At 43.2% G+C, this 71423-nt stretch overlaps 4 protein-coding genes and 1 pseudogene across 5 annotated transcripts in view; all 5 read right to left on the bottom strand.

The window, feature by feature from the left end:
• The window catches only part of LOC123018739 (sulfotransferase 6B1-like), a 9523-nt gene extending 6641 nt beyond the window's left edge, over positions 1-2882 (bottom strand). Inside the window, exons 1-2 of the mRNA XM_044421084.1 lie at positions 2866-2882; positions 471-846 (exon numbers count right to left, since the gene is read on the bottom strand). Coding sequence (XP_044277019.1) covers positions 471-672 — 202 coding nt within the window. The 5' untranslated portion in view covers positions 673-846; positions 2866-2882. The remainder of the gene's footprint in view (positions 1-470; positions 847-2865) is intronic.
• Positions 2883-7348: 4466 nt separating this feature from the next.
• On the bottom strand, positions 7349-15564 carry LOC123018899 (annotated as a pseudogene).
• Positions 15565-21414: 5850 nt separating this feature from the next.
• Positions 21415-30956, bottom strand: LOC123018748 (sulfotransferase 6B1-like). Its single transcript, XM_044421096.1, has 7 exons — positions 30626-30956; positions 29447-29589; positions 27970-28059; positions 26827-26953; positions 24825-24919; positions 23537-23693; positions 21415-22461 (listed from the first exon to the last, which is right to left on the bottom strand). The coding sequence occupies exons 1-7, from the start codon at positions 30819-30821 to the stop codon at positions 22331-22333; spliced, it is 939 nt and encodes a 312-aa protein (XP_044277031.1). The 5' UTR covers positions 30822-30956; the 3' UTR covers positions 21415-22330.
• Positions 30957-35266: 4310 nt separating this feature from the next.
• Positions 35267-51202, bottom strand: LOC123018724 (sulfotransferase 6B1-like). 2 transcript variants are annotated; one of them, XM_044421062.1, is made up of 8 exons: positions 51105-51202; positions 50446-50697; positions 48163-48299; positions 45975-46064; positions 43832-43958; positions 40349-40443; positions 39253-39409; positions 35267-36535 (listed from the first exon to the last, which is right to left on the bottom strand). In XM_044421062.1, the coding sequence occupies exons 1-8, from the start codon at positions 51118-51120 to the stop codon at positions 36405-36407; spliced, it is 1005 nt and encodes a 334-aa protein (XP_044276997.1). In that variant the 5' UTR covers positions 51121-51202; the 3' UTR covers positions 35267-36404. The 2 variants fall into 2 exon arrangements, with proteins under 2 accessions (XP_044276997.1, XP_044277006.1); XM_044421071.1 differs by having other exon boundaries at positions 51167-51198.
• A 7767-nt stretch (positions 51203-58969) lies between these two features.
• Positions 58970-71423, bottom strand: part of LOC123018755 (sulfotransferase 6B1-like) — a 20359-nt gene continuing 7905 nt past the window's right edge. Inside the window, exons 6-7 of the mRNA XM_044421109.1 lie at positions 62849-63005; positions 58970-59100 (exon numbers count right to left, since the gene is read on the bottom strand). Of these exons, the coding sequence (XP_044277044.1) occupies positions 58970-59100; positions 62849-63005 (288 nt within the window). The remainder of the gene's footprint in view (positions 59101-62848; positions 63006-71423) is intronic.

The following is a 71423-nucleotide window of genomic DNA, read 5'->3' on the forward strand; positions in this document are numbered from 1 at the left end:
TTTTCATAAGTTGTTGGGGAAATGTCCCTGCCATGGAGGCTCTTAATGGCACAATCCTCTAGAAAAAAGCCCTACAGCTCCTAGCATGCACCCACTGTAGGACCTTTTCAGTCAAACCCTGCATTGGATTCTGCCTCAAGTTAATTTAGGATCCAATCAGGATGGTGATGGTGGTGGTGGTTGTGATGATATTTTAACATTTATAATGCCCCACAGTCTAATCTCTCTGAGCAGTTTACAACAATATAACTGCAAAAACAGTAGTGTCTTTAAGAAGTGTTGGCCTCCACTTTGATTCTCACAACAGCAATTTTTTCCTTCCATAGTCTGTTTTAAATTATTTCATTTTAAGGTTCAGTGTCATACATATCTAAAGCACTGCTCATTAGCAACCATTTTATTCATCACTTTATCCATCACTTTATATTTCATAGGAGATTTTTGTTTGGCTGGACAAGAGGGATACTCACCAGTTTTAGGATATCCTGCCAGGATCACATCATCCTCCCTGGCTTCAAAGGTTTCAAGAGCTTCAAAAGTTTCAGGAGAGCAAAAAGTAACAGGGTACAAAATACCCTTATAGGAGAAGAGCTTCTCTTCTGGAGCCAGTTTAGCTCCATCCGTTAATATTGTGTTCAAAAATTCAACAGCATGTTTCCTGTTCTTTGTCATCTTCTCTTCTCTTCTCTTCTCTTCTCTTCTCTTCTCTTCTCTTCTCTTCTCTTCTGCAGTTCTGATGCACACTGGAATTTGCTGCTATTTGCTGCTATTCCTGAACAGACCAAGATCTAGGTAGATCATCAAAATCATGGCATGTAATCAAGGTCATGGTCTCTATGTACAGACCTGCATAAAATAAAGTTACTGTTTAACTGAGAGTGCTGAAATGAAGTGCCAGCCTTTGGTTTCCTCTCTGCAGTTTAATAGCCTTTGTTGACCTCTGGGTGGATGATTCTCTCAGAGGCAAAAAATGTTATTCATTTCTTTTCCAGGAAGAAAAAATTGTTTACACAGTGAAGAGCAAAGGAGGAGGGAGAGTCTCTTCAAATAAATGTGGGGAAAGTTCATAAAAAGTAGCGTGGGCACAATGGAAGAGAGGCAAAATCAGGCAAGATGGTTACCCACGCTGGTACACTTGGGCAGCTGCCCGGTCCCCACACACGTCTTCACGGGACTTTCTGCTGAAGCCTGTCTTCAGTCACTCTTGATTTATCCTCTGGCCCAGTGTTCCTAAAAACCTCTGAACCTGGCCACTACCTGATCTCACACAATGCTCCTATCTGAGGTATCTTGTGGATTTAAATGGGTGTCTGCATAGGACTGCCTGGGACTGTCTGGAACACTTCCGCTGCTGCCAGATAAGCCCACCAAGGCTCACTGAGAGAGGCAGGACTCCTGCTGTTATGTGCTTAGTTATTATAAGTCATCTCTGACATATGGCGACCCTATGAATGAAAGCCCTCCAAAATGTCCAGTCCATGACAGCCCTGCTCAGCTCTTCTAAGTTCAAGACTGTGGCTTCCTTGCTGGAGTGAATCCTTCTCATTTTTGTGGATCCTTTTCTTCTTCTGCCTTCATCTTTCCCTAGCATGATTGTCATCTTCTCCAGGGAGTCTTCCTTTCTCATGATGCATCCAACATATGACAGCCTCATATTGACATTTTTGCTGCTAGGGCAAGTTCTGGCTTTAAGATAGATAGTTAGACAGATTGTTTTACTTCTGTCAAGGTAAAATACTACTTTATATCTACATATCTACTTTATATCTACTACTTTATATCGTTATATCTACTTTATATTCAAACTGAGGGCAAAATGTCTCATACTGCTTGTGAAATGGGCTCCAGTCCACAAAATCTGGAGCAATCATTCCACAGCTGCAGAATGGAGTCAATATCTTCTAAATGAAATGAAAGGTGCATGTCAGTGTATTATAAATACAGTGGCCAGACAAAGCTTGCTGTGCCAAGGTACACATGCTCAAATTTCCTCTATTCAAGGTGATAAAATACATGTCATGATGCAAAAGCACATACAGGGCCCATTTTACAACTGTGGAATATTGAGGTCTGACAATATGTTCTTAGGATCCTCCAGTGAGTGAACTCAGGACCAACATTTCTGAAGTAGTAACAATAGGAGTCCCTTGGACTCAAAAGAGTCCAACAAAAGAGTGTATAGGCAAGGCTATGGCTTTCCCAGTTGCAATGTATGGCTGTGAAAGCTGGACCATAAAGAAGGCTGAGCGCAAAAGGACTGAGGCCTTTGAACTGTGGTGCTGGAGGAGATTCCTGTGAGTCCCTTGGACTACAATGCAATCAAACTGGTCAGTCCTAGAGGAGATCAACCCTGACTGCTCTTTAGAAGGCCAGATACTGAAGATGAAACTCAAATACTTTGGCTAATGAGAAGGAAGGAGTCCCTGGAGAAGAATCTAATGCTGGGAACAATAGATGGCAAAAGAAGAAGGGGACGACAGAGAATGAGGTGGCTAGATGGAGTCACTGAGGCAGTTGGTGTGACCTTGAGTGGACTCTGGGAGATGGTGGAGGACAGGAAGGCCTGGAGGAGTATTGTCCATGGGGTCGCGATGGGTCAGACACGACTTTGTGACTAACAACAATAGGAACAACACAGTGCCCTTATGCATCTCCAGATGTTCATTCACTGAAAACCGTAGCATCCCCATGACTCCCCCGGCACTTACGAAGCAGTGGCAAGCCACCCACACAGATTCAGGTCAAATCCTCACTCTAGAAATTAAGCAACCAGCCTTTCTCCATTGCCAGCTAGCTTGAATCATGCCTTCTAGTTCCCTTCACATCTAGTTCTCCCCAACTCCACTGTTGCCCATGCACACTCACACACTTTCCTTTCAGCAATTCTTCACACACAGAGTCACTTTTTGACAGCTCTTGCCTCTTTCTCTTGCTCCTGCTTTCTTGTAGAGAACTTCTGGGCACTTTCTTATTCCCAGGAGGCTTCACGAAGGATCATCCCAAGAGTCTTATTTCAATGGCACAGCTAAATCTTAGAACTTGAGAAGAAAGTACAACTAAGCCTGTGCAACGTGTCTTCCCTGCACCATCAAGACATTTGTTTTCTCTCCACTTTGGAGCACATGCTGAAACAGCCAAGGAGTGTGTGAGTGTGTGCGAGTGTCCATATAAAGGCAGTCTTGGTTTCCTCATCCTTTCCTCTTCCATCCCCCATTCCAACAAACATTATTAGAAGTCTGCATTTGTTTTGCAACAAATAGTAATCTCCATCTTAATTCAGCCCATTTGGTTCAACTTGCATTCAACTGACTTTCTACAATTTTCATTCTGCAGAGGCATGACAAATGGTAACGTTGCTTGAAAATGGACGAGTGTGACTTTAAGAATGACAGCCTGATGGGTAGGAAACCTGAATAGCTTGGTGTGGCCTGAAGATATTTCACCTATAAAAGCAGGAAGCATCCCATATGCAAGCATGGATAACTTTCAGGCCATCTGGGAGCCAGTTTGGATGTCTGGGAGGCTACACTGCTGCAACAGCAAAGAAATTGCTGGTTTGCCACTCACTTTTGGTAAAAAACTGATATGGAAGCTCCAAAGGGCCACATTTAGTTTGGAAATGAACCAAATTTTGCCTCTTTTGAGTTGCTGTAGTGGTGTGCCACCAAATTTTGGTGGCATATTCTGACTCCTGTTTCGGACAATGTACCACTGACTTTTAGCAATGTGGGGGCTGCAGTTCTGGCTCTGGGGGTTACATGTAGCCATCAGGCCATGCTCTGCCCACCCTTATTCTAAAGGTTGGACGGACTTCAAATCCAAAGTTAGAACAATTAGGGTGAAAGCTAAGACAGAAAAAGGGCCTCTAATTCCTAGGAAACCCAAACTGTACTAGGAGTTTCTTTCAAGACTTGCAAAGAAGATTTTCCTATGTAAAGGTGTGGTTCTAGCAGTTTATATAATCCTAGCTTATAATTCTTTATGTACACAAAGCCAGCCAGCCAGAGAGATAATTCTGTTTCAACAGCACTAACCGTAGCCATAAGAGGTGCAGGTCACAAACCACACTGGTACGTATTATTCTATCTTTTTCTCTCCACTTCTTTCCAAGCTCTGTTGGAACAAAAGGCCCCAGTCAGCTGCTCAGTCACCATAACAATTAGGATTGTGACAATCTGAACTGGAATCCAGGTCACCTCTGCTTGTTGGACTTCCTATCATGCTTGGCGCAGGTTCAGCAAACTAGCTGAGATGAAGTACAGTTCAGATATGCTCGCAGAGCCCCCCCGCCCCGGTGTGATTTCACCATTCCGATCGGTGTGAATGGTGCGATTTCACCATTCCGATTGGTGCGAATGGTGTGATTTCACCATTCCGATTGGTGCGATTTCACCATTCCAATTGGTGTGAATGGTGCGATTTCACTATTCCGATTGGTGCGAATGGTGTGATTTCACCATTCCGATTACATTTCTGTCATGCGGCTGGTGCTTCTTCCCAACAAAAGCAATCACTCCAGCTGATGCTACAGAAGTCTTTATTCTACACAGTATTACAATTACAGTCACGTAAGCTAGGAAGTTGTCCTCTCATTCTAATTAAGTTCAACTTACATGGTGCTTTTGAATTCTTCTGGGTCGTCCTTCTGGAGGTGGGTCACTATGACCCCTCTCCCTGCCTTGCTGCATCAATCTCAATTCTAATTGTCCCAGTCTGCGTGTGTGGGAATGAGCATCCTCGACCCATTTCATCTACGTTATCTCCTAAATTCCCATCCTCCATATCGCCACGGGGTGCAATTGTTTCCTCAGTAAACACCAAATCGGTCTCTGTACGCTCTTCTGTTTTGGCATCTCCCTGAATTTCCTTGTCTCCTGTACTTTCGTTCCCATCGACTGTGCAGCTGGGGAGCAAAGCTTGTTCTGCTGGCACCAGAAATACATCTTCATCAACCCTCTGGTTCTCATGGGAAGTTTTCTCCTCTTGTGCACGTGCCAAGGACTCTTCTCAGTCTGCACACACAACACTACTCCCCACCTCAGGACTCCTCCTCCCGCTTCGAGGCAATGGCCGTTTCCTGCCCAGCTTGTGAGGAAAGCGAGAGTGAAACCTCCATATGACATCAGGAGCATGTAAATGTTCCACAGGTTCCCAACTGTGATCCTCCGGAGAGGTATCTCTTCCAATGTATCAGATATTTTAATCGTCCCTTGTGAATCTGAGAATCTAGAATGTCCTCAACCTCAAATTCCTCCCCCCGCCACCGACAATTATGGGCAGATGTGGAGTCATTTGTGTGCGCAGCGGGTGCGAAGGGTGCCACAGGGGACAGGAGAGCATGGTGAAACATGGCGTGTACCTTCATGGAAGCTGGCCATGCCAAACGAAATGTGACAGGATTGGTTTGAGCCACTATTTGGAAGGGCCCTGCCCGCCTGGCTGCCAATTTGTGAGGAATTGAGTGGACAGCCACACCCAGTGCCCCACCTGTAAGGACAGCCCTGCTTGATGATGTGCGTCAGCCACTGATTTATATGCAGCCTTGGCCCACTCCTTTTGTTCCTTTAGAAGCTCATGAGCCGAGTGTAATTCTTGGAGAAACTACCCCGCCACGGACACTGAAGCAAGTGGGAGAGAACTGGGAAACGCCAGGGGGTGATAGCCCATGTTTGCAAAAAAAAAAGGAGTCTGCCTAGTGGAAGCATACACAGAATTATTGTAAGCAAATTCAGCAAGAGGGAGGAAAGCAGACCAGCCATCCTGCTGATAATTTACATAGCAATGGAGGTACTGTTACAACGTCACATTCAACCTTTCGGTCTGTCCGTCTGATTGAGGGTGATGTGCAGAGGACAAATGCAAGTCTACTTTGAGTAAGGAGAGCAGTTCCCTCCAAAACTTGGAAGTGAACTGTGATCCCCCGTCTGAAATTAATGCTAGGGACCACCCATGTGGCCTATATATAAAATTCACAAACAGGGATGCAGTAGTTTTAGCAGTGGGAAGCCCTTTGCAAGGAATAAAATGAGCCATTTTGCTAAACAGGACTGTTACAACCAGAATGGTGGCATAACCTTTCGATGGCGGTTAACTTGGTAATGAAACTGTTTCATTTCATGTTACATATCGCCATGGGGTGCAATTGTTTCCTCAGCAACCACCAAATCGGTCTCTGTACACTCTTCTGTTTTGGCATCTCCCTGAATTTCCTTGTCTCCTGTACTTTCATTCCCATCGTCTGTGCAGCTGGGGAGCAAAGCTTGTTCTGCTGGCACCATAAATACATCTTCATCAACCCTCTGGTTCTCATGGGAAGTTTTCTTCTCTTGGGCACATGCCAAGGACTGTTCTGAGCCCACACACACAACAGTTCCAGCCCTCAGAAACATCAGAAGCACCTTAGTTTTCCGAACCCCAACCCTCCCCTGGATTTCCACCCTAAGCCTAAAATCGGGCCAATGTCCAATGCATAACACCAACTTATAAAATCCTCACCTTCCAGAGTATTTTCTGCCCTGCTCATTCTATTTTGCCATTCTGACAACATTCCACTGCTCAGAGAAATTAAGTGCACCTTAGTTTTCCGAACCCTAACCCTCCCCTGGATTTCAACCCTAATCCTAAAAATGGGCCAATTCCCCCTGCATTACACCAATTTCTAAACCTTCCTGAGGTTTTTTCTGCCCAGCTCATTATATTTTGGCAATCTAATCATGTTCCAGCCCTCAGAAACATCAGGAGCAGCTTAGTTTTCCAAACCCTAACCCTACCCTGCATTTCCACCCGAACCCTAAAAATGGGCCAATTCCCCATACATGATACCAATTTCTAAAATTCTCACCTTCCTGGGTTTGTCATGATTGTCCTTTTTCCACTCACTCTACTTTCCCCCTTCGCTAGGACTATCCCCTCAATGTCAGTTATAGCTATTTATTCTATAGCAGGCAGTGCTGAAAAAGGTCAGGCACTTGGTTTTCACAAACAGTAGGGCAGAATAACATTTGCAGGGCTGGGCTTGTATTTTTATTCCTTCAAGGGCTAGAGACCAGCTTTTAAAATGAAAGCTGAAAATGCAGAAAGGCTGGGGGACACGGCAAGCACTTTGCTTATTTATTGTTTTTCTGAGTTGGCCCAAAACTAGGATTTTCTGGGTTGCATACAGTAAAGAAATAAAATCAATACAGTGTTCAAAAGCACATCGATTAATCCAATACAAATTTCATCTGGGTACAACGTGGGCAACAAGACAATGTGGGAACCCTGCATGAAATGCAGAAAGGGAAACAGCAAACCACTCCCAGTTACATGTAAAATGACAGACTGAATTTCCAAGGGTAGAGCTGTTTCTTCAGCTCTTGCAGTAAACCTCGAACTTCATCTTCGCTCCTAGTTTTGTTCCAGCCAAGCATTCCTCAAATTTTTTATCCATGTTCTGCGAGTCCGTGAACAGGCTTTTCCAGTCACCAACACATCCTGCAGAAATAAAAATATGTAGAGCCACCACATAACTGAAGTTCTTTGGGCCGCTCGGAAACAACGCCATAGGTCACCTGTGCACTCTTGGCTCCTCAAAGTATTTTGCGGGCACATTCCTATCCTCCAGGGCCTTTCCCCTGTTTTGCAACCATTCTGAGGCCAGCAACCATTCCTGTGACTCTGTTTTAGATAGAGAAAAGTGTTCTGTCAACTGAAAATGCCCCTATGAGAAGTTAATGTGTTTTTGTAATACCACGCTGTTGCAACACCACTTGTGCTTATGTAATGGAACATATAGAAAAACAGAGAAAGAAAAGCTTGCACAGCTCCCAGAGAAGGGACACATACGATAGAGCCAATCTTAATCCCACAGAGAAGCCTGGAAGCAGAGATTTCAGGAAAATGGCCATAATTAAAATACAGCAGGAAACAATAAAAAACCTCAGCGTCATTGTTACTCAGAACTGGATCCCTGGAGCTTTCATTTGGAGCCCTGATTCTCTGGGACGCCATCTGCCTTATCACCCTGTAGTTTATGTGCCTTTGCTGATATGAAGTTATGAACAGCAGAAGAGCAACGTTGGATGGTTCGACTAGTCCAAGATTCTGTTTATGGAATAACCAACAGGTCCCCCCAAGCAGGATATGAGTGCCCTCTTGCCCAAGTTTCCCAGCAACTAATTTGCTTAAGCATATTGCTTCAGATCCTGAGATAGCATAGAGCCATCAGGCCTAGTAGTTATTGATGTCAGTCCACATCCCCTGAAACCATACCTTTGCGGAAAAGGATATTTCCAAATGCTCCGTGGCTCTCCTGGGCTTTCTCTTTCATAGCTTTGAAGCTACTCTTTTCTACAATACTTTGAAACTCTTCTTAATTCAGCATAAACCCAGGGAACTTAGCTATTTTTTTCAAGTCTAAATTCAGATCCTGTATTTTAAAAGAAGCAAAAGATAGTAAATTGCCCATGTCAGAAATATTGTACTGATGTTATACTGACACCAAAGGAATGTTTCTGTGAACTAAACATTATGTCAGAGATGGATGTTACATAAAATGAAAAGTTCTGTTTGTTTCTTCAGTTATGATTTTAGCCCAGCTTTCTAATGCCTCTGAACCAGTTGCAGGTCTAGAGTGCCCTACTGCTTCTTTTATAAACATTTTGTTTATTTTCACAATTCAAATCTCAAGAAACCATCTACCTGGTTTAGCAGCTGGAACAGCCCATGCATGTGCACAGTAGTGGCATGATGGATATCCCTACCCCAAAAGAAAGCAAACCAATTTCTTCATTGAACATGAGGAAATTACTCTTACACCTGCATGTCCATACACCCTAATCACAGAAATGAAATTCACATATAAAGGTCTTGACCATTGATTATACTTGCAACAGTTCAGAAAGACACGCTTGACTTTCATATCCCTGTCATATCCTCACCTCCTGTAGCTCTTCATAGCTTACGGTCATGACATTATCCTCATCAATATACATGTTACAGAAAGGATATAGCCAGGTTGGAGTCAGTGCAGCGTAGGGCCACAAGGTTGGTGGCCGGTTTGCAGGGGATGCCGTATGAGGCGAGACTGATGGAACTGGGTCTCTTCAGCCTGGAGAAGACTCAGAGGGGATCTGTTGGCAACACACAGAGATGTGAGGGGATGTCACATGGAGGTGGGTAGAGGCCTGTACTCCCCTGCAGGGGAAGGCAGGACGCTCTCCAACGGAGCAAAGCTCAGGGAACCCAGGTTCCATTTGGATGCCAGGAAGCACTTCCTGACAGTCAGGACCCCGAGGGTGTGGAATGGGCTTCCACAAGAGGTCATTGAGGCCCCATCGGTGCGGGTGTTCAAGGATAGGCTGGACGTCCACATGGTGGGCGTGTCGTGAGCGGAGCCGGCTGGTGCCAGAGGTTGGACTGGATGGCCCGGGAGGACCCTTCTGACTCGCTCTGTTTTCTATGTTTCTATGATTCTATGTCCCATCCTTTGATATAGTCAAAGTAGGAGTTCCCGGGCACTGGAGAGAAGGAATAAGAATTGCATGATATAATTTACTTTGTTTCATATCCATATCACTTAATAGCTGAAGCAGCTCAAATTCATAAAAGCACAAGCCAAATACAAGAAAACACCATATCAAATTCAAACATAGAATTTAAAACAATTTGAGCAGTCAGAACGATTTTTAGTACAACCAGTTCGACATAAAAGCCCCCATGTACTTTCAAATGTTTTTGAGAAGAAGGTGATCTTAGCCTAGTACCAAAAAGATAACAGAGCTAGTGTTGGATGAATATCTGTAGAAAGATCATTCCAGAATCAGGGGGCCACCACTGACTGGGCCCTCCTCCTGTTGCTAACCTCTGAGCCTCCTTGGATTTGGCATTGGGAGGAAGTCCTCAGATGATTATCCAAGAGTCTGGATAGACTGGCTGTACAGATTTTGTAAGAACATTTGGGTGAATGCTAGTATGTTTTAAAACCTGATACAGCATCAAATTCATACAACTCTTACAGAGATGTGGACACACATTCAGCAGGGGTTTAAACATTAAAGCCAGCTCCTTGAAATTAGCCTGGAAACAAATTGACACCTAGCTTTACTTTTGAAGGATAGCTATTATATACTCTCAAAGGTTAGCATTTGACAGAATTCATGCTGCAAGTCTCTGGAATAGCTGACGTTTCTGGACCATATTAAATGACAGCACCAGGTAAGGAGCATCACATAATTAGCAATCCTGACTGTGGCTAACCCTAAGTCTCTGTGACAGCAGGCAACCGGTATACCAACTGGAGCTGCCGCCCAGACATCCAAAAGTTGGCATGGATTCAGGATTACTCCCAAACTCTGAAATTCACTATACACAATTTTATTAAAAATCACAAGAAGATAGAAAAACAACCTTTCCCATTATTCGTAAAATCCATGAAATAAGCATCCCATGCTGAGTTAGAAGAGAAAGCTAGCTTGTTACTAAAATGATAACTAGAGACCACAGTGTCTTTTGGGTTTCGAATTAGCACCAGTATCTGAAATATAAAGAAGAAAAATATGCTTTAATATTTTCATCTGGATTTTTCTTTAACAGCACAGGTACTTATCAAACCAAAGATAAATAAATAATACAGAAAAAGAATGCTAGCATCAAGCAATAGTCCAATTTCTTCAAGTTATGGCTTGGGTCAGTAGTGTAATCTGCTAAACTGAAGACAAATTTATGGCATTCAAGGTCAGTCAATATAGGACTGCACATATCCATATCAGTGCAAATTGCTACACTGTGCCGAGACTGGAGGAGTATTTGTTGAAATATCGCCTATGCTTCTATTGCAGCTAGGATGTGTCCTGCTTACAAAGGGCTCCTGCGGTACAGCACAGCATGTCAATTTTATTGTCTAGGAACATTAGACATTACCAGATGTAGCAAAGTAGGCTCGTAAATGTAGCATTTGCTTGTTTCCTTTTGAGGGTAAGAATTGACTCATGGAATAAGGCAAGCAGGAAGGCAAGCGTAACAGAAGCGTCTTCTCCTCTACTCCTCTTCTGTGTTTTAGGCCACAAGTCACTAATCAAAAAATATTGTGGCCAACCCATCTAGCTGTTCTTTGCCAGTGACTTTTAGTGATACATTTTCCAGACTGTGTTACACCATCCAGAAGTGAGTGGGGATGGGGTCATTTTGAAGGCATGAACAAGAACATTTCATTTGGTTCACCACAACTAGGGCCATCTTCAGTTACACAAGCACACGTGTTATGTGAAAGGTGATGTGGAAGCAACTTTCTATGAGCATGGAAAGGGACACGCTGAATAGTGGTCTAAATCTCTCCCAGATGACCACAGATATGATGCTGCTCGGAGCTTCCCTGTCTCACTGCACATCTATGCAGAACAGACTCTGACACTCCAGTCAGGGGTTAATGTGCATAATGTAGATGCACTCACCTTGGCTTTATGTTTGAAAATCGATCTGGGCAGCATATGAGGAAAGAGATGAGTTATGATGATCCTTCTGGAAGGTAGCTTTGCCATCCTCTTTAATAAAATAGGAGATAAGCACCAGAGTTAATACCAAGCTGATACATGATCCAGTCAGTCTTCTTCTGTCTAAGTAGGCACAGGATTGTGCCATTAAACAATACATAATTTCAACTGTCTACTTGGCTGTGTGAAGCAAGCTTCATTTCTAACTCAGGTTCAGGGTGGGGAGAAGAGGAAGCCCCTAGCACTGCCAGCTGTCCAAAAAAAGTCCAGCATATTCCTTTGTCCTTAACATCAGCAAATGCCACAGTGGCTTGATCTCCAGAAATAAGCAAATGAAAACATTCACAATATGGAGATATAATTTATGACAAACCACAGCCTGCACAGTATGATGCTATTAAATGCAAAGATGCTCCTGTCCCAGTAACGAGGTAAAATGGTCTTCATTTCACTCTCTCCCCTTCTCCCCATTTTGATATCTGAACATATGTAGCTCTGATTTGCCATGTGTAGAAAATAGGTCTTACTTGGGAAGAGGGGACTGGTGGAAGAAGTATAGTGCCCCTTTCCTATTTCGAAAGAGAGGATATACGTCACCCAAAAAGAGTATATATTTGCATAAAAAGTCCATGTGCTGGTACAGATTTGGAAATAACAGGTATAATTCAAATATACATAAAATACACTTCAGCAGAGTAGGGAAGTCCACTCTAACCAGGGTGCCTTTTCAGTCTGCTGTCCAAGTACAAACTGTTGATGGGCAAGTAAAGGTCCCTGCTGGTTTGGCCTTCTGTTGGTTCTTTATCTTACAGGTGGACTCAGAGTGGGCAGCCCTTCTAGCAGAAGATGCCTTCAAAAAGGAATTGTATGGGGAAAGATGTAAAGGTGCCTTTACTGCGTTGGACCCTTGGTCCGCATAGCTTCATATTGTTAGTCCTGACTGGCAATGGTCCCCGGAGGTCTCAGGCAGGACATTTTCCAGCCCTACCCAGAAATGCCAGGCATTGATCCTGGGACCTTCTTCTCACAGAGTGATGGCCCCTACCCATCCTATCTAAAGTAAGACACAGGGCCACCCTAGTCTTTCTTATGGGGTTTATGCACACAAACCCCTTTGGTTCTCGCTCCACCCTTCCTATTCACCTTTGAATAGACTGCGCCTGAATGGTTGTCCAACAGGCACAGTAGGTCCTGACCCAAGAGAAATTGTCCTGGACAGGGAATTACACCTTGTCTACTTTCAGTAATTATTTAGCTTTGGGAAAGCTTGGGTCATGCTAACCTTGAACTTATCTGGTTCCCCAGACTCAAGGCGTGGAGCAATTCCCAGTTCCTCTTCAAGGTCAAGTCTCTTTTTCATTTCCTCTTTTGTATATTTTCCAGCTTTGATTTCCAAGTTATTTAGGATGTGATCAAGCCAGTTAGAACCTGAGAGAGATAACGCATGTAGGAAGCATGTGAGGGTGATCCACATGCCTCCCTTTTCTTGTGCCCAAATTTCACTTGGAGCACTCCGATGGTGCCTCCCTCAACTCCAGCAATGCCAACCCAAACCATGTTGCTATCCAAAGCAAAGTTCAAATGACACGGCACAATCAAATGACACGGCACGACAGCAGAAATATGTGCACAATCCTCTGCCCTTCTGATATTATGGGGGGCAGGGGAAGAGTACGTGGAGCTCCCTCTGAGATCTTGCAGTCTTGGAGCTGGGACTTGGAAGGCTGAGCCTCTGCCCCATCCACCTCTCAGCCAGCACAGAAAGAACTGTGCCAGCTGCTTCCCCTGAGGTTGTAAATGCATCCCTGTGGAATCCATGCTGGTGGATGGGGAGGTGAGCAGCTTGGACCAAGGAATTCCAGAAATTTCTTTCAATATCTCAGCCTCCTTCCCTCTCCATCTCAAGCACTTTATCTAGAAAGCCCAAAGCAGCTGCCTATACAAAGCTCTGTCTGCAAGGTGCAGTGGAGATTGCAGCCATTGGGCTTGGCTCAGGGCACAGGGTGCACGTGAAGGGTAGGGGCAACAGGACTGTGCCTGTGGAGTGCTAATCCAGTCCCTGGCATTATCTGTCCCCCACTCCTTCTGTCCCATGCATCCTTCCACTGACCCATGCAATGGAATTCGTGGCACTTACTCCTGAGATTATGTACATAGGATTGCTTTGCGTATATCTATTCATTCTCCTCCTTGAACACATGTACACACCCTCCCCTATTCTGGCTATACCTACTCGGGAGGAGAGAAGCTTAAGAGTTCAGGCTGTGAAGAAAAATGGAGGATATCTAAGCCGAACTCTAAGTGCAACCAGGACAAGCAGGTCGACTTGAACTTGCTGATAGACAATATCCAGGACTCTTTCCAGTTATACATAGCAGCATGAGGCCTTCGGATAAATGCAGGTTCCTTTCCTCTGCCCAGCCTCTAACCTAACTGTGCCATCCAGAGCACACCCTGATGTGCCAGGTCCAGAGCCCTGAAAGATATGCTCCATAGCTGAGATATTGCATCTTCATTACAACCCTTTAGGTTAGAGACCTCCACATACACAGAATATGTGTATGAAATGCTATTTTAGATAACTTAAGCTCTGCCTCTTGCTCTTCCCTGCATTTTAAGCTCATTGCCTCTTGCAGGGAAAAGATTTTCACATGAGTATTTGGGGACCCCACAAGCAGGGATGTGTAAATAAAAAGAAAGCCACTCAGGTGGTGACAGGTGTTCTACCATCTGCCAACCTGCAAATGACTGCAAATATTTGAGCAAAGTCATGCTTCTGAAAATCAGCCCAAAATGTGCAAATCCCTCCATAACGTGTATTTTAATGTTTTACTTTATGGAGGTATATGTTTTTGTTTCGTGTTCTATATTTTGTGCATTTTTCACACAAAAATATACAAAATAAAAGAATCGGTCTGTAAGCCCCATAGACTCAACATGACCTGGGAGAACTCATATGACTGTGGAATCTGAGAAATTTGGGCTCATCTGAGTCCACTGTGGATTTATCTGACATCCCCGGCCACAAGTATTGAAGGCAGGAATAAAGAAACCTGAAAACACACCTGATCCCTAAGCCTAGCCTATCCTCCAGGCTCCACCCATTCAGGTCAAGAAGGGAGAAGAATTCCCTTTTATCTCCAGTCACTGATCTGAGATAACAGCAGGAATTCTTCTGCATGGGCCCCCTCTTGACACCCCAATTGCCACTCCAGTTTGGATAGCCAGCAGTCTGGTAAGTGCCTCACCTGTTCTGTGGCCTGCTTAAAAGGAGAAGTTTATTTTATTTTATTTTATTTATTTATTAAAACATTTTTATGCCGCCCCATTCGCCGAAGCCTCGGGGCAGCTTACAACATTAAGTTAAAATACAAACATTAAATATAACAATAAATTAAAATGTTTGTAAAGTGCAAACATTAAATTAAAATGCAAAAAATAACAATATAAAATAAGTCGCCCTGGCCAGATAAAATCCAATAATATTAACAATTAAAATGACGCTTGAATAAAAAGGTCTTCGCCTGGCGCTGAAAAACAAATAACGACGGCGCCAGGCAGACCTCTCTGGGGAGCACATTCCATAGATTAAGCTTCCCTGGCCTGATGTGGGGGTTTCAGTGAACATGGGCTTTCTCTGGGAACCCAACCTTTAGACAGGATTCTTCGGTTTAGTCAGGTCCTATGTATTTGAAATGCACTGCTGGAAGTGCACTTTGCAAGTGAAGAGGATAGGGAGAAAATGAGATCAGATTGTTGGGCATGCTGTGACCTACTTTTAAATCAGAGATTATTTGACTGCATGTAACAACAGCAAAACAGTAATAATAATGCTCTAATTCCTTACTTTTGATAGGACATTTTTGAAAGGTTGCACAAGATGGGCACTCACCACTTTTAGGATAGGCTGCCAGGATCACATCATCTTCCCTGGCCTCAAAGGTTTCAAGAGCTTGTAAAGTTTCTGGAGGCACAAGGCAAGAGGGTACCAAAGACCTTTATAGGAGTAGAGCTTCTCTTCTGGGGCTAGCTTGGCACTGTCGGCCAAAAACTTGTCAAGAAATTCAACAAAACCTTTTCTGGCTCCAAGAGGCATTATGGGTATGCTTGGGGTGTGAATCAGAGGTAGACTGAGGCAGTTATTCCAGAGCAGACCTATATGTTCAACAAAAATATAGACAGACAGACAGACTTTGCTTTCTCCTTGCAGACAAACTGCACCCACTGACTTCTGCATTGCTGACTCAGCTCCAAGCACAGGGAAGAAGAAAGGGCACATCTTATCAGGACCACTAAGTCAAAGATGGTGCTAGAGGCTACAATCCATATTGCCATGAAGGAAAAAAGCAAAAGGTGACAGAAATAGGAATACGATCCTAAATGCAACTTTTCAGTGACTATCACACAGATACAAAAAGCACTATTACAGTGGCCAGCGCAAAGAAACAGAGCAAAACAATAAAGGAGGAAAACAAAAGACTTCTTCCAGAAGATCCAAGAAATCAAAGGGAGATCCAAACCGAGAGTAGGAATTCCAAAAGACCAACAGGAGTACATACTATCTGAAAAGGGTAGCATAAAGGTAGAAACAACATGCAACAGAACTATACAGAAGAGAGAGAAGATTAACAGACTCCGTCAAAAAGGAATCCTATGAGGATTTTCCAATTTTTTCATTCCTTCAGGCTTTTCCTTCTGGAAACCTCACATTTCATCAGGTAATTTCCCATAATTCAAACCCTAGGAAGCTATTCATTCAAGGATGGTATTATATGATTTTACATAATGCTATCCTTGCATTTTCCAAAAGCACAATGATTGGAATCCGTAGTAAAATGAAGTCCTAGGAAGTGGACCTAACAGCCACACATTAGTACAAATTGCAGCTATTTGGTTATGGGGAAAGCATGACTAACCACCTAAGTTGTCTATCATATGTGAATGTAGAAGAAAAAGTGCCTTGAAAAGGTAAATTCATACTATTGCTATAAAACAGCATACATAAATCTTGAAAGTGAACTGGTTGTTTTACAAAATAAATCTGTTGGTCCACTTACACTCACTCTGACATGATAATACTTTTTATTCAGACCAATCAAAGGGTTTCCAAATAGACAGCAAGCTCTGTAAGTTCCTTGTTCAGCCTGTGCATTAAACAAAAATAGCAAAACAGGTAGGGGGAGGTGTTTGGAGGTATGGCAGAAAAGCTACAGTCCCTTTGCCTGAGATTTTTTTGCTGCTAACAGGAAACTCCATTTCATAGGAAGGGCCTGGCATGCTTTCATTACCCCAACTTACGTGCCTTTTCATAATCTCCCCTGGCTTCCAGGCCTTCAAGGTCCAAGCTGATCCCAGCCAAAAATAAGCTGATTGCTTTTAAGAGATGTGGGAGAAGTTTTCCACTCGGTCCTCCCTAACAGGAGCTGAGGAAGTCCCTTGCTTCACCATGACTGGCTCTGGGAGCCCACCTTATACTGGTCATATGAAGCCGAGAGTATCACTGCTGGGCTTCAGCCTTTGTTAGGAAGGTGCTAGGATCCGAGTCTGTTTCTGTGGGCTTGGGATCTGATTGAAGCAACAACCTGACAGAAGGCCTTTGCCTGTGAGTAAGCTGGACAAGGGGCTGAACAGAGTTTTGTAATTTTAACCTTTCAGAGGATTTCTCTGTTGCTGAGAAGTGATTTAAGGAGGTATTTGTCTTAGGGTTAGGTGTCTATCTCAGGTGCCGATCTCCTCCTAATTTTGTACACGGGTTTATTCTTTTGTTTCCCCTTCTTTACTGCAAATATATCTAATCTTTTCAGCCTTGTGTGTGCTTTATTCCCAGGCAGGCCTCAGTACTAACTTCAGAGCCGTCCACTTTGGTCTTGCTGTCCCTGGGGCAGAGGTAGAAGGTGTCAATTTTGTTCCCATTTCTCTGGGTCTGGGATATCCAGTATCCTCTGGCTTGGATTGGGTGGATGCACATGGGATCAGGGCATCTGTTGGATGGTTTGTTTGCCTGCTGATATGTGGTAGGGAGCTACTGGAAAACCCCACCAACCCTATGGGGTAAAACCCCATCAACCCCCTGCTTTTCCTGAGTGGAGTGTTCCTCCACAGTGGGCCAAACTCTGATGTCAGAATTGTCAGATCCGTGATTCCAAAATCATTTATTCATTTATAACATTAATATACTGTGTTTCACTGAAATTTCAAGGCAGTTTACAGAAACAATAGCACAACAGCACTTCAGTAAAAAGCCATATGCAATATATATATATATATATATATATATATATGATAAAATATATTAAAATAAGAAAATAAAAAGGATTTAGCCTAGTGCTGAAAAGAATAAAAAGTGCGCTCTGAACATACCTCTCTGGGGAGCAGATTCTACAGTCGGGGCGCTACCACTGAGAAGGCCCTTCTCCTGGTGGCTAACCTGCTAGCTTCTTTCAAAGAGGGCTCCTGGAGAAGGAGCTCCACAGATGAACTTAGAGTTCAGGCAGATTTATATGGAAATACATACTTAAAATTCAAACTTCTCTTTCATGGCACAGGTTGCATGGATTGGGATTGGGATTGTCGTATACAGGTGGGAGTAGGGACACACACATGACAAATTCAAAGAATATTATGGAAAGCAGAATTTTTTTCATGAAAGTAAAATGGATTTCTTGTTTTACTGATTTGTCAGAAAACAGAGGAGGGGAAAAGGCTAATGGTTTTTCAGTATGTGTAGTAAGAGAAGCTTTGGCTAAATGGAAGTAAGCAGTGATAGGATTAGCATCAGCATCAACAGGAGGGTTCCTTGGGCATCCACCTGCAACCTGTGCCTGGCAACTGATACCTCTCCCTGGCCTTTCTTTAAAAAGAACAAATAACAACAGCAAAGTTGATAAGCCACACTAAGTGGCTGGATTTAGCTTTTATTACACTTCCCACAATGTTCCCTGGTTTAGTGTAGTTCTCAGGCATTGTGGGTGCCAATTTAAAAGATGGCAAGCATCCAGAAAAACCTCAGGCACTGCCACCAGGGTCACCTCAGAGGAGGGGCTTGCCAGAGGACACCTTGCCCAGGGCCCCCTCAAAGCTGGCCAACACTGAAATTAGGAATTATGTGGGACTTCTCGAATTGTTTTTGTGAAAATAGATCAATATGTACATGGTGCAATGAACATCACATGCACTCCAAAACACAATAAGCAGCCAGCAACCACACATTCAGTTTATGCATTTAAAATTGTTTTCATAAAAAGATTTCAAAATTAATTCAGCCTAAAATGCCAGCTTCAGTACAGTAACTGAAACTGGCATGTTAATGTCGAAACATTTCACATTTTAAAAATCTGTTTGTACCTTTAAGATAAAACTTCCAAAAATGTATTATTATTATTATTATTATTATTATTATTATTATTTACATTTCTATAATGCCCCAGCTGAAGCTCTGGGTGGCTTGTAAAATGGTATAAAAACAATTAAATACAATAGATAAAAACAATTAACAAAAATTAAAAATTAAAATAGCATAAAACATTAAAACAATAAAAAGACAATTTAAAAGATCTGCCTAAGAGTAAGGCAGCTGGCTAATCAGGGAGGTCTTTAAAGGCGTCCACAAAGAGTGCTGTCTTGGCTTAGCACCAACAAGATGGCAAATTCTGCATCAGGTGGGCCACAGAAGGGAGGTTATTCCAAAATTGAAGGGCCACCACAGAAAAGGCTCTCCCCCTATTTGCCACCTTCTGAGCCTCTCAAGGAAGGCCCCAGAGACTAAGCTGAAACTGGATCTGCAATTGCTGACCATTTATTGTAGTTTGGAGTGACATGAATAAATATTAAACCTGAGAAAAGGGAGTGAGAATTTCCTTTGCAAATGTACTACTGCTCGAGCTCTGTCACAAGGTGTTCATTCTGGTTTGCTACATTGAATTAGCAATTCCATTTTAGGACACAATCCTATGGCCTCCCAACATTGTCTGGGAGGATACGAGGTTCTTTGGCCTCCCAATTCTGAGGTCCTGCTTCCTTGGAGCAGGACTCTGAAGGTGGAGTCTCCACCCCACTCCCTGCATCTCGTTTGGAAAAAACGGTGCTGGCTGCCACTCCCTACAAGGCCTTGGGGGGAGGCTTACATGCATCTGCCCTGGGGCAATAGGAGTGCACCCTTCACTGCTTATCTTCAGAGTCATAGACTGAGAGCACTTCTTGCTCACAACATATTAGCAATAAAAAATGAACACAACCCATGTAAGGCAACATTCTTGGGCACCTTGGCATGTAAGAAAGAGAGGCTCACAGATTTTCAGTGACTTGACTTCCATGTCATCATGTTCAGATTTGTGGTGTAAGACATAGAGAGGCCATGGTACTGTTTACATGTCTGCATCTTCCAAAATTAGAAGCTCTGATTATAAAGAGGTAGTTCCAGAGTTCATGACTTGCATGCAGGAAATCTGTGCATAGTACTTTTCCACCTTTAAACTTGGAAAGCTGTAGCATATCTTCAAAATGAAATTTTTCAAGGAAAGAAGTTATGGCAACTCAAGGGAATAGTTACGTAAGGAGTTTAAATCAGGGCAAGGCTGTTATTTGGATTAAATGGGAGGTTTGTTGTTGACGCACCATCCCTGAGTGCATGCTTTACAGCAGTGTTAATCAGATAAGTCAGGAGTCAAAGTACTGCATAGTCCTTGGCAGCTGACTCCTACCTCCTGGCTGGTAAATTTGTGAGCAGGGATGGGATCGTATCTACTGGCCCTGCGCCCAGTGCCAGGACACCTACTTGCCCTGTGCCCTGCAATCACACATTAGTGTTCAGTGATAAAGGGCACCTGCATCCTTGTGGAGCTCCTTTCTCACCGATGATACAAATGCTGCCATGATCAAGGGCATTGGCTTCAAGTGGAGGCCTGCTTTCCCCATGACACAGTCACTGAGTGTGTCAAGTTGCTTACAGGAACAACTCTGCACAGCTTCTGGCATCAAGACAATGCTTCTGCAGATGGTGTGCACCAACCACAAGATTCAGTTTAAGCTCTGATGTGGCCATTTGGAAAACAGACCAATTCAGCTAACGATGCTTTGGTGGCAGTCTGCTTTGGCCTGGGTTCAAACCATAGCTTAAAAATCCAAATCCTTATGCCATTCATTTATTCATTCATTTTAATGATTCACATGCTACTCGATAACATAATATTGTCAGATCTTATGTACTGCTTGAAAATCTTAAGGCTAACATTGGAAATTAACAGATGACTACATGTTTTTTCCTGCTTGGCAGATTTCAGGCATAATAGTCCCTTATGAGGGGGGAATATATCTGATAAATAGATGCAGATGTTGTTGTGCTGCATGCCTTTAATTTTTGTTTTATTTTTTTAAGGGAACTGCCAATAACTTTTAATAAAATTCTTGGCAGATTTAGAAATTTGGAAGGATAGTGGCTCCTTCTGAGGTGATCAAGCCTGCCAAGTTTCAGATGAAGAGATTTGTGGGAGACTGTGCAAGAACAGCTTGGAGAGGGTCCCCGCTGCAAAGGGGACATGATTCATCCCGTTTTTTCCCTTTTGCAGCTATTATGCAAATGACACACAGCACAGAGGGGGTCCTGTTTAAGAAAGCTGCAAAATTTCAGGAGGGTTTTGTCTGGAAAGTGAGTGTTCGGATTTGGAGAATGGGGAGTGCTTCACCTTTGTTACTGCCCTCCATGGATACTTTGGCAATCTGAATCACAGGGAGTGGCTTACCATGGTGTCACCATGCAGCCACCAAGCATAATCACAAGGAACTTTGTGACCTTTGTCTCTGAAACCCACACCTAGTGCTGTTCTTAACAAAGTAATCACATTGGGTGGCTATGTGTGCCCAACTCAGGAGTCAATAGATGACTACAACCACACATTTGTAAGTGTATGTGTGTGTAGTTTAACTTTGGGGTTCTAAAACTCAGAATCCATTCTCAAGTTGCAAGATGGGCAACTTGTGGTCTTCCAGATGTTTCAGCCTCCAGCTCCCAACAGCACTGGCCAGCATAGGCAATGGTGAGGGAGTTGTAGACCAAAACATCTGGAGGGCTATCTAGATGCCATGGCCACAGGACTATGGGATCCATTCTGCTTTTACCTCAATAGGTGTCTATATTACATAAACACTTTACATATATGTAGTGACTATACTAGCATAAACACCTGCCTTTATGCAGTTTTATTCAGATCAACCTAAATATTGGGTCCTCTACTTCTGTTCATTAGGGTGGTTTTACGGAAAATGTATGTGGGAGGAAGAGAGAGAGCAAGCTCAATGTTAAGCACTAAAGTCTTTAAAAAGGAGTATGAGAAAAGATTGCACATACAGCTAAAGACAATTTCGCTAGCTGCTTACACAGATTCCAGATTGAACTGAATGCCTTTGAGACAGAGAGAGACATTCCCCCATTTCTAAAAATATAAAATTCAGTAGTTGCCCTTATTTCCCAAGCAAAATGCATATGCCATTCAGGATTTGCAATCTGTCTGTTGATTTAGTTTTCTGCGAAAATGTGATGTATTTCAGTTCCAAATCTGTATCAGAACTTCAGCTTATCCTAACAGTGGTATTTAAAACTCCAAAGAAACAACCCTTAAACCAAATTTCAAAATCTGTGTTGAAATAATTAAAACATTTCAATTTTTTTACAACCACAAAATGTTATATCTAGTAATTAATTTCACCCTATGTATAAATACTGGAATGCAAATTAGATCAACAGTGGAAATAACATAGGCAGAGCAGGCATGACATACTAGAATTCCACCCTACAAAACTATCTCATAGATGTTTTCCCCATATGCACAAAACCAAAACATGTGAGATTTGTAACATTGTTGCCATCTTCAGTTCTTGCAGTAAACTTCATACTTCAGCATCCTTCCAAGTTCAATTTTTGCCATATCCTCCTCATATTTTTTATCCATTTCTTTACTCTGGGCTTCAGTAAAAACATTCTTCCAGTCACCTACTATGCCTGTGAACAGAAAGTTTAGTAACCATAACAGGGAAAGAGGGAAACATATTTTTCCTTGAATAAATGTAATAAATATTTCCATGGCACCTGCATCTTTTCCCTCACTCCCATCTCCTGCCAACAAAAGCTTCTTGTGATATTGTAAAGACTAATGGGATTAGGTAGCCTAAGCATCTATGAACTAGAGCCCGCTTCATCAGGTACATCAGTAGAAATATTATTGTCAGTTGGCTGATTTGATATAATATGTATACATTATGGCCTGTTTTGAGATCCCCCCAATCAGAAATATGAGTGATGGATTCCAAGGTAGGGTATTTTCAGTTCTGGTATGCAAGATCAGGAATAAGCTGTCTGTCTTCTGAGAGAGCCCTGGTTTGTGCCTTTCCTGTTTGCTTTTAGTTGAACAGAAGGCATTGTTTTATTCCACTGAACATCTGTGGGTTACTGTCCTTCAATTATTTGACCCTACTTTGTTTTATTTTTTGTTTTTGTTATTTTTACCTCATTTGGACTGCAACCTCTATACTCTTCCCTGAGGGAAATCTCACTGAACTTTTTGGAACTTAGTTCTCAGTAGACAAATCTAGGACTGCAATGTTAATCTAGTTTAAGATTGGTTTTGGGCTGGATGAAGCCACTGTGAATGTTTTACAGACAGACAGGTGGATATGAATGGTGAAAACAAATCAATAAAGCATGTATCCATAAGAGGAAAAAACCATATATGGTACTGCCTCAGAGCCACTATAGAAGAGGTAAAGTAAGCCAGTGATATTTCCTTGCAAAGCTTTGCAGACTTTGCAATTATAAGCTAGCCTTCTGTTAAATGCACCTGATATGCTAAGGTTTTTCTCCATCTCAAAGAAAAAAAAATCAAAATATGCAATATTACAGTGTGCAGATGTACAATTCACACACCAGAAATGGCCGTATGCTTTTGCAGCATGTATAGATTTGTGGTAAAATATTTATTTCATATTGCAAGATATATCTGTATAAATCTATCCAAGAGGGCCTTCTGGAAGCAAAAGATACTTGTTAATGGAACTAATCAAACATTATCAAATTTTACCTTTACGGAAAAGAGTCTTGCCCATTTCTCCATGAGTTTGTGAGAATTTCTCTTTCATGGCTTTGAAACTGGATTTTTCCACAATGGATTGAATATCTTGCTCAGTAACAGAAAAATCAAAGAATTCAGCTATTCTTTTCAGTCCTAATGCTGTGTTCTGAACAAAGAAAACAAATGCAACAAAACTCAAAAATTCAGCATTTTCATGGAGATATTACATATTCTAGTTCCCAGGTTTGATATAACTGTTCTGCAATAGTGATAACAAGCCCATAATTTAGTAGAGATCAAAAACCATGGTTTTCCCCCCAGTTTTTTTAAAGATACTTCAAGAAAGGGTTAGGTTGGTTATTATATTTCTAGATGTGACTCCACATAAATGTGAAATGTAATTCACAAGATCAATTATCCTAACAATTTTGCAAAAATAGGATTTTAGTACAAGTCTGGTCTTCTGCAGCCTCCCCACCACCCAACTCCTTTCAAGCAGATAATGGACTTTTAAATGCAGTCTCTATTATGTTAAAGCTGGCCAGCAAGACTAGCTTTGTGATGCAAAAGCAATATCACAGAAGTTAATAATAAAGCTGCCCCCCCACTCCCAGAAATAAGAAAATCAGGAATCAGGGAAATGGGGTTAATGCTAAGAAGTTGATTCCAAACTAAATCCCATTCCTCTTTTCTCAACCAAACAGTGTTACCTCCATCTATGGTGTTTCCACAGCTTGTGGGCCAGACCGTGGAAATGTTCAATGCTACTCAATTGGCATTTTCTTTTGATCTGAAGCCAGACTATAGGTGTGAACATCTATCCTGATGTTCACATCCTGATATTATATCTATCCTGCCCCGACTCTGCCTGTTAGACAGTGTTCCCCCCAAACCAGATGTGGTCTTGGGGCATGCTGGCCTTGGCATTTCAGCTAAGAATTCTGACCCTGACTCTTCTTTCAGTTCTGATTCAGATACTGAGGCAACAACCTTTTGGGAGAAGCAGACCCTGTCCCTACAACAGGTTTGGATTAATAGATTCTGCAGCTGAATTTTAAAAGAAAACATTTCTGAGATGTTTACCAGCTGAAACAGCCAAGCAGAAACCATGATTTAAAACTCTTTTTTTATTTCTGGAGCACTATTTAATTATAGTTATGCCATCTGAGTGGGATGGTGTAACATGGTATCCTACAATTGGGGGTTGGACTTGATGGCCTTCATGATCCCTTCCAACCCTTCTAGTCTATGATCTTTCAGTCAGAAGTTTTAAAAGATGTAATTTGTTAACACTCACCTCTTGTAGTTCCTCATAGGTAATAAACATGACATTTTTGTCATCCAGATACTTGTTCCATTCAATAATATGGTCAAGATATAAGCCATAAGACACTGGGAAGAAGAAGACAAACAATGTTAACCATGTAACAGATCTCTAAATTGCTGATAAAGAGGATCTGGCTTGTAATCTTCACTTAGCCATGAAGCTTTTGGGGCCTTCGGCCAATCACAGACTCTTAGCCCAAGCTACCTCACAGGGTTGCTGTTGTAAGGATAAAATGATGCTATGAAAGCTGCCTCGGCTTCCTCAAAAATGCAGTATATAAATACAATATGATAATAATACGGTAGACTTTATTTTACACATGCAAGTCTTGCATTCATATTAGTTCTGTGCTATGGGTTTAACAACAAACCAAGAGGTTCTTATCTGAAGTAACATTTCGGCAAGGGGCGGCATAGAAATGTTATAATAATAATAACAACAACAACAACAACAACAACAACAACAACAACATTAGAGAATTTTAGTTCTTGGTCCATCTGTGTGCACATATTTCTCACCCATGATTTATATGCGCTAGTCCCAGCGCGATCTCTCTTTGTACACTTTTTGTACAACGTACTCTCTGCCACTCCTAAACTAGACACAAATGTTCACTATATTTCTGCCTAACATATTTTATCGTGTTTAGGGAATTATTGTCTAGTTGGCTGGAGAGAATTCACCAGCAGCACAATAATGGGGTTATACAGAGGGAAAATTCCATTGAATGGAGTGGAACTTATTATTTATTATTATGGTTTAGGGGAAAATGGCTTAAACACACCTGGCTTAAACAACTGTTTTCTTTGCTCATGGAGAACAGATTGCCTTGCCTTTTTCATCAAGACCAAAATGCCAGATGGCACCCAATCCATATATACAATTTCATATCAAATCACAGAACGCCCCACTTGTTTGGTGAAAGGGTTCCTCAGGTACTAATGAAGCAGGATTATCCAAAGAAACATGTTACTAGAGAAAAGAAAAGGCTGAAGAACAGGGGGAAACAAGGTGCACATACTTGCAGAGCTGACCAGAGATAAGCCTGGACTGAAGCGAAGGTTGGGTGAATGCCCCTAAATAAGCAAAGTAATGGTCATGACATCCTCCAGGGACAGGTGATGCCTTTAGAGTGGGTCCAAGTCACGTAGAACCAGGACACACTGCTGATGTACAAAGACTTGAGAAAGAAGAGTATTGAAGATACTGCAAAATCAGTAGGAATGATGTGAGGAAGACTGAAACACCAGGAAGCAACTACATGCAGTCTACCTCTAGCTTCTGAGTATATGACTTGACCAGACATCAGGATCTATTACTCCAACGTGGGCAACAAGGTGAATGCGGAAAGTGTGAATGGACTGAATGCACTGCATTTTATGTAGATTAAAATTGTTCTAGAAATTGCATGTGGATTTTAAGTTTCCATATGTTCTTTGCGCTGTGCTACCTAGTCCAACACAATTTCACCTTCTGTTCACGCTGTGTGAGCCCAACCTATTCTCTATATACAGGTAGGTCATTAAGTCCATCCAGCAACATGCATAATTCCCTTATCCAGTCAGTCAGTTCAGTCAGTCTTTTTCATTTGATTAAATGATGACAGATCTGACATCACTAAAGACAGCAATGAAAGCAATTTAAACGGTTTTATTGTACTCTCTGCCACTCCTAAACTAAGCACAAATGTTCATTCATATTTCTGCCTAACATATTTTATCGTGTTTAGGGAATTATTGTCTAGTTGGCTGGAGAGAGTTCACCAGCAGCACAATTATGAGGTTATACAGAGGGAAAATTCCATTGAGTGGAGGGGGCCTTTCTCCCAGGTAAACATGCATTTAATTTTAAAAGAAAATAACAAGTGGGAGTGATAGGGCACTTTGGCAGACACCAGATGTCCAGGAGTTCACAGATACCCATAGGCACCATGTTTCCTACTCCAGGGCTAAGTAGAAGAAGAGACGATCACCTTTTCCACTGATAAAATCTGCAACAAACTTGTCCCAGGTTTCCTCGCTGGGAATCAGCTTCATGCCTTTAGCGAAATGGAAGTAAGATACAGCCACATCCTTTGGATTACGAAACAGAACCAGTATCTTTAAAACACAAAAGGACATCAGCACATGCATATAAAAGCTAGGAGGGCAGAGTTCAGATCCCGAACACCAAAAACAAATAATGATTTATTGTTGTTAAATGCTCAGCACTAAAGTTCTTCATGACTCAGCAATGAATTAATTTAACATAAAGCCTTGTAACTAGGAGAAAAACCGAGGTGAGCCCATAGCTTACTGTTTTACTTTGCCGTTTCCAAGTTCAGCCCACCAGATCTTAAGCTAACATGTCACAAACAAGGGTTGGTGGAGAAGTTTGCTTGAATCCTTTAATAACAGTTGAGAACAGAACAGTCAATGCAGAGTCCTGTCAGGGCCTAGGTTTACATATTTTTCTAAACTAGGGGCCAAAACATATGATACCTTAAAGATGTAGTCAGTAGCTGTGTCCCTTGCGCACACACTCCAGCCACCTTTAATGTAAGTGCTAGATCAGGATGCTAGCATGGGGGTTGGGGAACTTTAATCTCCCCCTCTCACTGGATTGGGGGAGTACCTGCAATACATATAACACAGTGGTGATCCATTAAAGAAAAGGGGTTTCTATTTACTTTTGCAAGAACAGCCCCCTCCCCCCACAAATCCAGGACTGTTCATAACAGAAGGAAAGATTAAAGGGCTCTGCTCCTGATACTGGGCCTGTGATCCAGATGGGTGCTCTGTGGTGATGCTGGCGTAAAACCTTTGGCCCTGCTTTGGCCCTTTAATTTAGCATCAGAGAAAGAGCTGCATCAGGCCATGGATGTGGCACATGTCCTGTCTCATCCTCCTCTGTGCATAAGGAACAGGTATGGAAAGCTTTGAAGGAACCACCATTTCCCATTCTGTGTGAATTCAGGGAGCTGTGGTTTAATGAAGTCTTTACCACAGCAGGATCTAGAAACCAGGTCTCATCCTAGTTTGTTGCTCTATTTTACTATGCAATTTGAAAACTTTTTTTTAATTGAAAAGCGATATATAAAGATTCTAGATTGATTGAGGAAACAATGAGTACTTACTTTTGCCTTTTTTTCAAAGATTGATTTGGGAATCTTTTGCAGTTTGAGATGAGTTTTTAGAATTCTTCTGGAAGGTAATTTCTCCATCCTCTTTAATAAGATGATAAAAATAGGAAAGTTAATATCCCTGTATTTGAAAAAAGACAATCTAATGCAATTGCATTAGGGTTGTAACCCCCAGCAAGTTTGCCTTGTAGAAACACATTTCTGTGTGCTTAAAGCCACAATCCTATGCAACTTAAACAGAAAAATTGCTTACAGTTCCCAGCATGCCTGGAATTGTAGGCAGTTTTTCCATCTAAACTTGCAGAGGATTGTTCCCTAAATCCAACTGATATCATTATTATTACTTGTTAAAATTCTATCTGCACAGGAAATAGGTAATACAATACATTATTCTTTTACAGTTGTAAAACATGCAATGCATTTTGGCTTGAACCTCATACAACCTAGTAACAGTATACTAAAAGAAAAAAACTGCAAAGCATTTAAAAATGTTAAGGTAATTATTCATTAAATTACTTTATCTCTCACTGCCTGTACTTTCTTCATTTCAGTTGCTTCCGGCTTAATATTTACAATCCCCAAGCCACCCAGTTGTGCATGAATGTGTATCTCGGAACTAAGGATAATGCCTCATGCATCCGATGACATGAATTCTAGTTCATGACAGCCCAAGCCATAATGAATTGATTAGACTTTGAGGTCATTCTTTAAAGTTACCCTTGGTTCCCCAAGATCACCTTAGCATATCAAGGCGTTGCAGATGCAAAATTCAAAACGGAGAAGCCAGCACCATGAACACATTTCTGCACATTCTAGTAGTCCTAACTGGTCATATAGACGTTAATGAAAGGAGGGTACCGTTGTTCTTCATTCTAATGATGGAGATCTATTCATGGGAGAATGGTTCTGGCCACAAGCCCCTTGCAGGATTGGATCCACATGTGCAACACAGCATTCCTGATCTCCCAGCACCAGGGCAGGGAACCTCTGCGGAGTTTGTTTGTTTGGATCAAGGGCCAAACTGTGTCTGGGCTGGGATATGTGGATCAGGGGCGGTTGTACCCCAGCAGTGGTCAGCATTACTACCCAAAGCAAGAAGGGCCTTTGCTGGCATGCAATCCACAGACACATTCACACACTCTTTCTCAAAGCCACTGGTAACCTCTTCACACTTACGTGCATAGCTTCGTACACAGACTGACTTTTACTAGCCCCCGAGGGGTGTTGTGGGGTATGGGGGAGGGAAGGGTGGTCCCCTAAGGTAAGTTGGGCAAGGTGAGAAAAACAACAATGGTGCCATGTTTGCCAAACCATTTTCAGATGATTCCTTGTGGATCAAATAAATACTCCTCTTCGGTCATCATAAATGCTTGCTGGGCATGATCCTGATGTCATTGCAAAGCTTTGTGAAGCAAGTAGGGAAAGGCATGGAAAATGCCCTGGAAAAATATAAATGGAAACACCTGCTGACCTCAAATTTCTCCGGATCTCCAAATTCAACTGGAAATAGTCGTAATTCTTGTTCATTTTGCTGCCTTCGCTTTCTTTCTTCTTCATCATACTTTCCAGAGGCATCTTCCAACTCAATTAAAATCTGGCCAACCCAATTAGTACCTGAAGTAATGCAGACACCTTATCAGAAAGTACAGAAAGGGATGTGCCATCCCACTTCATGGGTCTTTCATCACGGTTGCCAGGACAGGCTGAAAAATGAGCTTCACAGACAGAGAACTAGAACATGGGATTTTGCATATTTGCTTTTTCAACTCTATTTAGAATTTGTCTATAGTGAAGAAGTATCTGGGATCGATACAAAGGACACGTTTATCTTCCTGCGATTGTCTGTTGGAAAAGGTAAGTTTTTAACAGGTGCTGAAAACCCAGAAGTGTTGGTGTCTGTCTAATTCATAAAGGGGGATTCATAGTGAGCATTATGACATGAAAAGCTCTATTCTGAGCCACGATGCATCAAAGCTGGCAATCAGCTACTTTCGTTATCTATGTGGCTGTGACGTTCTGCACCAACTGCAGCTTCTGGACCAGCCTTAGGGAGAGTTCCACAAAAAGGTCATAACAGCAACCCAGTGCTGCAGTTGCCAGGGCATGGACCACAAGTGGTAAAGCTGTCCCTGTCCAGGAATGGCCAGAGGTGCCTTACCCATCAGAGATGTTGAAGGCACTCTGGGCTATTTATGATATCTGTTTCTCCTGTGATAATGCTCAGACTACATACCTGCAACATCAGTGGGAGTGTAACCCCAACTGTAGCAGGCAACCAACCCAGTTTCCATAAACAGGAGCTACTTACCCGCATGGCCTCCAGCTTGCCAGGACTCACAATTAATTAATTAACCCACAATGTGTCTCTGAATGGTGCTGTTCTTTGTAAACATCCCCATAATCAACATATGGCAGGTTATTTGAATCTGAAATACTAAATCATATGTTATAGGTACTATATATATATGTTGCAAATATATAAAATATATAGGATTGACTATTTCCTTCCTTTTGGGTAATTGACAATGAGGCATCTCCATTAAGATAATTTCTGCTGCTTTAAAAGCTACCTGTTATAAACCTGGTTGTAACTGCAAAATAAGCAAAATAGAGAGAAGAGGGGAAAGGGAAGCAAGACTGAGAGACTCACCAGTTTTGGGATATCCCACTAATACCACATCATCACTCCGAGCTTTAAAAGTGTCAAGAAGATTCAGTGTTTCTGTACGGCAGACTACAGCGGGATATAGCACCCCGTCGTGCAAAAGTAGTGGCTCTGCAGGAGGAGTTTCTTCCATTTCTCTCACTGCTGCGTCCATAAGCTCGACTACTCCTTTCTTAGCCATGATTCCAAGTGTGTGTGGGAAATCTGGAATCTAGACTGGCTTCCTGAGAAAAGCAAAGCTATAATGGTCTCAGTGGTCAGAACTTGTTACTGATTAACTCTGTGTGAGTAGTTTGTAGACATCAAGGGAACCTTGCATTTTTTCTTTCCCTCAGTACTGATATTCCTCGACAGAATAGTGGCCAGATTGTGCTGAGCCTTAAGGGGAGAAAAGTGGCCATACGCAAAGAAGGAAGGAAAACATTCTTTAGAAATGTGGCCAGACTTGCTTAATTAGCCAAAAGCACGAACGGAAGAAGGCTGCCTTATGTCTCCCCATGAGGCATGACGGAGACATTTTTAGACTGAGTTTTCTAACATTGGGAAATAGAAAGCACAATGAAGCACTCACACAACTTGAGACTGCAATCCGTTTCATTGCAGCTTTGCAGAGGGGCCAAAACTCAATGGCAGAGCGCAGGCCTTGCAGGCAGGAGGTTCCCAGTTGAATGCCCGGCGTTTCTAAGTAGGAGTGGAAAGTCCCACACATGCCTCAAAAGTCTGGAGAGTTGCTGCTTCTCCGTGTTGCCATGAATGAGTTCGATGGCCCGAAGGCCTATCTCTGTATGAGGCAACCTCCTCAACTCAGAAGTCGGCAAGGCTCCAGCTCTGCCTCTTTGAAGAGAGGTTTCTTGGGTTTTGCATTTCACAAGATGGCTTGTCTGTCTTTCTTGATGCTAACTAAGGTATCATGGACAGAATATGCTTATCAAGGTCCCAAACACCCTATTCTAACTAATTCAACTACACCTTGCAGGTAATACATAAGAGTACAATTGCATATTTTAAACAGTGCATGCGGCAGAATCTCAATACCATTATGTATGATAACTAGGTGCTGCAAACACTGCAGAGGACAGAAGTAAACTTTGTTGGGCCAGATTTAGGCTCAATTGTAGATAGAGAACATGTGGTCCACCAGATGGCACTGCACCCTCTATGTTGGCTCAGGATGATGGCGGGCCACCCATTCCTAGACAGCCATGCCACAGTTATCTCACCCAAGACCTGGCGAACACTGACAACCGGAGGCAATCTAACCTTGCGAGCACCTTCTAGATGACAATCCAGTTTGCAAGCAGCCCAGGCCAGCCCACCCATGAAGCAGGGGGAAGTGCCTGCCTGAGGCAGCACAGCTGGAAGAGCAGTGAGCGACTTTCTCCCACCAGCCTGGAGAGGCCACCCTCATCCCCAGGAAGTGCTCTGAAGAGCCCCACCAGCACAAAAGCAGCGGTGGTGCTATCTGAAGCAGCCACAGGCCCTCCATCTGTGTTAGCTCCTGGGACTCCCATGCAATCTCGACACAGGGCCAGTACCTCACACCATCTCAGCCAAGTACTGAGACCTTGCAAGAGCTTGAAGCCCACAGGGTCTCAAACCTCCCTGCCTCCACGGCAGCCCCAGCAAGCAGACCTCCTGTGGGGCAGCAAAGGAAAGGCAACAGGCTCTCCTGCTGGGGGTGGCAGTGGGTGCAGCACTATCAACAGGGAGCAACGTCCATGCGGTGGCAGTGGTAGAGGCTGGGTTCCACAGTGGCTAGGCAAGTTTGCCTGCTTCAGGCAGCAGGCAACTTTTCCCCATGCCTGCAAGCAGCTAGCAGGGCCTCGTCTGACTTACCAAGGGGAGGCAGTGCATCATCTCCTTGGCAACTAAGAGGGCGATATCATCCAATGCTCCTAGAAAACAAAGGTGGATTTCCTGGGTCGCCATGCCAAGGGGAGATAATTCAACCCTTGCAGTGAGCAGGAGCAGACTTAGGGTCACATCTTGATGGGATGCAAAGGGAGAACAGAAGGAAGATAGAAAGACTCTGGACCTAACTACATGAGAAGTTAAATCTGTCCGTGTGTGTGTGTGAATGCAAATGGCATAAATGGGTTGCACTGACAGGACAGAAGGGGAATCTAAACCTTTCTCCTGTTGCTCTGCTCCTGAGAAAACCCCTCCTATGAAAAGGTATTTGCATGGTGAGGAAGCAAGGAGTTTCCAACAAGGAATCACATCTGTGCAAACACACGCACACACGCAGAGGGGTGCTTCCAGATGAAGATTTTTCATGGATCACCATGGCTCATTCACTCCCACTTTACTGGCAGGAAGGGAGGCTTTCCAAGGATGTTGAGTTTTTCCATGTGAGGTTCTCACCATTTCTCCACTCGTTGTTTATGCATACTTTAGATGATACTATAAACTTCCCACTTTGCTCTTGTTTTTCACTGTTCTTTTGTGTGGGTGGAGCAGGGAAAATCTGCATTTTTGGCACCTCCAGTGTAGTTTCCTTATTCATCTGCTCCATAGCCCAATTTATGAAGAATATGGAGCAGAAAGTAGGGAAAAGCCAGAAAAGGGGAAGAACTTCAGGTAGAGGTCCAATCTGAATGATTGCAATGAAACCAGAGCAACAACAGCAGGTTAAACTGCCTTGGCTAGAAAAGCTTGTTATCGTTCATGTGTTTTCGCAACAATTCCACCCTTTCCTTAGTGCAGAAACATCCATGAATAAGGGAAGGAGCAGAACTTCACTGCATTCTTACTGGAGGTGTGGACAGGAAAACAGGCAGGTGACATGGTGGAATGGGAGGAGTCATCCCTGGCAAAGGTAGATGATCATTTGCCATTTCTGTCCTGAAACTTAACCTGAAAGAGTTTTGCCCTTTTCCTTTAACCTTTGTTACTCCTTTGCACGCAATCTGCTTTTTTCTCCAGTTCACCTTTCTACTCACTTAATCGATTCCTTCCTTTTATTTCTTTCCAATCTCAGCAGAGAAATCACCAATTTAATCACCGCTCTTGCCTTGCAGATTGCTTTTCTTCTTTAATAAATGTGTGTTGCACAATTCTGATAAACCAGAATTATGCAAGAACTGTGAAAAATATGTACAAAATTCTTGAGAGACAGGGAGGTACTGAGGCATACTTTTTTATTTTCCTTGGCTCTTTCACAAATATGAAGAGTTCCCTTCTCATGACTGTTCTCCATTGCTGCATTTGTGCATTGAGAGATCATGTTGCTGACTGGCACGAAAATCTGCTTGGAAAACATGCCACTGGACTTTAAGATTATTGGCAGAAGCTCCAGGGAGCTGCTCTGGTATGTCTTGTGGAGGACAAGAAGAAAACTGCACTTCCAAGCCCAACCAAAGCAAGGAAAAACAGAGGAAGGAGCAGCTTCCCTAGAAAACTGGGGACTTGGAGAAAAGTTTGGCTTATTTATTTAAAACATTTCTATGCCGCCCCCATCGCAACGAAGCCTCGGGGTGGCTCACAACAGAAACAAAATACATAAATAAATAACAATATAACAATAAAAAATTTATTTAAAAACCTCCGGTGCATCTCGGCTAAAAATTTAAAATCCTATAAATACAAATAATTTAACAATTAAAATAAGTTTTAAATAAAAAGGTCTTAGTCTGGCGCCGAAAAACAAATAACGATGGGACCAGGCGGACCTCTCTGGGGAGGTCATCTTACACAAAAGATGAACAGGGAAGACAGGACAGAAAACCGTGCAAGTGTGGAGTAAGTGGAAAGGAGGACATTTTCTCCTCTTCTCACAATACTAGAGCCTGGAGTCCTCCCACGAAGCCACTAAGACACTTCTTCACACAGTGCCTAGTTAATATATGGAATTCAGTTCTATGAAATGTAGCAATGACCACCAGGTTGGATGACTTTAAAAGGAAACTGGAGGGGGAATTCATGGAGAAGAAGGCTAGCCATACGTAGCTACTAGTCCCGAAGGCTCTATGCTACTTTGGGGAGCATGGATGGGAGAGTGCTATTGCAACTATGTCCTGGTATTATTATTTAGTTACATTTATATCCCAATGTTTTTTCTCATGAAGAAGCCAAGGTGGCTTGCATAGGCTTCTTTCTCTCCATTTTATCCTGTCAACAACAATCCCGCAAGGTAGGTTACACTGAGAGTCTGCGACTGGCCCAGAGTCACGCAGTGAGGTTCATGTGTGAATGAGGACTAGAACTCAGATCTCTGAGGTCCCAGACCAATGCTCAGACCTCTCCACTTCATTTTCCTCAGTCTGGGAAAAAAGGCACTGAAAAGGCTAGAAAGCATGGAAGCGTCTCTGGAGGATGACAGTATCATGAAAAGACCCCACAAATGGCCATGAGTGTGGGAGAACAATTAGTGACTTGTGCTGAGAAGCCCTTGGGAAGTGAAATTTCACTCACGTAGTCAAAGTTCTCCGGGCAGTTCACAACAATTTAAGCCCTTTTAAAAACATAAAAGTGCAATATAAGAATGCCCATGGTTATAATGGTTGCATTATCCCTTAGTGTCCCGCTAATTATTTATTTGTTTGTTTATTATTTCAAGCTGCCTATTGTGCCACAGCACCTCTGGGTGGTTCACAATCCTAAAATAAAAAGCCACAATAGAACTAATAATAATTAAAAATACAATACATATAAAAATAGAAAAAGGTGTGGTGGCATCAACTATCCAAATGCTTTTTAAAAAGGAAGGTCTTTGCCTGGTGCCAAAAAGATCATAAAGAAGGAGCCAGGCAAATATCCTTGGGGAGAGCATTCCAAATATGGAGAGCAGCAGCAGAAAAGTAATTATTACTCCCACCATGCCCCTGTTGAACCTCTGCATGGCTGCATTTTTAAATTAAATTGCACATTAAATACACAGAGATGTGTGAATGAGCATTATTGCTTTGGTACTGAAAAGGCCGTGCACTTTAGACCATATCACTTGGATCAGCAGGGCAATTTATATTAGATACTGCAACAGTTATTAGCAGAAGATAGTAGTAGTCATGTAGTTTGGTTGGCAGGCCTCCCATCCGGCATATGAAAACATATGGCAATTGATCAAATTTCTACTTTCTGCAATTATGAGGGTAGGGTTCGAGTATTCTAGTATCATGTTGTGATTTATGCCAAATATCTATTTGCAATGCATATTCATGTTTGCTTTTAAAATCTCTGGCATTTGCTATGTAAAAATTCTAGTATAGACACCGTTGCTTGTTTGCCTGATGAAGAATGAATGCAGCCTTGCCCATAGTGGCACCTTCCACAACCGTTGGACTACAACTGACATCAGTGGCAGCCCGCATAGCCAACGTTCTAGGATGATGGGAGTTGTTGGCCAAGTTGGGGAAAGCTGGCTTACTGGAACTAAAATTATGTGCCACTACAAAAGGCTAATCAAATGAAACACACACGATGCTCACAGAAAGAGTAGAAACGTGGAAACACAGTGAGCCAGAAGGGGCCTCCTGGGCCATCAAGTCTGACCTTGGGCTCCAGCCAGCTCCACCCATGTAATCCCCAACATGTGGTGGTCCAGTCGTTAATTCCACATTTATTGGATATGATTGATTATAGTATTAGTATAATGATACGTAGTTTAGCATACTCAAAGTTTGGACAGAAAAATCTGATACAATTCTTGTTTTGCTGAGGGACCAAGTAGAGCTAATTGCAAATTCATCCCAAGAAGATAGCTCTGTTGCAGTCCTTGGAGACAGAGTCGGGTTCACTCCAAGCCACTCTTTCTCTTCCTCAGCATTTATGCCTTGCAGTAGACGTCATACTTTATCTTGCATCCCACCTTGGTTCCTGCTAGGCGCTGTTCAAAAGCAGTGTCCATTTCCTGGTTGTTTGCTTGACTAAAAAGTGTCTTCCAGTCACTTACACCACCTGAAAGTAAATATATATAGTACTATGCATACAATGGAAGAGCCATCATTACCCATTTTCTGCGATGAAATTCATGTTTGCTGTTGCAGTGAAATGTGCACAGTTTTTCTAATGAGCCTGAAATGTCACTGGGCAAGTTTCTACAGCACAGCAAACCATGCACCACAGAAGGTACGGCTTGATGACAGATGATCAGGCACAGTGGATCCGCCAGCCCTATCCCAGGGTCACTGTGGGAGCACCAACATTCCCCCTCCATTGCTGCTTGAAAGCAGTGCTGGATGGGAAAGCTTGAGGGAGCACCCGTCATTTACTCCTAGTCATGAAAAAAGCAGAGAGCCCTGAGGGAAGAGCTATATCAGAACCGGCTCTTCCCTTCAGGTGCAGCCTTAACAAACTGACAGTGTCCAGGGCCTGGGTGCCTGGGTATCAGGTTGGGGCACCAGGGCCCAGACAACTGGCATGATAGACAGGCCCATCCCAAACCGTAGTCAGGGATCAAGACCCAGTCCAGAAATCAAGGTGGGTAACCAACGTGCAAGGTAGGCCTGTCTGAATAGAGCAGAGCAGTCAATGCCATTCAGAGAAACAAGCCAAGGAGAAGTGGACACCCGGGACCAGAGCCAAAGGCAAAGCCAGGCATGGCCCAGAAGCGGAGGCAGGAGCAAGGCAATAGACAGAATTCCCAGAGACAGGCCCCAGGAGGTACAGAGCACTCCAACAACACCAAAGACCCTTGTTGCTGAGACAGCATCTAAAGGGAAGAGCCGGTTCTGATAAAGCTCTTCCCTCAGGCCTCCCAGGTGGTTCTCATAACACCTCAGGTTGTGGGCCCTGATCAGATTCTGGTCTCTGGCCAGAAGAGGGGGCCCTGGTGCTCCCTCCAAACCTCACAGTGGTTTTTCTTCCCACCCCGCAACCAAGGCAGTGCTGAGTCAATGATCACAGCAGCAGGCAGGGGGAGAAGTTCTTCTGGGCCTCTGCCAGGAAAGTCCCCACTGAATGAGCCACTCCTGTGTGTTGCCTCCTGAAGTCCCAGGCAAGGCTCGGGAAGGCAGCATGCCGTGGAACAGGCATGGCCACCAGGTGCTGCTCCCCCAAGCTCCAGGTGGTAGCAGGGAAGCTGATGACAGCTGCCCAAAGAGCTGCTTGGACACTTTTTGGGGCTGTCGTCGCAGCCACGTTGCTGGAGTGGAAAGACTTTCTGTTGCTCTTGCTACAGGGCTCCATGGCTATGGGGCTTCACCTGGGCTTGTGGTGTCTTGATCCGGACAACATAGTAATCCCAGGAGCAGCTATGAAACCCTAAAACAAGCCATGTCTTATTGAGCGGGCTTTGTTGCTGCAAAGAAGCCACCCCACAGTGTTTCTGGGTTCAGATAACATGCTAAGTCACCAAAGTTTTGAACCTACCCCAGTCACTGGCCTACAAGAACAAGGCAACTTTGCTAGTAATTGAGCTCCCAAACTGCATTGCAACCCCTCATATGTGGAATGGGATGAGTGACTGCCAGTGTACGAAGAGGTGAAAATAGGTTCTAGCATCCCTAATATAAATGCACACACACTCCGCCCCACTTTCTATGAAGATTTGCAGATTTACCCTCAGCAGTGTGGCTTGGCATGGCATGTGAAGCCAACCTGGGTGGGTAATGCCGGATGGTTTGTTGCCAGGTTCTCATGAAATTACAGGCTGTGCTGCTGAGGCTAATTATGCAAAGATACACCATGTGTGTATGCATGGGGAAGGGGAATACACCACCGTGGCTTATTTCCCCCTTCATGATCATGCAAACCCAGTCATGGAGAAAAACAACTCAGAGCTAAATGCTATACATCTGATTAAAGTGTTGCCTTTGTTTTCAAAGCTTTGTCATGCTGCTGCTTGTAGATATATTGAATTTATATCTGTGCTAACCCCATTTTTATCCTTTATCGCTCAAAGAACCCCTACTTCACTGTCCATAGACATCTTGCCAACCTTGGTAACAGAGTTTGGTAACAGTTTTCCTTTTTAGAGAGAGCGGCCCCTGTCCTATTGCCTCCACTATTCTGTGGCCTTTCCCATTAATATATTAAAGGTTTTATTCTTTTGCAAATCCCGGCAGCTGAGGGATTTTGGAGTGCCTCCTTTGCTTTCTACTGGCTATGATGCAATACAAATGTTTGGAAGCACTTTATTCATCATCTAGACCAGTGATGGTGAACCTATGGCACAGGTGCCCAGAGGGGCATGCAGAGCCCTTTCTGTCCTCCACGATCGCCCCAGCAGCCATGCGCATATTCAGAAAGATTAAGGGCACCAGGCAACAACTTCACTCATTAGCTGAGACTCACCAGCTTTCACATGGCCAGTCAGTGAGCTGCCAGGGATTTCCTTGGACTGATTTTAGCAGAAGGTAGGAAAGGTAGGAAATACACTCAGATGCCTTTTTCAGGGCCAGCCAAAAGCTGGTGGCCAGTGGAACTTTGCCCCCTTGTGCTGGTGGTCAGCAAATTCAGGTCTTATTGCAGTGTTGGCACTTTGCGATAAGTGTGTTCTGAGTTGCAGTTTGGGCACTCGGTCTCTAGAAAGTTCTCCATCACTGATCTAGACTTAAGTGCTTGGCCAATGCCAGTAGAAGAAAGAGACGATATTCACCCCTTTTTAAATAGGAACTGGATATACACCAGCGGATTCAATGGAATGTACTTTCAGAACACTTTCAAAGTGTTACCTTTCCGGAAAAGCACATCACCAAATTCTCCATGGGTTAATTTGGAATTCTCTTTCATGGCCTTGAAAGTGCTCCTTTCAGCAACAGCACGGAAGTCTTCCTCACTGAGGTCCAGTCCACAGAATTTGGATATCTTTTCAGCCCCTAAAGCTGTGTTCTGCAAAAGAGAAGAGCAAATCATCCATCAGGGAAGGCTCTGGTAAGGTAGGCTCCCATGTATGCAAGTTTCTATGTCTGACAAAGGAATTTGGGAATGCTCAATTCATTCTGACTCCCTTTGCAATTCCTGTCATGGAGAACTCCTGCTTCTAGTTCAGAACCACAGTGCACTACATACGTTATCCACTAAAACACATTCACGTATAACTCCCCTGAGTTTAACAGAGAGCCAATCTCATGCAGTTGTTCAAGATGCTGGTTCTCAAAAATCTTGAGCCGCTTTCAGGTTGAGTCTGATCTAACCCACTCGAAATGCGGCTTCCTTCCCTAAGGGTCACTTCTGGTGGGTCCTTTCTGCTGCTCTCACCACTGCTTCCTTCCCTAAGCAAACCAATAAATGGTCTTAACTGGCCCAAGAGCAGTAAGGGTGACAGACGGTAGGCGTGTGGGCCTACGAGGCTTCAGCTCAGAGGGAAATGGTGGGCGGGCATCGTTTGCCAGTCCCGTCATCACCTGACAAGAAATGGTACCTCATCATTTCTAGCTAAGGGAAAGCAGGGCTATTCTTTTATGAAAACGAACCTTTGGTTGCTTGTCATCTCCTCCCCTTTTTGTTTGATGAAAGAAGGGTGACCAGCATGGAAGCACTTCGGTCAGTTAGGCTATTTGAACTGTCCTGTTGAGTGCTTTTTTAAAAACCCAAATTTTCTTTTTCTGGCGCTTGCTAGGAATTCTCAAGAAGCCTGATTGATTTGGTGACTGTAACTCTCTTGTCTTGCAGTGCCTACAACAGTGAACCTAGTTCTGGATTTCTGTTCAGATAGGAAGCTGCCTGCGTGACCTTGGTTCACCCCTGCCACTTCAGCTTCCTTATAGGCTGGCTGTCCAAGTGCAATGGAAAAGTCGCATACGTAAGTCTGAGTAGTCTTGATTGTACCTCTTTCATTTCCTCGTATGTTATTGGTATGACATTTTCTTTATCAATGTATTTGTTCCACACACAGAGATAGTCAATATAGGATCCCCAAGGCACTAGAGAAATCAGAAATGATGCAGCCATAATTACAGCAAGAATTATACAGATTTTTAAAAAAAACCATTTATTCATGTGAGCTTCAGATTGAGTCATTAAGCAGCTGACCTGGTCTCCTACAGATGTTTCGAGCTACAATATGCATCAGCCCCAGCCAGCATGGCCAATGGTTAGGCATGGTGAAAGATGCCACCCCCCAACATTAGTAGGGTGCCAGGTGTGGGAGGCTTTATAAGATGTTAGACTGTTGCTCCCATGTTAGGATGGTGCATGATGAAGGAAAGCAGTACTGTCTCTTGACTGTTTTCTGCTCATGCACAGAGAAATTCACTCCCATTTTTGTATCCATGGAAATTACTTGACTCAAAACAAATCACAGGCACTTCATTATCCAAACTTTTTCCCATTGTTCTGGGGAACAAATATATTACCAGGTTATTTTTGGCTAAATATTGTCATGTATTCAAACTAATGAAAGTTTTATGCTGCTTAGCTAAGATAATAAATATGTTCACTATGTTCACTTTACTCTGGTGTGTGTGTGTGCGTGAAGGAAGTCTCTGGGATGTTGCCTGAACCAGGTGAGTTGGCCTGAGTTAATCCTGGAAGATCATCACTATGCAAGGTGATTCTGTCTCCGAACCCTGACTGGGCAAATAGGAGGGAACAAATAAATTCTATTTATTGGGATTTGTTGAAGTTGCAGTTATCATGCCTGCCCATTGTGCTGTGGGTTGGTCATGAGCATATGTATTTATCTTTTTATGTAAAATGTCTGCCTTTTTGCTTAAAACCCCGAATTCAGATCTTTGTGTTCCAACAGCAAGATGAGTTTGAGGAACACTGAGAGAAGAATATGGTAATTACATCTGGAAAGGACAGGACAGGATCTATGATGGCATGACAGTCAGGATCTCTGAGTTAGTAAGGCACACATGATTACTTCCCCAAGGGGAGAATCAGTCTGGATGCACCGTCGTTACTGGTTTTTCGGTGCCAGGTAAAGACCTTTTTATTTAAACATCATTTTAATTGTTAAAATATATGACCTGGCCAGGGCAACTTCTTCTTCCTTCTCTTTTCTCCTCCTATATTATTTATTTACTTATTTTATACTGATAATTTTAATTTTATATTATTATGTTTGTAACTCAATGTATTTTTTGTATTTTTGTATTTAATGGTAATTTATTATGTTCTATTGTATTTCAATGTATTTTATTGTGTTGTAAGCCGCCCCGAGGCTTCGGCAAGGGGCAGCATAGAAATGTTATAATAATAATAATAATAATAATAATAATAATAATAATAATAATAATAAAAAGTAAGGGGGAAATGTTGATTTTGAATCCTCCAACGGACATGTGAACTAGGACCTTATCTTTTCCAGCAGCAAGTGAGGCAATGTCTAAGGAAAACATAAATGCCTGGTTTGCATGTAATAACCACAAGAAGACCATCTAGTGATATCTTGTTATAATTCCTGAATAAACCAGGGAACTGTATTTAGCATTAACTATGGTTTAGTCAAACAAACCAAGATTATTAACCATGGTTTGAAATCTGCTTGTTTGGACAAACCATAGCTAACACTAATGACAGTTAAGGCATAGTAACGAACTATGGAAGCAAATTCAACAGGGGAGGGGAGGGGAGGGGAGGGGAGGGGAGAGGAGGGGGTACATGAACTCAGAGCTTAAATATGTAATGTTAGTTTTCACTCCATTTTTGTCAGTGACAACTACAACTCAGAGCACAATAATTCATGGCAAATAAGCAATCCAAATTGCTCTGCTCATTATCTGGAACTTCTTTTGTGGATCCTTTTCTGGATCTTCTGTCTGATCATGTTCCTTGTTCATGTCTGTGCATTTCCTTGCCCCCTTGCAATGAAGCAAATGAAGCCAACAGACACACAAACATGTGCAATGAAGCACTTTTAACCTTCATTCTAATGTTCACTGTTTCTGGGGTCTTTTTGTATCCTAGGCCCAAAGTTGTCTCTGTCCAAACTTACTCTACCTATGAAAGGCCATTGTTGCCTGACTGTTTCCCCTAAGAAGTTACAGTCAGAATAAGAACAGATTTTAGGTTTTAGTTAGTACGGTAATTTAAGACTTAATTCTTCCTGCCTCAAGGTACAGTCAACTACAGAATGCTTTGCCTATTACTTCCATTCAACATAACAATGCTTTGGTCTTTAAACATCAAAGCAGCATAACAATGTGTTCACTTATTAGCAGTGCTTTTTTTGTCATAGAATGTACCGGAACAGAGTTCCAGCACCTTTTTTCGACGGGTTTTCCAAGTTTTAAAAGTAACTTTTGAAAATTTGATATTTGGTCCATGGGGATTTGAATCGCCCTGTCGAGCATAGCAGGTTGTTTTTCGGCACCAAGTAAAGACCTTTTTATTTAAACATCATTTTAATTGTTAAAACATATGATCTGGCCAGGGCAACTTCTTCTTCCTTCTCTTTCTCCTTCTATATTTTTATTTACTTAATTTATACTGATAATTTTAATCTTATATTTGTAAATCAATGTATTTATTGTATTTTTGTATTTAATGGTAATTTATTATGTGCTATTGTATTTCAATGTATTTTATCGTGTTGTAAGCCGCCCCGAGGTTTCGGCAAGGGGCGGCATAGAAATGTAATAATAATAATAATAATAATAATAATAATAATATCATTCAAATGGTGCATGCGGGCTGCTTGTGCGTCACGTCCGATGCACGCGTACTTCATCCACTCTGGTTGTGATAGTGCTGCTCGGCTCGTGATTGGTCGTGTGGTCGCGTGCTGAGTGCTTACTGCGGGTGGCGACTGTTATGTTTCATTACACAACTGACATGTGTGGGTGTGTGTACCGTGATTGACTATGTGTGAAAGGTAAATAATTTCATGAGTTGTGGCACCTTTTTTCTTACCAAAAAAGCACTGCTTATTAGGTTCTATCTTTCTTTGCAGGACTGGTATACTCCTCTTCCTCACAATCAAAGAAACAAAGAAGGCCTGTAGTAAATTTTGCTTTGTGTCCCATGGGCTATTGTTATTCTGTTTTTAGCTCCGACAATATTTATAGTAAGAAAAGTTTATACAAAGAAAATTCTGAAAAACAGGCAGCAAAATTTTGTTTCCTACTCTGCATCATTTGCTATTCTGCAAGTGACAATATCCTAGAAGGACTATATTGCAGATCTAATTATGTGTAAGTTGCCAACGAAAGTGAGCCTAGGATAGAAAAATCATTCCAAGATGCAAGATAAACTGATTCTATAGTATCTAGCATTTACTGTCTTCATAGGAGACATTCAGTGTCTATGATTGCATATGTATTAGACATATGTATTAGCTGACATTGATAGAAAAGGAAAATATACTTTGTCCTTCCATTTGAGCTCGAAAATATGCATCAAATGTATCATAAGGCGGATATGCAGCAAAGGTATTGCAAAAATGGAAAAAAGATGCAGTAACATCTTTTGGATTCCGAATCAGCAGCACTATCTGAAAAACAGAACATGAGAATGACAAATTAGAAAGGATGGAACTGTAGCCTTTAGAAGATGTAACTTATTCTAGGTGCCACATGTTGTTCTTCTGATTCCATGCTGTCAATTTAGCTACTGATTGGCAAGTACAGAGACGCATGGGTTTCACCTGCGATGCAAATTGGACCAGGCCAGGCTACAGAAAGCTGTCGGAAACCTCATTTCCACAACCCACATTGTGAGTTGTGCTGTATCATTGGTTGCTCCTGGAACAACAGAGGGCACGGGATGAGATCTCAGCACTAGGATGAAAAGTTAAGGCTAGCACAACACACCTGCAATATGATTCTTTTGCTGAAATATGTGGACAACTCTCTTAGAAGATATGATTACACCTAAGGCTTCCTGCATCTGTTATTTGTATTTTCTTCATAAGGAGTTTAATGAGTTTGACCTCAGAGTAGATTTCATGCATCTTCTTAAAAAAGGGGGGGGGGGGGAATGACACCTGATGTGTGACTATTGCTTTATAAGGTGAAAAGGGGCAAGAACACCTTTGTTCTACCTTTGGATAGAGAAAAGAAAAGTTCTACAACGCCCATCATTCCACAACCAGTTTTTTTCCCTGTTTAAACATGTGTAAGTTTATGCCCTAAACATCTTAAGGCTTTGTTGTCTCAAGGAGAGCCTGTTGCATTATGAAACTACTCGTTTGTTAAGATCACCAGGAGAAGCCCTTTTGAAGATCACCTTTACATGGACAGAACTTTTTCCCATGCTGCTCCCAATCCCCAAAATGCCTCTTCCTGGAGTTACGACATTCAAAAAGGCAGTCAAGACACATTTTATCTTGGCTTTTAAATTTGTTTTATGGCTTTTAGATTTGTTTTATGGCTTTTAGATTTGTTTTATGGCTTCTAATGTTACCTTTAATGTTTTATTATGTTTCTCCCTGATTATTGTCTTATGTTCTGAATATTTTGTAAACCAACATGCTGGGTTTCATACAGAAAAGACAGAAATTAATATATAAGCAATATGCCTTATGTTACCTTTGTCTGCAATGACAGTACCAGTCTATTCAGGTTGCACAAAGTGCTACTGAGGCCTTGCGGGTCTCCCGCAGCTTGAATTTGAAAGCTCCTTTGCTGTAGGCTCTGCCTGATTTATTGTTTCTTCTTGATCATGGTTGGTGGACTGAGCAGGCAAGAAGACCATTCTGCTCACACAGTGGCCAGCCAGATGCCTGTGGGAAGCCCACCAGGAATGATGAAGGAGTGATAAATAGCCTCTTAATTGTTCCTTGAGTAGCTTTACTTTATTGCCACAGTGTTCGTTTCTGTCCCTGTGCAAGAAGCTTCAATGACCAATTCATTATTTTCATTATTTTGAAAAAGGAAAAGAAAACAAGAAAAAGAAATAAAAATTGAACCTTCCTTGTATCACACAGAAACAAAAGCAAATATTCGGATCAATTAAGGGGCGATTCAGTACAAAACCTCAAGCCATGATCAACAGGAATACAATGGGCACAGGACTTGCAAAATTTTAAGAAGCACTAGAAAGGATTTTTTTCTGAAAAACACCTATAGATGAGCAAATACAAAGCTATCATGGTACAATGCAGTACCAGAGTACTATATTATTATTATTATTATTATTATTATTATTATTATTATTATTATTATTATAACATTTCTATGCCGCCCCTTGCCTAAGTACTACTAGACGATCAAACAGCATGTGCAGCATGTTACGGAATCCATACGTCAACAATGTTAACAGGATCTGGTGCGGAATCTGATGGCCGGGCAGAACTGGAGTAACGTACACCATCCAACCTCAACATTATGACTGGGCAATGGGCATGAATAATTGTTGTGCAAACATGGAAAATGATGACCCGATCACCTGCTTGGGTAGCCATATAATGAGATTTTTTGTAATGGTTTGTTTATGTCGTATGAAAGGGTACCGTTAAAAGAAAATATTACAGTTCCTAGGATTACAGTGCATTCAAGTAGTTACTCACTTTGGCTTTGTTCTCGAAAACAGATACTGGAAGCTTATCTGGGCGAAGGTGAGTAAAGATCACTCTCCTGGACGGATAGGTTTTCATCCTCTTTCAGGACCAAGATAAACCAGCATGAGGAAGAAAGCAAAAAGGAAACACATTTCCTTCATGGTAATGACCAAGAGATGCTAGAATGTCTCGTGTGCTGTTTGCCAACAGCAGCACTGTTTGGACAGTATTGACTTTTGCCTTATTCTTTTGAAACTTCGTTCAATAATTTCAACATACGAGTTAAAGCTTCTGTCAGCTGAGCAATTCCCAGGCAGATCATTTGGGAAATCAGCCACTTCTTTTCGAAAACATTTGTTGTTGTTCCTGCAGCCACCTCTTTAGTAATCGTAGGGGCACTGCAACTCTTTTTGGTGGCTGCCATTTTTAATCCCAGAATTCATGTTATCTGGGGACATTCTGTGTAGGTGGAGGGGAGGCACACAAGTGGCAGCCCTCACCATCAGCCACCAATTCACTCCAGAAAGGCACAACATCCAGAGAGAGAGAGAGAGAGAGAGAGAGAGAGAGAGCGCGTGCGAGCGAGCGAGCGAGCGAGCGAGCGAGCCAGCCTGGGGGATGGGTTTACTCAACTTCAGAACTCATTCCCTGATATATTGTGGAGGTGAATATCTGCGTTTTTATATTATCAACAGAGAATCGTAGAACAGTCGAGCTGGAAGGGCCATCGAGTCCAACCCGCCGCTGTTGCAGGACACCATGTCACACCATCCCACTCAGATGGCCATCCAGTTTCTTTTTGAATGTCTCTAGTGCGGGAGAGCCCACCACTTCTCTAGGCAGCTGGTTCCACTGTTGTATTGCTCTGACAGTGAGGAAACTGTCAGATAATTCAAGACTGTGGCAGAAGAAGGAACAAGAGGAGGAGGAGTTTTCAGAACATTTTCAACCTTCTGAAGAATGGAAAGGTATCACCTAGATTTTAAGAACATAAAATATCATATACACAAATACATATGATCCAGAGTTTCTGAATACTCTGTTGTCTCAGTGGATATAGTTTTGTGTGCATGGAGTTGCTCCTTGCACTAAAATAAATGAGGAAGCTTTTATACACATGGGTGCCTTGAGGATAGATTGGAGCCTCTGTAGCTACCATATCACTGTCATGAGGGATCTATACAGAACATGATTTATTATTGTACATACAACCAGCTTCTAAGGTAGAACATTATTATCCTATTTAACAGATGGCCAACTGAGGCTGTAGACAAGCCTTAATCCCAAAATGACTAAGTTTATGACAGTGATAGAATTAAACCCAGATCTTCCAAGTGCTGTATGCACTATACTTTTTACTGGCTCTTGATCTAGTGTTCCTCATCACCTTTGGATAAGAGACACTGTTAAGAGAACACTGAATATTGTGAGATATAAATGCAGGTAAATTGCTACTTGGGCTTTCTATAAAGATAGTCTTTCCATTAAAGACAGATCCAAAATCATTTGGGGTTGGGTTTTGTTTTTTAGGTTTGCTTGCTTGCAGAACATTTCGAACTATGTCAGAAAGCATTCCCTGTGAGTATTTTTCAGCAATGCCCTCTCTCGCACCTTCTTTAAGTCTTTGCTTGTCCCCACCAGTCCCACCATGTGCAACTAAATTCCTCTATCAAGAATATTTCCGTATAGCCTGAAATGCCTGATCATGCCTAATCTTGGAACCTAAGCACAGTCATGTCTGGTTGAAGTCTGGATGGGTGACTTCAATGTTGTGAACTGCCCAGAAAGCTTTGGCCATAGGTGGTATAGAAATATAATGTAATGAAGGAGAAGGAGAAGGAGAAGGAGAAGGGGACGAGGAGGAGCAGTAGGAGAGTGGACTTTGCAGGACTAACCATGAGGGAACTCTAGGACATCTGCAGAAATGCACGGCTTCCTCAGTGAGGTCGAGCACTGGAAGCCATGCAAGTGAGTGGACATTCCATGGCAATGTCCATGGAATTTGCACCCCCTCAATATTGAGCCTCAGTTTCATAAGGAGGTGCACTTCAATTTAGACTTTGGGAGCTAAAGGTGGAGGAAGCCTTAAATGAGGAAAAAGTAAAGGGCACAGGAGAGGTGCGGGGTTCTGATGTCATCAACCCTTGCCAATTATGTTTGGACAATCCAACTTTCTGTACAAATGAAGATGGCTAACCTGATACTTTTCAGGATCTCCAATTTCAATATAAGGAATTTCTGCTAGTAACAGTTCTTCATTCAGCTTGTGTGGTTCATGTTTCTTTGCAGATGTGACTACTAAATCAGTAACAATCTGGCCAACCCAGTTGGTTCCTGGAAGAAATAAAGAACTGGAAGTAGAACATTTTTGTTCTTTACCTTGTAACTATGCACAACAAATGGAGGACCAGTTATTTCATAGGCATGAAGTTTGGTGGGTTTCAGAAAACAAATTACCTATCAATTTGGGCCTTTTTTTCTTTAACAGGCGGCATTTGCAGGCCGTTCGTGATCACAGAGCTGATGGGCCCTGGATAATCGCTTAGTCCAATCCCTATGCTAAACTAAGACTAGGCTGGGAACAAGACTTTGAAATGTGACTAAACTGGCTGAGTTTTTCTGTGGTCTTATTCTCTTAGTCATGCCCCACACCTTTGACTCTAGTCCCACATCTTAGGTACTCACCTTCCACCTCTGCCATTCCCCTGCCTTCCATCTGACATGCTCCACAAGAAAGATGCCTTCTTTCAGAGGGATCCTTTCTTTTGCACAAATGATGCATAAACCCTCATTGCCTGCAAGGGATTATGGGCCAGTGCTCCACACCTCGTTTGCAGCCAAGGAGAAGTCTCCCACCCTACCCCACCCCACCCCCATCTCAGGGACTGCCCCACCTCCTGCCCTTCCTTCCTCCCAGCTGCTGCTCTTACTTCCCTGCCTCTCCAGGACCACAGCGATGGTGGTGGCAGCAGCCCACCCCTTCTCCTCTCCTTGCCCTATTTCCCTCTGACTCGTTTTGCAGAGGCATGGCCCTTGGAGTGCTATCAGAGGGTACCACGAGGTGCTTCCGCTTAGCTTGATGGAGATCTGCCCAGGCCTGACCAGTTTACCTCTGAACAGACACGCTGCTGGTGCATTCGGATGAGATTTGGGATGCTGACTGAAAGTGCTGCTGAGCTACGCAGCCCTGCTTACTTGGGAGGAGATACCTCCCTGTAGACACCTCTCCTGCATTTCTTCTGCACAGGCTTCAAATCAGTCAGGGAGTGATGTTTAGGAAGGAAAAATTATGGCCACTCCCTCACTCTCCGGCCTGCATGATGAGCTGGGGAGCTGTAGAACTTGTTTTGTCTACATAGGAACTAGATTGCCCCCTAAGAATCAGATTTTGGCCCATTTACAGTGGTACCTTGGTCACAAACTTAATCCATTCCAGGATTCTGGCTGCAACCCAAATTGGTCATAAGCCAGGTCAAATTTCCCCAGAAGGGTCAAAGTAAATAAGGTTAATCCAGTTAGTGATAGTTAAATACTGAAAACAGAATTGGGTTTTGCAAGGCATGAATGGTATAATGAAATATGGAATATGGTAATTAATGAAAAACTGATGACAGAAGGGTTAATGAAAGCAAATAAATATATGGAAATTTGGGAAGATTTTGTAAAAGCAGTACTGATAGAAGGTAAAGGTTGCAAACCTAGTCAAGATTATATGAATTTCTGGAGGGGATATGGATATAATTGAAGTATATTATTAATTGTTATAATATGTGAATTAAGTGGAGGTAGTATTGATCTCCGGGGTGGTGGGAGCACTTTATCATTTACTTTTCTAATTACTAATTGAGTTTCTGTATGTAACATTATTGTCGTATTGTATTTATGTTTCTTTTTCTGTATTTAAAAATAAAATAAAATGGGGGGGGGAAATAAGGTTAATCCATTCTGTAACCATTTTTTAATCACAAAAATTTGAAACAAAGTGACAATGAACGACAAAGTAACAAAGAACAAAAAAGATTGCAGCCACCCCCCCCCCCACCACGACCGCGGCCACCTCCCCCCCCCCACCTCAATGACACCCCCCCCCCCCCCCCCCCCAGCACGACCATGATCGTACAGGGAAGACGGGCACAATCGTGATTGTCACCCGATGCAGAGTGTGCGACCTGTGGCAATTTTTTTCTGAAATTTCTGTTTGCAACCCAATTTGTAACCATGCAACCATGGGACACAAATGCCCAAGGCTGGGCAGCTTTTTTTAAGAGTTGTTCATTTTCTTGCCTACAGCTAAATGCAGATGCAAAATCTATATTGCCATTGATTCTGGACCAACTTTCCCCATGTTTTCATTCCAGTCTCAACCCTCAACTCCACTTAGATCGCACTGCTGTCGCGCGTTACTTCTCATAAAAGTTGAGACTCAAGTCTGTCTTGGTGTGCCCTATCTTCCTTTTTCATATGAAAGAACCAGACTCACCAGATTTGCAGTATCCTGCTAGAATTATATCATCACTCCGTGCTTCAAAGGACTCAAGAGCCTTGAAGACCTCTGGGCTGCAGAGAGTTACAGGGTACACAACTCCGTCATAAGTAAATAGCTTCTCTTCTTGACTCATCTTTTCACCCTCTTCCATTGCCTTTTCTAGAATCTCAATGAACTTTTTTCTAACGTACGGCATTTTAAAACGATTCTTTTCTTCTTTCTCTTTTTCCTGATCGTGGAATGACTCTGTGAAGAACGCGAGAGACACAGCTCAGCTAAAATACACCCATTATTCAATGTACGTATTTAAAGTGCTTGAAGCTACCTTCTCTGGTTAGCTTACGAACAATCCTTAAAATTATAAATTACAAAAACAGTTACAACCAGTTCACACACATTTAATAGATGCCATTGAAAGAAACAGTTTTAAGGTCTCTCTAAAAACAAATCAAGGCGGAGCTGCACATATTTCTTTTGGCAGATGCTCTAAAGTTTGGTGCTGTTTTTAGCTGGTCCCAGACTTCTGTAATGTCTTTTCTGGTTGGGCTGACATGTAGACAAACATGAGAAAACCTGAACAAACAAAGCCACAAAACCTAGAGACCTCCCTGAGTCTCTCCCCTCTCCCTGCCTTTCAGTCCCAAATGTATAACCTTGCTTCTCAAGCATTTCTCAGTGTTTTTCTGTAGTTGCTTATTTTGCAATGCATTAGTACTTGCCTGGGCAGCAATCTGAAGTCCAGTCCGATACAGGATGAGTGAAAAGTTTGCAATTCCTGCTAATATGGAATGAGCAAGGGCTCTATATATGGTCTTCTTATTTGCTCAACAAACTGCAGCCTGCAGGGGGACAAAAAGAAGACTCCACCTCCAACTTTTTTTTTCTAGTCCTGAGTTGGGCACATTTTTACAATTGGTGCACAGACAGTGCAAAATGCATTTCTCCTTTCTTTGTTTGTGAAAAGGAGTTTTCAGAACTTCCTGTCAAAACTCTGGTTTCTTTAAAAGGGGATTGATAAGGCAAGGGGGAATCGAATAGGATCTATGTACAGACACATGCCCCAGTCCAACTCCCCACCCATTGCTCAAGTAAAAGCCCCTTGGAAAGGGGCCCAGAGGTTTGGGGGCAAGCTATCAATGCTGCCAAAACTCCTTTCCCCCCAGAAAAAGGGGTGGGAAGGACATTTACACGTTTGTGAATAACTGGAGTCAGTGCTTTTTTTGTAAAAAAAAAAAAAAAGTGCCCGAACTCACGTCGCCACCGGCAGTAAGCACTGAGCGCGCGACCACACGCACCAATCCCAAGCCGACCAGCGTCCCAAGCCGGGCGGCGAGGACACAAAAGCAGCCCACAGGCACTGGGTTAATGATGTTTCCTGCTGACCTGCTACGCCGACAGGCGATTCAAAATCACTTCGTAAAATCCATTGGAAAAAAAGGTGCCGGAACACTGTTCCGGTGCGTTCTATGACAAAAAAAGCCCTGACTGGAGTTACAGTAAAAGTGCAAAATGTGTCTCATCTTGAAGCCTGTCGGGGTTTGTTTTATTCTACTTATCTATTGCAAGCTGTCCTGAGACATTCTGTAGAGAACGGGATAGAAAAGCTTTTGATACATACATACATACATACAGTGGAGGATCTTGCTGAGAAGGGAGTGTAAATCAAGCCACCCCATTTTTGGGAGCAAAGATCTCTTGCATCATACTTTCTCTTGATAGCTTGCCTTTTGAAAGCTGTCAAGGAAGAACGAAGGGGGAAAGAACCTATCGGAGCCTCTTTGTGGCAATGCCCAAGGTTGGCACCTGCTGCACTTGGGGAGCAGGTCATCCCCCCAAACCAGGACATGTCCAGATGAGGCTTCAAATACCTGCAATTGCAGAACTATGAGCGTCTATATTTGTGTAAGTGTGTTTAAAAAGAAATGGAAAAATAACAACATCTGTCTCCACACTTCTGTGCACATAACAAGCAAGCAAACAAAACTCTGAGAGCCCTCCTCCAAAAGTCCTGTTTGGGCCCTTTGAAAGGACTGTCGGTGGTTACCAAAATAAAAGGTAATCTACAAGCCAGTTTTTGTGATCTGCTATGTGTGTGTGTGTGTGGGGGGGGGGGGGTGTTAAAGGGCAAAAAAGCATCAGGGAGCCAAAAACCACTCTTGATTATGGTTGGAAGAAATTCAACACCAAGTCATTTCCAACTGCTTCTTGGGCAGGTGTGGGAGAGGCATAAATTATACCTGAAAATTACCTGCTTGAAAATCAAATTTTTCATCAAGTCCTTCAGCCTTCGTTTTATTGTAGGTGGCTATTTATACTTCCAGCATTGTAACATTAGTCTTTTAGCTGTCCAAAGGGCAGTAAAAATCCAAGTTGACTTTGCATTAAGCTCCAAGAGGTGGACACATAGTTAAGAAGAATGTGGATATCCATAAACATTAGATAAATTTCCATCACAAAATTTATCCAGATTACTACCTCCTCCTGAAAGGAAAGCGGCCTTGGGCATTGCCAGACGATGGGACTAAGAGAAGCTTTAGCTGCATCGCACTTGCACTGCAGCCTGTGGTGGGTTGCCATGGCCTGTGAACCGGGTCACTGACTCAGATCATGGGTCCACTTAGTTGAGTATTATTGACAGTGACTAGCCCTGGCTCTTCAAGTTTTCAGAAGGGTTTTTTCCCAGCTCTTCATGGAAATGCCAGGATCACACCTGGGACCTTCTGTGTTCAACATCTGCATTCTTCCACGCAGGTGTGGCCACCCATACTGCACTCACACAGATCAACTTTACACAATCCAGACTAGGGTAAGCAAGTATAAGCTTGTCATTCGAATTAACATTACGCGAGCTCAACCACGATCTGCATGTCAAGTCACATGAAGAACATGTGTGCATGCTACACAGCTGTAGGAAATGAAGCTTGCACAAATGGCTTACCCATTTTTCAAAAGGGAAACACTGAAGCTGAGGGCATTTCTACTCTTAGAAATATTCCGTGCATCCATTGGAGATAGCTCAAAGAAGGAAGCCAGTCCGCAGGGTATGAGATCTGTGAATGTGTGGCAGAGATCTGAACATGCAAGGCAGGTCACTCAAGACAGTGAACCACATTAGGCACACACTGCAGGTCAAGTTACAATTAAATGCTCAAGTAGCTGAGCATCTAGAAAACACTTTGGGTGCCTCCAGTATTTTCTTGCAGCATTGCCTGAACTCTTTCATGGAATTTTACAGATGTTCAGGATGTTGGTATTTTCCATTCATAATCCTCCTTTGCTTTCCCACTTCAATTTTTTTCCCTTCATACAGAAAGCCATTAAGGAGAAAAGGGCAGAAACACATTTCTAATGCTAACTGATGGCCTGCACACTCAATGTACACAAAAGCCAGTAACTATGCTTTCAGAGCATAGTTACTAATGCTAAGACTGGCGTCTTGTGTAGGCACATTTGGGAACTGCCAAGGTCACATGGTTACCTACCAGTTAGGTAAGAGCTGGATTCCTGGGTTATTCTATCTCCTGCTCAGGTTCTGACGATGGTGGTGGAGAAGGTGGAGCAGGAGGTGGCCCTGCTTGCTTGCGCACTGGCTCTCTGCCTCTCAAGCAAGCAAGCAAGAGGTAGCAAGGAAGAGCAGGAATGGTGACAAGGGAGCAAGATGGTAGACTTACTTAGAGAGTGTCCATGGAGGATGTCTTGCTCGAGGGCCTTCAGATACCAGGATATGGCACTGGGTGGTGCAGTGCCTTTGAACTTGATCTCTTCAGCTCAACATGTCAACTTCTAGGAAAGTAAGGCAAAGAGAAAGAAGAACAAAGAGGATGAGGAAGAAGAAGCAAAAACCAATAATGGACAGAGTGGGTCTAAGAATGGATCACAGGACCCATTAAGAAAATGCACTAAACTGTATTCAGAATCAGCCATATCAGACGATTCCTCCTGCATCATCCAGTGTGATTCTGGCATCCCCAGTATGCACAGTGGGAAGATTGCTTGAAGTGGGTGCAAAAACGCATCAGGAGCATTATAATGCTTGGCTATATTGGCCATTGTAGGGCACAGAAGTGTTTTCAGCATGCAACACGCGGCAATAGGATTGCATCTGGTGCATATTTATCCTCATAGAGCAGATTGAAGACCAAGGAAAAAGGATTCTCTAAGAACTGTCCCTCTGCAGCTGCCTATTTTGTTCAACTCCCAGCCTAAAAGGGATTTATGGATAACTCAGAAGCTTCCTCCCCACTTTGTGACAGCAGGAAAACTATTCCTGGTCTGTGGTACCATTTTTCTCCAGGGACTTCATGGCTGCCTACAGTTTCTCTAGGAGTGGTCAATAATCTAGGAAGCTAGTTTTAACTCCCTGGATCTTATAACTCCAAGCAAGAATTCTAAATTTGTTCTTCAGAAATATGCAAATAGGGCATGCTCTTAAAGGTTCAGTTTTGAGTGTACACTGTAAAGTGACACGTTTTTCTTGCCCACAATTTTCCAGTTAATGACTGACAAACCTGCTTGGCCTGGGATCTGAGTGAGAGATTATCATCTATAAGGTCAAATAACTGACTGCAGTTGAGAACAGCAAGGCAAACAAACTGAAATTTAATCCTGGAAAAACGGAACTTTGAACTGCCTAAGGTCAGATCAAAGTCAGATCAGAGAATAAGGGCTTGGTCTGTTTTGGCAAAACCAGGTTGGTGTTGGGGCTACTTTTGCATCCATATGTAGACCAAGATGCCCAGGTTTCAGCAGAGGCAAGGCATGCTTTTGCTCAGCTGGCCTGATGTGCTAACTATGCCCATTCCTAGAGAAGGTGGATCTAGCCATGGTAAAACAGACCTTAGTGATATCTTGTTTGGATTAATGTCACACACTTTGCCTGGAGCTGCCTTTGAAGTCAGCTGGTTCAGAATACTACAGCCAAGCCATTGAGACTGCCCACTTTTCGGCGGCCTGAGCCCACGCCTACCACTCTAGCACATTTCTAGGCATTAAATCAGAATTTAAATTACTGATTATTTTCTATAAAGCCTTTCTAGAACTTAGGTACCTGAAGCACCACCTTCTTTCATACAAACCTGCCCAGGTGTTAAGAGCTTTTGAAGAGGCTCACCTCTGTGCTTGGCGGGAACTCAGGGAAGGGTCTTCTTAGTGGCCGCACCCAGGGTTTAGAACAATGGCGCAGAACCTCAGTGCTGAGGGCCAAAGTGCAACCTGCTCGGGTGTCCATGCCCCCATCCTCCAAGCAGGTTGCCATGTTCCCATCCTCTGATTCCACACCCTTTCTGCCAACCAGTGATTGCCAGCCACCCAGGTTTCCTGCTGCCTTTTGCCCCATTCTGAATGGTAGAAATGCCACTCCTAAGGCTTGGTTGCTGGCAGTGAGAACTTTAGGCAGGTTTATTGGAGCCTGCCCTCTTTTGCCTTTGGCTCCACCACTGCACTGTGCCCCCCAGGAGCTTCTCTGAAATGGAATGCAGCCCTCAGGCAGGCCCCCAGGTTCAGTGCCCCCCACATCGTTAGAATATCTGAAGGAAAGTGGTCCATCTCACTTACTTTTTGGTAGGTGTCTTCTGGCAGGCAAAATCCCTGCTGGTCTTAAGGTGGACCTGGGCTGGACAGCCATCGAACAGAAGACATCTTCAGATAGAAGACTGTCATGGCCAGCAAACCGAGTGGCTAGCAGAAAATTCACTGTGGTTTCCCCGGAGCCCTGGTCCTGCAAAAGCACCTCCCTTTGGATTCATGGATACTTAGGAAGAAGTGAGGACACGTGTGTCAAAAATGATAGGAAGCTTATTGAGTGAGGGATGTAGAGGATTGACACAAGCAAGAAACAGCCCTTAGTCACTGGGCGTCCTGGTGGACAGGTGTTGCTCCTGGGCTCTTTGCTGGCTAGGTGCTTGCATGCTTTTCGCCCTAAACAGAAAGCTCAAGGGAACAATTTCCTCTGCCATGGATACTATCAAGGTCCTTTCTTGCTGTTTCAGAGTTGTCAGCATACACAGGGGAATCCCCTTTCCTGAGTGACAGCAGGGAGAGGGTGGGAAGAGGCCCAGATATCTCTGTTAACTTCGGTACAATGGTCCCAAAGCATCCTTATTTCAAGGATGAGGCATGGAGGTTGGTGGCCTTCACAGCAGCCCCTCCACCACCACACCGGTTTCAGCCAGCAGCACTAGCAGTGCCTGCTACCCTCCTCCTTCGGGAATCACTCCAACCCCCTTTTAAGGCCATCCAGACAGGTGGAAGTTACTGCATCTTGCAGGAGTGAATCCTGTAATTTTAACGGTAGGCTGTGCAATAAACATTGGCAGGCACGAGTCCCCAATAATTTGCACATGTGGCTAAGTATCTGAGCGGGAAGTCTATGCTGGAGGAGCCCTGCGGAAGGAAAACGTCCAGCACACAGTGTGGGAAGATGCCTAGTGTGAGAGTGAAGCTCCGTGGAATAAAAGTATCAGGTAAACAGGTCAGGAGCACAGCATCCATCTTCTTGAGGCCCCTCAGCATGTAATTCTTCGGAAACAGGGCAGATTTTACTTATAGAGAAATTATCACAGCTACACCTGTGCAACCAACAGGAAAACCCAAGATGTGTGACAAAGGCCCTTTCTGAAGCAACCTGGCTGCTCAGACACATGGTTTAAGCCACTTGTGAAAGCGGTGATGAGGGGAAGCTGCTGCGGACCATTGTATGGACTTTGTACAGATGCTACCTTTTGCCTATGAGAGCCACCCTGGACTGAAGTCAGGATGTAGAGGCAGAACTTAATTATATATGATGCTGATTTGTGCAATAAACGATTTGCTATTTCTTTCGTATTGACATGTACAGACTGCCGTGTGGTTGACGGCCTTTAGTCAGTCTAATGCACTGACTGAAATACACACCCTTGCATATCTTCTATTCTCACAGGCCAGACACTGCCATATATCTGACACTCCTTGATCTTCTCTTGCACAATGACCTCAAGGAACTGTCTCAGTCCTTGAGTACTGATAAATAGGAGTTGGCTGACGTGTACTTTCCAAGTCACTTTTTCCTGCTATAATTTACATGTCAGTCCTGAGCAAGCTGCTGGAGTGAGGTAGGACTTAAGACCTGTGCTGTTCCAGCAATGGCGGCAATGGTTGGACTCATGCTGAAGGCTTCTGTAGCTTGAACGCCTGGAGTCCCACCCAGGGCTAAGCAGTGAGCCATCGCAAGGCCCCTGACAGAAGCCTACTCAAAGAAGAGCCTTGCTCATAAGAAGGCTTTTACTCCTGAGGACCATTTCTGCAAGGAGACACTCTTTCACCTGGGCACAGTCCCAGCATGTAGCTTTAGATGCAGCAATGTCCAGGGGCTGGCTGATGGCTCAGCACGCTTCTCTGACTCGAAGGAGAGTTTTCCACCTCTCCAGGGGAAGACCTGAACCCCTCTGTCCCAAAGGGGCAGGATGTTCTTCATTAGCCCGGGCATCCAAGGGGATGTGTGGATCTAGAGGCTTTAGAGTGTCCTCCAGAGAGGATTCCTCCAGGGGCAGGGGGCTATGACATGCCCCTCGCAAGTCTGAGCCCTGGCAGGAGCTGTGGCAAATGGGGAAAGACCCATCAAAAATGCAATTTTATTTAGAAAATGCTCATATAGTGTAAAGTAACAGGGGGGAAATTAGAGCAGTGGAATTACTTAGGAACTGCCCTCAGCATGTTGAGTCCAACTAGCTCCAGATTTGGGTCAGGTGCCTTTGTCCTTCCTCCAGAGCTGGTGGGCACCACTGGGTCTTCCAGGTGATGGAGTGACTGGGTTGAGAGGACTCTTGGGCAGCTGCAGCAGACAAGCACGGACCCACTTTAATGCCCCAGATGCATCATTGTGCAAAGTGAAGCCACATCAGGTAGGCTCTGGAGAATGAAAATGTCAGCGTCTTTGCTACATTTGTCTGGCAGTCTTTCAGCTCTAGGTGGCAAGGAAAACATTCCTAAAGGGGCCTAAAAGGTCCAGTCACCTTGACATGGCCCTGGATCTCCACCCACACCCTGAGGATACCTGAAGCTGGTCCGACCTGAATTTCAATGCACCTTCTGTTTCCAAGGCTAGCTGGAAAACATGCCCCAAAAGCTGATGGAACACAGCACTGATTGGCCAGCAGCCATGATGTTTTCAGGAAATCTGTTTGCACACACGGACACACACAACCCCTGAAGTTTTTAAACAGTTTTATTTTTTATTAGCAGCATAATCAATCAATATTGATAAAAATACATTCAGGACATAAAAAAAGACTACCTGAAGCATGCACAAGAAGAACAAATGAGGGCAGAGCCAGTATACCTGGAACTTTAGTTGTGAAGCTGGGAGGAATGCGTCTGTACTATGCTGGCCCTCACCCATAATTTCAAGGAAGTCTATTTCTGCTGCTGGGCACAAGTGCAGATGATTCAGCTTTGTGGTCTTTGTGCCTACTTTCAGATATATGGAAAGCAATTAAGAGATTGCAGGGTAGGGGCTGGTGCTTCAGCAGTTCTCTTGCTGACCTCAATCCTTGCAGTACACCTCATATTTTAACTTTCTTCCCAGTTTTGTCCCACCTAAGCGTTCTTCAAATGTCATATCCATTTTCTGGTTCTGTTCTTCATTGAAAATGTTCTTCCAATCACTAACAGCACCTGAACAGAGTAAATGTGTGAACATCCATAATATTATCAACCAATACATTCCGATGAAATGTCTTACTTCTGCAACAGGGGTGAGCAGACTTCCTGCTTGTGGAATTACCACTAATCAGAGTCAGGTTCAAAATAGGAAGTAGCATCAGCAAAGTCAACTATTCACACCCCATGACCCACACAAAGGGAAATGGATCAAAAAGGCAAACACTTAACAGTAGAACTTCCCTGTCTTTTTCCTTCCTCTTGCAGTCTCCCCAACATCTACCCTCAATCTGGCGCATCCCCCAATAGAACAAGGCTTCTGGATGCCATCTTGGCTCCTCTCCATGCTTCATTGTACCAATCCTAAATTCAGCACATTCCAAACATTGAGATTTTTTATTTAGGTTTGCATATTTGTGGGCATATCTCTCCTAATCATGCTATTTACCTAATATAAAATCATGTTGCAAGTTATGTTCCTGATATAATGCATGTCAAGGTTACTTTCACCAACATGTGTGTTTTTGTTTGCAGTTTCCCCTGAAATACACATTTTGTAAGCATTTTTAAATTGGAGAAATCCATTGACAAATTTGTCGATATACATATTTCAAAGGACAACTGAGTTTTGGCTCATGTCCCACTTCAAAATGGCAAAATTTAAGTTTTAAATTTTTAAGTTCACCTTAAAATCAATTTCTGAACTGAATCGATTTCTTTCTCAGGCCTCATGTCATGAGCTGGGATTGTCCTCCCTTCACACATTCAAGGCAACAGACAGTTCCTTTGTGAAAGGTTCTTTATTCACCAAAGTATATCCAATAAACTCAATCACCACAGAATGTATCTCTGAGCATGTGCAGAGAAGTTTGTTGAACACAATCTAAACAACTACTTCCAGAAACCCCCCTTTTGAGTATATCAGGGCCCAATCCCTTTGGAAGCAAGCATGCCTTTTCCCTGTATGCAAACCCTCTAGCTGGCTCACTTTTCTCTCCGACGTCCCATCATGGGATCAAGAGGTCTGTCCAACTCTGAGAGCACCCTTCTCATGCCCCAACCCAACAGCTGTACGTATTGGTTCTTCTCAGAGCCTGCCTGAGCACCTGGGGAGAATGGCCTTCAGATAAGCTCATAGAATCATAGAATAGTACTATACCACTCCATCTGGGTAATATCTGGACTATCTTGGTAATGTCTGGACTATAGCAAAAAGCACATATGCAACACTACTGAATTCCTAGTACACATTTGTCATTTAAAAAGAGATGGCATGCCTCAACTGGAATAGAATGAAAACAATCCAGAGCTTTAGATTTCTTTTTCTGTTATGTTTTTTCAGCCTTTCAGGCAGGGCATCCGTAATCCCATTAAAAGGTTAGAGGCAGCCAAGCATTTAGGGAATCCTGCCCACTGTTGAGTGGTTATGTGCTGTTAAGAGGGCCCAGACAGATCTTCAGAAACTGAAGGTAAGACAAGTGGCTGGCCTGAGGTATTTTTGCTGCTGGAGGCAAAGGGCAGGATGGCAACCGAATGCCATCTCTTTTACCAAAGTCAGCAAGACTGGTACTCTAAACATACTTCAAGATGTACAATGGGATGGGATAGTGCCCTCCGCCATACCAGAGGCACTGCACTAGTTTAGGGGGTCCAGGACAGGTTGGGTGGCACATACAACTCTGTCTTCCAATCAAGGGGTACAGCCAGAAGGCTGCCACCAGTGCCCATCTTGATCTGAGAGCCAGAGCGGTGTAGTGGCTAAGAGCATGGGTCTGGGCCTTCAGAGAATCAGAGAACAGTAGAGCTGGAAGGGGCCATGAAGGCCATCAAGTCCAAACCCCTGCTGTTGCAGGACACCACGTTACACCATCCCATTCAGGTAGCTGTCCAGTTTCTTTCTGAATGTCTCTAGTGTGGGAGAGCCCACCACCTCTCTAGGCAGCTGAATTCACTGTTGTATTGCTCTGCCAGTGAGGAAGCTCTTCCTGATGCCCAACCTGAATCTGGGTTGTCACAACTTGAACTGATTGTTCTGTCTCCTTCACATTGGCATCACCAAGGAGCGATCTTGACCTTCCTCTTTGTGACAGCCTTTGAGGTACTTATAGAGGGATATCATGTCCCCCCTCAGACTTCTCAAGCTTGAACATGCCCAGTTCCCCCTGTCTCTCCTCATAGGGCAGTGTTTCTAAACTCTGGAACATTTTTGTTGCCCTCCTCTGAACCCTTTCTAATTTTTCTGCATCTCTTAAATCTTGGTGCCCAGAACTGGACACAATATTCCAGATGAGGTCTGATTAGTGAGGAATATAGAGGAACTACTACTTCTAAGTAATACTTCTGTTAATGCATCCCAAAATAGCATTTGTCCTTTTGGTGGCAGCATCACATTCTTGGCTCTTACTTAGCCTATTGCCCACAAACACTTTGAGATCTTTGTCTTTTTCAGTTCTGTTGAGCCACCTATTCCCCATCTTGTATTGATCCATTTGGTTTCTTTTTCCTAGGTGGAGGACTTGGCACTTGTTCTTATTGAATCTCATTCTGTTGCTTTCAGCACAGTGTTTATCAAGATCTTTGCTCTTTCTAGCATCTTTGCTGTTCCACCCAGTTTGTGTATCTACATATTTGATTATCTTTCCTTGTACTTCCTCATCCAAATCATTGATAAAAATGTTGAAGAGCCCTGGGCCCAGGACTGAACCCTGTGACACCCCACTAGTTACCACCACCCAATTTGAGAAGGTGCCATTGATGAGCACTCTTTGTGTCCACTTCAGCAGCCAATTTTGACCACCTAATAGTTTCTCTAGCTAGTCCAGCTTTGCTCTGATTCTCTCATCGCAAGGACTGGAGTGCCACTTTCCCAGGCCTCCTCTGCCTCCTTCCCTTCATTCAGATTCCAGATCAGCACAACCCAGAAGTGTGCACCAAGAATACCTGGCAGTCTCATTCCCAACACCTAGTGTTTGGGAGCTCTCATCAGAGGTATATACAGACCCATGCTCCGGTTCTCACTGAGCCTGACAATGTAACTACAGTTCTCTGAATCCAGATGGATGCCTAAAACTGGTTCATTTGAACATTCGCATATGCAGACCAATCTGTAAAGCACAATATTCTGGATACAGACTAGTGGGTGAAGCCATGCATCCAGATGGAAGCCATATCTACAATGCAATCTAAACGGCTTGGGTCCTGGTTACCCGAAGGAGCGCTTACATCCTTATATGCCCAGCCGCCCCCTGAGATCGGCGGGAGAGGCCCTTCTCCGGGAACCCTCCGTGGAAGAAGTTAGGAGGGTGGTTACTCGGAGGAGGGCTTTCTCAGCGGTGGCGCCGAAGTTATGGAATGCGCTCCCCAGAGAGGTCCGCCTGGCGCCGTCGTTATTTGTTTTTTTGGCGCCAGGCGAAGACCTTTTTATTTAAGCAGTATTTTAAATGTTAATATTATTGAATTTTATTTGGCCAGGGTGGCTTGTTTTATATTGTATGTTTTATATTATATATTTGTATTTTACTGTTTATATTTTAAAATGTTATTTTAACTTTTTGTTGTAAGCCGCCCCGAGGCTTCGGCGAATGGGGCGGCATAAAAATGTTTTAATAAATAAATAAATAAATAAATAAATAATCTGACAAAAGCATATTTTTAGGGGAGGGAAGATTATAGGAATTGTCGTAGGCTGGAAGCATGCAGTAGCACCTGTTTTTAAAATCTAGCAGGAAATACATTTAATCTTTGAAGCTGTTTAGAATGTTACCTTTGCGGAAAAGGATATCGCCAAATGTTCCATGGGTTTTTTCAGAGTTTTCTTTCATAGCCTGGAAACTGCTTCTGTCTACAACCCCTTGAATTTCTTCCTCACTTAAGTGCACCTCAAAGAATTCACTTATCTGTTTCACTCCCAAAGCCCTATTCTGAAACAAAGAAAGTAAAATATGCAAAGTTACAATTGATTACTTACTGAGAATATTTTCAAAATAGTATGACCACAAATTAAGTTACTTAAAATAAGCACTAGGAGAAGTATTGACAATTTATACACATCATCCCCATCGAACAATACCAAGTCTGTTCATCCAGTCTTCTTACAGACATCTTACCCAATAATGATATTTACCAAGGCTTAACTGTAGTCAAAGTCATATATTTCATATACCCAGAATAATATAAAGTGTACCATAGACAGAGATATATAACAACAACGACAACAATGAAACAAACAAATAAATAAAAAGCAAGCAAATGGGGAGGATATCTTTCTCTTTATGCTCTTATTTTCAAAGCACACCAGTGAATAAGAAATACCATTGAATCCATTTTTAAGTATCAGTTCTGGGTCAGGCTAATGGGAATTTGATATTGGTAATTGCATTTTTTTCATTTAAACATTCTGTTGCAGTTCTTGGGTCCCTGGGAGGGAGTTCCAAGAATAGGATAGGATAGGTCAGATTTCCAAGGATAGACTAGGATCAGATCAGATCAGAGTGGATCAGACCAGATCTCTCCCTAAAAGGCTGGAGAGATATTTCTCATCCTTGAAGGTGGAGATGTCCCCTGTCAGATGTTCCCTACCAGGCCCTGTGGAACCTCTTAGGTTTCACCATCCTGAGTTAAATAGAGGTAAAGAGAGCAGGAGAGGTGCCCTGGGCAGATCACAAAGGGCAGGATTCAATACCCTCCCAGTACCCAGATATACTCCCAATATGGAGAGAAATGTATGCCAGCCCTGAAGCTCTAATAGCTGCAGCAGCTGCAGCAGGCAGGCAAAGGGCCTCCTCCCTTTCCATTCATCAGCCTTCAGAGCTCCACCTCAGCTGTTCTGTTGAGGAACAATCTTATGCTTCCCATAAGGCTGGCCAAAGGGTCACTGGTCCTGTAGACCTCCCTGTCTGATACTGGACATGGAGAGCCACCCATGGAAAGGTTGGTCCACTGGTGGAGGTTTCCTTAGACATCTGCAGGGCTCTCCAATGTCTGCCAACAATGGAGCTGACAACAGGGCAGTTTGAACACATGTTGGGAGAGGCCAAGAAACTGCAGGTTCTTAGACTCCCTGACATGCCCCCAAACAGAGTGGGAAACTAAGATACCTGCAGGATAGGAATTAAGGATCATTCTAGTAGCACAACCTCACAGGAGGAAAGGCAGTTGCTGCACACAGTTAGTTCAATTTAATTTTATTACGGTCATAGATCAGCATAACACAGGTGTTAGTGAAGGAGCTGCTTTGATGTTGGCCATGCTTACTGACTAGCTAAGCTATTTCAACCAAGAACATTTTTACTGCTCTGCATAGGTAAGAACGTAGGGGAAGTGTTGTGTGGGGTGAGGGTAGGACGGCTGGCACAGGGTCTTCTTCCATCCCACGTTATTGCAGACTATGATTGAAGCCCACACAAACATGCACTGGCCATTGGAGCAATGAGAGGAAGCAGATAGACCTCTCCAACTAAAATAAGTTCTAGGAGAAGCGTGAAGGCTAAACATAAACAGATAAACATATATTTTATAAATATGGCTTTTAAAATGGAAGGAGGAATCAAATTATTCTCTTTGAATGTAAATGGACTAAATGCACCCTCTAAGAGGAGAAGGACTTTTCTCAACTTCAAAAACTGAAACTAAATGTAATTTGTCTGCAAGAAACACACATTAAGAGACAACATAGTAAGCTTTTGGAATATCCAAAACTCGGAAAGTTATTTCTATCTTCTGCTCACCAAAAGAAAAGAGGTTTGGCATTATACATCAAGGAAAAATTAGATTCCAAATATATTCTAGCAGATGAAGATGGTAGAATCTTGTTGGCTGAAGTCACCATGAAACTTAAAAAGGTGCTTCTAGTTGTGATCTGTGCTCCAAATGATCACCAGAAAGCGTTCTATCAAAAAGTACATACTCTACTTTTGCAAATGGACTACCAAACTCTGTGTTTAATGGGAGATTTCAACGCAATTGTAGATAAAAAAAATAGACCACAAGAGTGAGACTAAGGGGAAGAAAGGTAGGAGGATACTTCCAAAGTCCTGTTTTAATATATTAGAAGAATTCAGACTAACAGATGCCTGGAGACATAAAAATCTACCTTCTGCTAAGTATACTTTTGTCTCAAACAGACATAGGTCATGGTCTAGAATTGATATGATTTGGATAACTCCAGACTTAGTTCCAGACTTGTTAGAAGCCGAAATAGATACAAATATCTGGGCAGATCATGATCCTGTAACCATGGCCCTGAAAGGGACAACAAAAACACCCAGATGGGTATTTAATAAAGCTTTATTAAAAGATAAAAATTTTAAAGAAGAAATAACCAAGGAATTATTTTTTTTCAAGTTAATAAAGCTGAAGAAACCTCTTTGCAAAATATTTGGGACACGGCTAAAGCATATGTTAGAGGTCTGATAATAACATACTCAGCAAAAATAAATAAAAAGAGAAAGCAGGAACAATTTAAACTAGTAGATGAATTGGTGAAGCTTGAGCAGGAGCTTCAGAAAGCCCCATCAAAAAAGACCTTAAGACACAAACGAATATTTTAAAACACAAATTGAACCTCTTAGATACAAATGAACTTACCAAACAAATGAAATTGACTAAACAGAACTTTTTGGAAAATGCTAATAAACCAGGGAGATGGTTAGCTTACAAACTAAAGAAGGAAAGAGAAAAGAGACTAATATATAAATTGAAAGATGGAGAAGGACAACTGCAGCTACAAAGTGCGTCAATTAAGAAAATAGTGGAAGACTTTTTTGTAAAGCTGTACCAAAATAAAGAAATTCCAATTGAGAAAGTTAATGAGTATATTCAAAAGGGAAATCTACCAAAGTTGTCAGAGAAATACCAAAAAATATTAAATGAGGAAATAACAATGACAGAAGTAACTGAGGCGATCAAGAGACAAAAGAATGATAAAACTCCTGGTCCGGATGGCCTACCAGCAGGGTTCTATAAAGCTTTTGAAGGAACCCTGTCTATGCCTTTTAAGGCTATATGCAACGCAGTGTTGTCAGATGCTAAAATACCAAATGCCTGGACTGAGGCAAATATTACCTTAATACTGAAAGAAGATATGGACTTGACACAGATCCAAACCTATAGAGCTATATCACTTCTAAATGTGGATTACAAAATTTTTGCCTCTGTAACGGCAGAAAGATTGAAGAATTATCTAACAGACTTTATACACTCAGATCAAAATCACTTTCTACCTAAAAGACAAATGAGGAACAATATGAGAATTAGCCTGGATATTTTAGAATATTAAGAAGTTCACTCTGAAAAGCCAATGGCATTATTGTTTCTTGATGCACAGAAGGCCTTTGATACTATTAACTGGCAATTCACGAAACAACAATTAGCACAAATGGAATTTGGTGGAAAATTTATTAATGCAATATCAAGTATTTACCAAAAACAGACTGCCAGGATAATAATTAATGGAGAATTTACAAATACTATAGATATCCAAAAGGGCACAAGACAAGGATGTCCTCTATCACCACTGTTATTTATATTGATTTTAGAAGTGTTAAATAGAAATATTAGAGAAGATTTGGATATTAAAGGTGCTAGAATTAGAGATGAAAGCTATAAATTGCAAGCATTTGCAGATGATTTAGTTTTTATTCTAGAGGAACCTTTGGTAACAATGTCTAAACTTTTTAAAAAGGTAGAAGAGTATGGTGAAGTTACTGGGATGCCAATAAATAGAGAAAAGACAAAATTGCTTGTGAAAAATCTCATACTGGAGCAGAGAATAACTCTGATGGAACAAGTAGATCTTCAAATTGTTAAAAAGATTAAATATTTGGGAATTTTTCTTACAGCTAAATGTACTACATTGAAAGAAGATAATTATGATAAACTACTTAAGGAAATTAAGGGTGATCTGGAAAAAATGGGTTAATGTGCAACTATCATTGTTGGAAAGAATGGCAATAGTTAAAATGAATATATTACCAAAGTTATTATTTTTATTCCAAACAATTCCCATAAAAATTGATTTAAAAAAATTGACGATCTAAACACCCAAAATCTGAGATTTGTATGGCAAAAGAAGAAATCAAGGATTACATTAAAAATGCTTCAGCAGGCCAAAGGGAATGGGGGCTTTGGCCTTCCTATTTGGATGTTGTATTATCAAGCTTCTGTCTTAACGTGGCTAAAAGAATGGATAACTTTAAGAAATAAGAGAATCCTTTATCTTGAAGGGCATGATCTACAAATGGGTTGGCACGCCTATATGTGGAATAAGAAATGTAAGACACATGGTTATTTTTTAAATCACTATATTAGAAAGTCATTAATGTCGGTGTGGGAAAAATTAAAGACAAAACTGTATGCTAAGTTGCCAAGATGGCTTTCGCCTATGGAAGCTCTTGTATATCCAAACACATTGAATTTTGATATGATTGTGAGATATGATGATATCTTGGATAATGATGGAGGATTGAAATCGAACCAAGAATTACAAGAGCAGGGTATTAATATCTCTTGGTAGCATAAGGTTCAAATACAATTGAGATATGTTAAAGATTATAAAATGTGGGGTTTTTATAAGGAATTAACAACATTTGACCAAGTGATCTTAAAATCAGATGAAAAAATGATTAAAAGACTGTATAATTTTCTTTTGGATATGAGAATGGAAGATGAACAAGTTAAGGAAACTATGATAGCATGGGCACAAAATTTTGGATATAATATTGAGTTACAGAAATGGCAAAAGTTGTGGGAAAGAAATATCAAGGTAACCTTAGCAACCTCATATAAAGAAAATCTTTATAAATGTTTATAGATGGTACTTATCGCCAAATAGATTAGCAAAGGTGTTTCCAAATACGTTAAATGGATGTTGGAAATGCAAACATTTCTGAGCGCCGGCAGAAGAGGCACCGCGCACACGGCACCTGCGCGCGCGGCAGCGGCAGAGGCAGCAAACGCCGCACCCCGGACTCCACCACCTGCCCTGACTGCCGCCACGCCCGGCGCGTGTGAGAGGCGTGGCCGGGCGCGGCGAACGTCGGAGGGAGGAAGCCCCGCGCCCTGAAAAGCGCCGGCGGCGGCCGGGGGAAGGGCGTCAGCCGAAGGGCGGGGGCGCCGCCATTTGGGTGCCGAGTGGGGGGGGCTGGGCTGGCCAGGGGGCTTTGTTTGCCTGCGTGATTTTTAGCCTTCCTGCTACGCTGCGTGTCAGTGTAAGTTTTTAATTGTTTTTATAATTTTAGCTGTTTTATGGAGTCGTCCCTGGCCATGTTGCCGCTTGTGCTTCCTGGGGAGCGTATGGGCGCTGCCATTGGGGTAGTCTTGGGCAATGGACGTTATAGCGGTGGGAGCTTAACGTGTCCGCATAGAAGAAGGAGGGACAGATGGCTGACACCTGTCCCTACTTCTGGTTTTGCTCCCAGCCAGAGGGTGCCAGGGAGTCTCGTCAGCCACCCCTCGGGCCTGACGGTGCTGTTGCTTAACGCCAGGTCGGTCAATAACAAATCTTCCCTCATCCATGACTTGATTGTGGATGAGGGGGCCGACCTGGCTTGCATAACGGAGACCTGGACGGGAGAGGGGGGGGATGTTGCCCTCTCTCAACTGTGCCCGCCCGGGTATCTGGTTCAGCACTGTTCGCGCCCAGAGGGGAGGGGAGGGGGGGTCGCTTTGGTTTACCGAGCCGCCATCTCCCTCACGGGACTTCCGGTCCCCTCGAGTCCGGGGCTGGAGTGCCTCCACTTGGTGTTGGGCAACCGAGACAGATTGGGGATTCTGTTGGTGTACCGTGCACCCATCTGCCCAACAGTCTCCCTGCCTGAGCTGACGGAGATCGTCTCGGACCTGGTGTTGAGGACCCCCAGGATGTTGGTCCTGGGGGACTTCAATCTCCATGCCGAGACTGATCTGACCGGGGCGGCTCAGGACTCCATGGTCTCCATGGCGGCCATGGGGCTGTCTCAACATGTCATCGGCCCGACCCATGAACGTGGACACACCCTGGACCTGGTTTTCTCGACGGGGCAGGAAGAGGGTGGTCTGAGGGTGAGGAATTTATGTTTGACTCCCCTGTCATGGTCAGATCACTTCCTGGTGAGGTTTGTGCTCGAGAGCGACTTCTCCCTCTGTAAGGGTGCAGACCCGATTGTGTGGGTCCGCCCCCGGAGCCGGATGGATCCGGAAGGATTCCTGAAGGCCCTGGGGGAGTTTCCGGCTGACAAGACGGGTGCTCCTGTCGAGGCTCTGGTCGAACTGTGGAACGGGGAGATGACCAGGGCTGTAGACACGATCGCTCCTAAGCGCCCTCTCCCACCGGGCAGAGCCCGCTCTTCCCCTTGGTATACCCCTGAATTGAGGGCGATGAAGCAGGTTGGGAGACGGCTAGAGCGTAGGTGGAGGAAATCACGTGATGAATCTGACCGAACACACTTGAGAGCCCACTATCAGGCCTATGCTGTGGCGGTGAGGGCGGCGAAAAAGAAATATTTTTCCGCTTCCATTGCCTCCTCACAATGCCGTCCGGTGGAGCTTTTTCGAGTGGTGCATGGCCTGGTTTGTCCAGGTCCGAAAGAAGACCTGATTCCACCCTCAAAGGCCCGCTGTGATGACTTTGCCAGGCATTTCAGGGAGAAAATCACTCAGATTCGTCACGAGTGGATTCCACTATTGATACAGAGGCTTTAAGGGAGACGCCAATGCCACTGTCTGGTCCAGAATTATTGGATGAATTTCAGTTATTGCGGCCCAATGATGTGGACAAGGTGCTTGGATGAGTACGTCCCACCACTTGCCTATTGGACCCTTGCCCGTCTTGGTTAATAAATAATTCCAAGCACGAGATTGGGACCTGGATTTTGGAAGTGATTAACACCTCTCTGAGGTAGGGTCGGGTGCCTGCCCCTTTAAAGGAGGCGGTAGTCTGACTGGTCCTGAAGAAGACATCACTGGATCCAGAGATGGCCACTAATTATAGACCAGTGGCCAACATCCCGTTTCTGGGCAAGGTGTTAGAGCGAGTGGTGGCGGGACAACTCCAAGCACTCTTGGATGAAACTGATTATCTGGACCCATTTCAGTCTGGCTTCAGACCCGGGTACGGTACTGAATCTGCCTTGGTCGCCCTGTACGATGACCTGTGCAGGGAGAAAGACAGGGGGAGTGCGTCCCTGTTGGTTCTCCTGGACCTCTCAGCGGCTTTCGATACCATCGACCATGGTATCCTTCTGGACAGGCTTGCGGGATTGGGGGTTGGAGGCACTGCTTTGCAGTGGTTCCGCTCCTATCTCGATGGCCGGTTCCAGAAGGTGGTGCTGGGGGACTATGGCTCTGCGACATGGCAGCTATGCCATGGAGTGCCGCAGGGGTCCATTGTGTCCCCATTGCTGTTCAACATCTACATGAAAGCGCTGGGAGAGGTCATCAGGAGGTGTGGGCTGCGGAACCATCGGTACGCTGATGATACCCAGCTCTACCTCTCGTTTTCCACCAATCCAGGTGAGGCAGTGGCTGTACTGAACCGGTGCCTGGCCGAGGTAATGGGCTGGATGAGGGCCAATAAACTGAAGCTCAATCCAGACAAGTCGGAGGTCCTGTTGGTTGGTGGTTCTGGCTTTGGAGAAGGTGAACTGAACCTTGTTCTGAATGGGGTTGCACTCCCTCTTAGGGACAAGGTTCGCAGCTTGGGAGTGCTCCTCGACCCGGAGGCTGCTGACGGGGACTGGGCGTTGTTTTCACATGACTCCAGTTCTCCGTCAGCTTCACTGGCTTCCCATTGAAGTCCAGGCCCAATTCAAGGTGTTGGTGATGACCTATAAAGCCCTAAATGGCTTGGGTCCTGGTTACCTGAAGGAGCGCTTGCATCCATATATGCCCAGCCACCCCTTGAGATCGGCGGGGGAGGCCCTTCTCCGGGAACCCTCCATGAAAGAAATTAGGAGGGTGGGTACTCGGACAAGGGCTTTCTCCCCGGTGGCGCCTAAGTTATGGAACGCGCTCCCTAGAGAGGTCCGCCTGGCGCCGTCGTTATTTGTTTTTCGGCGCCAGGCGAAGACCTTTTTATTCAAGCGGCATTTTAACTGTTAACATTATTGGTTTTATCTGGCCAGGGCGGCTTATTTTATACTGTACTGTTGTATTTTAATTTTATATTTATATTTTAATTTATATTATAATTATTTTAATTTATTGATGTGAGCCGCCCCGAGGCTTCAGCGAATGGGGCGGCATAAAAATGTTTTAATAAATAAAAATAAATAAAATAAACATAAACTGGGTACTTTTTATCATATGTGGTGGACTTGTGATAAGGCAAAAAAAATTGGGCTAAAATACATAAATGGCTTGAG

The sequence above is a fragment of the Varanus komodoensis genome, unplaced genomic scaffold (genome assembly GCF_004798865.1).
Source record: "Varanus komodoensis strain SLA01 unplaced genomic scaffold, ASM479886v1 scaffold1, whole genome shotgun sequence".
NCBI classification, from domain to species: Eukaryota; Metazoa; Chordata; class Lepidosauria; order Squamata; family Varanidae; genus Varanus; species Varanus komodoensis.

Bases quoted from the DNA above. Each gene is read 5' to 3' on its own strand.
- LOC123018748 (XM_044421096.1), bottom strand. From the start codon at position 30,821: ATGGCTAAGAAAGGAGTAGTCGAGCTTATGGACGCAGCAGTGAGAGAA. The intron at 26,954-27,969 runs GTAAGTACTCAT...TGTGTTTTAAAG, and splicing joins TCTTTGAAAAAAAGGCAAAA to ATACTGGTTCTGTTTCGTAA. The intron at 24,920-26,826 runs GTGATCGTCTCT...TCTTCTTCCCAG, and splicing joins AGATTTTATCAGTGGAAAAG to TGTCTTATGGCTTATATCTT.
- LOC123018724 (XM_044421062.1), bottom strand. The intron at 46,065-48,162 runs GTTAGCCATCTT...TGGTCCTGAAAG, and splicing joins GAGATCCTGAAAAGTATCAG to AGGATGAAAACCTATCCGTC. The intron at 40,444-43,831 runs GTATATTTTCCT...TGATTTCTCTAG, and splicing joins AGCTCAAATGGAAGGACAAA to TGCCTTGGGGATCCTATATT.